Source organism: Phyllobates terribilis, unplaced genomic scaffold (assembly GCF_046119375.1).
Source record: "Phyllobates terribilis strain yellow unplaced genomic scaffold, ASM4611937v1 Scaffold_10__3_contigs__length_209671492, whole genome shotgun sequence".
NCBI lineage: Eukaryota > Metazoa > Chordata > Amphibia > Anura > Dendrobatidae > Phyllobates > Phyllobates terribilis.
In genome coordinates, this window is record NW_027362770.1 from 31452386 (window position 1) to 31524474 (window position 72089).

Sequence of the window (72089 nt, forward strand, 5' to 3'; positions counted from 1 at the left end):
TGCAAACTGAATATAATTTTTTTCTGCATCTAGCTCTGAAAAAATATTTGGCCTTCTAGCAGTGTGTGGGACTTTCTCTATTAGTCCATCTATACTGACCTCCATCAGGTTGCAAAGTGAATATAATTTATTTCTGCATCTAGCTCTGAAAAAATATTTGGCCTTCTAGCAGTGTGTGCGACTTTCTCTATTAGTCCATCTATACTGACCTGCATCAGGTTGCAAACTGAATATAATTTTTTTCTGCATTTAGCTCTGAAAAAATATTTGGCCTTCTAGCAGTGTGTGGGACTTTCTCTATTAGTCCATCTATACTGACCTCCATCAGGTTGCAAATTAAAAATAATTTTTATCTGCATCTAGCTCTGAAAAAATAATTGGGCTTCTAGCTGTGTGTGGGACTTGTTCTATTACTCCATATATACTGACCTCCATCAGGTTGCAAATTGAATATAATTTTTTTCTGCATCTAGCTCTGAAATAATATTGGGCTTCTAGCTGTGTGTGGGACTTGTTGGATTAGTCCATCTATACTGACCTCCATCAGGTTGCAAACTGAATATATTTTTTTCTGCATCTACCTCTGAAAAAATATTGGACTTCTAGCTGTGTGTGGGACTTGTTCTATTAATCCATCTATACAGACCTCCATCAGGTTGCAAACTGAATATATTTTTTTCTGCATCTAGCTCTGAAAAAATATTTGGCCTTCTAGCAGTGTGTGGGACTTGTTCTATTAGTCCACCTATACTGACCTCCATCAGGTTGCAAATTCAAAATAATTTTTTGTCTGCATCTAGCTCTGAAAAAAATATTTGGCCTTCTAGCAGTGTGTGGGACTTTCTCTATTAGTCCATCTATACTGACCTCCATCAGGTTGCAAATTGAATATAATTTTTTTTCTGCATCTAACCCAGCCAATAGTTTTGGCCTAATACCACAGTTTGGCCACTCAGCTCTGCTCGGTTCCCATCCATTGTTTTTTTGTGCAAACAACTCCAGAGTTGTGAATTAGTTAACCACCAAAATGAGTGGAAAAAGGCCTGCTGCTGGTGGAAAGGGGAATAGGCGTGTTAGGAAGGGGAAAAAAGGTTGTGTCCGTGGGGTAGGTGTTAAAGCAACAGTAACATCTGCAGAAGAAAGACCATCTTCCAGCCAAACTAAAATGTCTACTTCTTTTAGCGGACAATGTGATAAGATCCCTTTCTTATGGCCACGCCAATCGCTACAAATTCAAGATGAGGCACAAAAACAGCAGGTGCTTCAACGGATATCAAGTGCTCATTTAATTGGGCTCTCCTCCACATCAACTTCAACATCACAAATACTCCAGTCCTCAAAGGTGTCACCCCAATCGCACTTGCTTCCTCACAGCTCCCAAATCTCCAGCTGCCCGTCTGAGTATGAGGTAGAACAGATGGTTGAGTCTGCAGAGCTGTTTACTCATACTATAGCCTGGGAATCAGAGGTCGACTCCAGCGCTTCTGTGAATCCAGACGAGGAAATGATCTGCACTGATGCCCAGAATCTTTATGAGTCGGATCCAGGACCAGACGCAGAAGGTTCTGACCATAATGTAGACCCTCATTCCCAAACTGTAACTCCTGTTAATGGAGACAATGAGGAAGACGATGATGAGACTCAAATACCTGATTGGAACGACAACTTTAGTTTTTTGTCAGGGCAGGAACAGGTTGGCTCTGAGGATGACGGGTGTAATAACGCACAGGGTGATGATGATGAGGTTGGAAATCCCACTTACTGTCAACCCACAGTCAGCCAAGAGATGAGGTCAGCAGAGGAGGTGGAGGAAGATGCTAGTGACGACGAGGTCAGGTTGCGCCTTCCTGGACAGAGACGTAGTACTGGAAGCACGTCAACAACTGCATCCTCAAACACAACTCTGCCTCTCACCACAAGTCGTGGTGGCTCTTCAGGTCGCATGGGTGCTAAGCCTTGCATAGCCTGGGCATTTTTTCAGATCGATAAAGATGACCCAACTCGTGTTATCTGTAACATTTGTCAGCAAAAGCTAAGTAGAGGCCAAAAAATACATAGTTTGAGTACTTCATGCATGAACCGGCACATGGACATGAAGCATAAGTTGCAGTGGGAAGCTCAGTGTGCTACAATGCGGCCTAGCCGGCCGGGCCAACCACCGTCTGCCATATCTTGTGCATCCGCGGCCTCTTCATCCTCTGTGACTGGGGGGACAGCAGTCACACCTGTTTTGGGGCGCAGACCTGCCACCTCTTTACCCGCAACAGCCAGTGTGATTGGCAGGTCATCATTTTCTTTGGAGGTGGTAACACCAGCTGGTTTTGAGCGCTGTCCGACATCGATAGCACCACCTTTGGATCAAGGCAACCTAACATGTCCGCCTGCATCTTCCTCACAGACCGGCAGTTTGCCGGGGACACCCTTATCAACCCCGTCTAAGCACAACAGCCAGCCCTCGGTCCCTCAGATGTGGACAAGTAAAAGACCATTTCCTCCTAGCCATGAGAAAGCTAAGAGGTTGAATTTCACCATCTGCAAGCTCTTGGCTACAGAAATGCTGCCTTTCCGCCTGGTGGACACAGAGGATTTTCGAGACCTTATGTCCGTCGCAGTGCCCCAGTACCAGATGTCCAGTCGGCACTACTTCTCAAAGAAAGGTGTGCCTGCGCTCCACCAGCATGTCGCACACAACATCACCGCTTCTTTGAGAAACTCTGTGTGTGACAGGGTGCATTTCACCACAGACACTTGGACGAGTAGGCATGGACAGGGGCGTTACATGTCGCTGACTGGGCACTGGGTAACTATGGTGACAGCAGGACAAGGGGCTGCTGTCCAAGTCTTGCCGTCCCCACGAGTTGTGCGTCAATCCTCTTTATGTCAAAGTTCCTCCACTGCTTCTGCCTCCACAACCTCCTCTCGGTGTTCCACCTGCACCCAAAGCCTGTCTGGTCATGCCACAATCTTTCTAACTGCGCAGAAGGGATCCTGCACACCTCCTTACTATGCTGGCAGTAGGGCTCAACGTCATCAGGCGGTTTTTACTTTGAAATGTCTGGGAAATGTGAGTCACACAGCTGAGGAGTTGTGGTCAGCTCTGGAGAACCAATTTCATGAATGGTTGTCTCCACTGGACCTGAAACCAGGGAAGGCCATGTGCGACAATGCTGCAAACCTGGGTGCGGCCCTTCGCCGGGGCAATGTCACACACGTGCCTTGTATGGCTCACGTGTTGAACCTGGTTGTCCAGCAATTTTTAGCCCACTATCCCAGACTAGATGGCCTTCTGCAGAGGGCACGGTCGCTGTGTGCTCACTTCCGCCGTTCGCATCCCGCAGCTCAGCGACTTACATCTCTACAGAAGTCGTTGGGCCTGCCACTTCACCGGCTAAAATGCGATGTGCCTACCCGGTGGAATTCAACTCTGCACATGTTGCAGCGACTGTGGCAGCACCGACAAGCCCTGGTGCAATACGTTCTGATGTATAGCCTGGGCCAACGAGATCCAGACGTGGGGAAAATCACGCTGGAGGAGTGGTCTCAGATCAGGGACCTATGCACCCTTCTGCACAGTTTTGAAATGGCGACGAAGATGTTTAGTGCTGACGATGCCATTATCAGCATGAATATTCCGGTGATTTACATGCTGGAGCACATGTTAAACAGAATTCGGAGTCAGGTGGTGGCACAAGAGGAGGTGGAGGAAGTAGAGGAGGAGGAGTTGTATGCGGAAGGGCTAACATCTGCAAGGTCCAGACGGTCGGCAGCACCAAGGCGGCAGGCATGTGAGGGTGGGGGACATGGTTTTACCAGGGCGCATGGTAGCAGCCAAACTAGTGAGGAAGGTGCAGGAGCCCAGGAAGAAGTGGAGGACGAACTGATGGAAGACTCATCAGATGAGGGAGACCTTGATCACATTTCTGTTGTGCGAGGTTGGAGGGAGAGGACAGAGGAAGGAAGCATGATTGTTAACTCGCCACCAACACAACAGGGACTTGGTGCTCCTGGATGCGCAACACACATGAGTGCCTTCTTGCTGCACTACCTGCAACATGACCCTCGAATTGGGAGAATTAGAAATAATCCTGACTACTGGGTTGCCACACTGTTAGATCCCCGGTACAAAAGTAAATTTGCAGAAATTATTCCTGCCATAGAAAGGGATGCACGCATGCAGGAGTATCAGCAGAGACTGTTGCAGAATCTTACATGTGCTTTTCCACAAAACACCAGTGGTGCACGTAGTGAATCTCACAGTTCCAACTTGCCAACCGTGGGACAGTCAAGTGTTCAGCACTCAAACCATAACAGAACCACAGTATCTGCTGGTAACATCAATTTTGCGCAATCATTTCACCACTTTTTTAGCCCATCCTTTGCAAGGCCACAGGAGACAAGAAGTCTGACACATAGTCAACGCCTAGAGACGATGGTACAGGAGTATCTCCAAGTAAACATTGAAGCCATGACTGTGTCACTGGACCCTTGCTCTTTTTGGGCTTCCAATCTGGATAAATGGCCGGAGCTAGCCACTTACGCCTTGGAGATCTTGTCATGCCCCGCAGCCAGCGTTCTGTCTGAACGTGTGTTCAGCGCTGCTGGTGGGGTGCTGACAGATAAGCGCACGCAGCTCTCCACTGATAATGTAGACAGACTCATGTTCATAAAGATGAACAAATCATGGATCCGAAACGACTTTTCTACCCCTGTGTCATCCTGGGGAGAGTAAAAGATGGATGATTGGTTAAAATCACCCTACCAACCGTTTTAAGCTTTCAAATTACTAATCATGTTTATCTGTATCTTGGCTGGAAAATAATTTGGGCTTTGTAGCAGTGTGCAGCACTGATTCTATTAGGCCATCTATAATAAGCACCAACAGATTTAAAATTACTAATCATGTTTATCTGTATCTTGGCTGGAAAATAATTTGGGCTTTGTAGCAGTGTGCAGCACTGATCCTATTAGGCCATCTATATTAAGCTCCACCAGATTTAAAATTAATAATAATTTTTAGCTGCATCTAGCCCGGAAAATAATTTTGGGGCTCCGAGATGCGCAAGACACATAAGTGCCTTCTTGCTGCACTACCTGCAACATGACCCTCATATTGTCAGAATTCGAAGTAATCATGACTACTGGGTTGCCACACTCTTAGATCCGCCAAACTTTTCGATCAACCTTTTCATTTTAATAAAGACCAAAAAAATGGTCATTTTTGAAATTATAAGCATTAGCAGGTTATTAGAAACTGAAATCAAACAGTTTTCAACTCAAAACTTTATTCTAGGTGATGTTACATTTTCACATAGGACCCCTTGTTCGAAAGGAGCTTCTGAACTCTCTCGTCCATTGAATTTGTCAGGTTTTGGATGGTTTCTGCTTCAATTGTTTTGCATGAGGACAGAATACCCTCCCAGAGCTGTTGCTTAGATGTGAACTGCCTCCCGCCATCATAGACACTCCTTTTGATGATGCTCCAGATGTTCTGAATGGGGTAGAGGTCAGGGGAGCATGGGGGTCACACCATAAGTTTGTCCCCTTTTATGCCCATATCAGCCAGAGATGGAGATGTTTTATGTGCAGCATGAGATGGTGCATTATCATGCAAAAAAATGATCTTGCTGTGAAATACACGGTTCTTCTTCTTGAACCATGGCAGGAAGTGCTGTTTGAGAAAATCCACATACATTATGGAGTTCATCTTTAGCACCTTCAGGGATCCTAAAGGGGCCGACAATCTCTCTCCCCATGATTCCAGCCCAAAACATTACTCCACCTCCTCCTTGTTGGAGCTGTAGCCGTGTTTGCGTGGGGTGTCCATCAACCAGCCATCCTCCACTCCATCCATCTGGACCATCGAGCGCTGCACGGCACTCATCCGTGAACAAAATAGTTTTGAAATCAGTCTTCATGTAATGTTTGGCCCACTGGAGCCGTTTCTGCTTGTGTGAAGTGGATAGAGGAGGTCGACAGGATGGCGTATGCACAGCTGCAAACCTCTGAAGGACCCTGCATCTTGTTGTTCGGGGGACGTTGGAGGCACCAGCAGCTTCAAAAACTTGTCTGCTGCTATGACAAGGCTTTTTTGCCGCTGCTCTTTTAACCTGACGTAATTGCTTGTAGGAAAGAGTCCTCAATTTGCCCTTATCAGCACGCACACGTGTGTACTGTGAATCAGCTACATACTTCTTGATTGCCAAGACACTTCATCCTGATCATCGCACAATGTTGATTGTAGTCATGCCTTGACCTAAACACTCCACAATTTGTTGCTTCTCAGCAGCCGACACATCCTTTTTCTTTCCCATTTTGGCAGAAAATGTAGGCTGCTTAATAATGTGAGACAGCCTTCTTAAGTAGTCTTGCCTTTCATTGGACACACCTGCCAAACTAATTATCACAGGTGTCTGCAATTGCTTACAGTGATATAAAGAGCCCTGACACACATCACCATCAATGAGTTTAACTGACAAACAAACAAATTCTTCCCTTATCACTCCTAAACACTTTTTGCATAATAATTTGGAACACAGTGTACATGTGCTTTTCCACAAAACACCAGTGGTTCACGTAGTGAATCTTACAGTTCTAACTTGCCAACCGTGGTCTGTATGGAGTTGTTCAATAAAGGGCCCAAAATTAAGATAACATAGATGGGAGAGGTCTCTATGAATAGGAATTCCTAAGTATTTGATACCCTGTGAGGGCCAGGCAAAGGGAAAGTTGGACTGGATGGAATCCTATATAGATTTGGGGAGGGAGACTTCGAGGGCCTCAGACTTCGCTGCATTGATTTTAAAATTTGACCATGTAACAAAGTGATCTATTTCAGCCATAACAGCATGGATGGATATATGTGATTGAGTGATATATACTAGGACATCATCAGCAAATAGAGAGCACTTGTACTCGGTGCCTCCCACCTCAATCCACCTAATATTGGGGTTATGGCGAATTGATGAGAGCAGGTGCTCCGTCACTAGGATGTATAAGAGAGGGGACAGAGAACATCCCTGCCTTGTCCCATTGGTGATTGTGAAAGGTGATGAAAATGTTCTGACGCGGCCCCTGGGCCTTGGGACACCCGGAGCCGGACCCTTTTTGGTGGATGCTGGTGGTTGTAGTCTCCGTAGCGGCGACCCGGTTCCGTGGCTCAGGGCGGTCAAACCAGTGGCGGAACTATTTATGTGGTTTTGATGTTTAAATGTCCGACTACGCCACCCGTGGATTGCGGTCAGAGTGAACCGCCGCTCCAGGGCAGACCGCTGAGGCTGGTGTTGTGGGTGCAGCAGAGCGTAGCATAACTCCCCACGGGAGGAGTATAGCCTCAGGGCAGTGTATGCGGAGGATGGGGGTGATGGTGCAGGGCAGCAGCAGTAACGACACGGAGTCAGTGATGCAGTCCAGGGCCTTTACTCACAGTTCTTATTATCCAGACCACGTCTGCAGGTAACGGCTGCCCACGTCGTACTGTGCTCACCAGGTGAGGGGCTCAGACAACTCCCAGATAACTTTGGAGCGCTTCACAGGACCCCCTTTGTGTGTCCTTTGTCTGGCCTTTCTTACCAACCCTTCTGTCCGGCTGCCTCGGGCCTCCTCTTGGTAAACTTGGCGCCAGTTTCCCTGACCCTATGTGGTGCCTTCCTAGCGGGTGTAGCGAGGGGCTGCGCCACATAAAATGTCACAGCCTCCGGTTTCTAGCTGAGGGTCGTTTCCTGCCTCCACTAGTTTCGGGGACCGGTCTCCTCCTTTGGCCTGACCCCTCCACGCAGGTGGATTCGGGCGTGCGGTGGCGACTCGCCCGTCCGCACCCCTGGGATCCCTTCATTCCTCGTTCCTGGAGCCTTCTCCGCTCCTCTTCCTTCCTTCTCCCTCTTCCAGGCCTGGGCCTCTGTTACTAGGCCCGCCTCCGGAGCAGAGCTCATGCAGAGCCCCTGCTCCCTGCCACTTCTGCTCAGACTTCTCTGCACTGAACTAAGATGGTGCCTACCTTTTATACTCCCTTTTCAATGCACCCAGGAACTGCTTCCTCCCTGCTCCTGCACTACAGGGTTCCCCTTCCTCAGTGTTCCCTCCCCCCACTCCAGCCAGGGACAGGGACTGTCGTGCCCATCTCAGGGGCATATTGGTCGCCCTGCCCCATGGCAATGTGGTGTAATGCATGCAGGTGTCGGGTCCTGATCCACACTCCATCCTTACCTGAGAGTGAGATATCACACCCCTGGGTGAGGTGCAATACCTCTGTAGCAACCGAGCCCTCAGGGTAATACAGTTCCATTTATCTTCAGCCTAGGTGACGTATTGCGATACAGGGCCGTGATTTTGGCTATAAAAGGGTCCCCTAGACCCCTACGCCAAGCTTTTTAAGAGAATCATATATGGCGTGCCAGAAGACTATATGGAATGCTTTCTCAGCATCCAACGAGAGTATCTAATTACAAATTTTTAACTGCATCTAGCCCAGGAAATACTTTGTGCCTAGTAGCAGTGTCTGGTAGTCAGCGGATTATCCCAGCTGTTAAGCAAGCTACACCACCTGTAGTTTTGACACTTAATTTTTTCAAAGGAAATGCTTCGGGACCACGGGATACTCAGTGAAGAGCATCAGGAGGCACCCCAAGGCATAGGGGCTGGGACTGCCAGTAGGATGCCTTGCGGTGGACAGCCGAGCTCGATCCTTATAAAAGCTTTTTAACTGCAGCAGCTTTAGTGGACGCTACTGGAGCTGGAATTACGCGGCTGCTGGCATGAGACTTGCCCTCCAATAGATCCTTGTAAATGGATTTAAAGTGTATTCATTCAAATTAGAGAGACAATTTAAATTAAAAAGCTTAGAGCTGCCTCCACCACAGGGGGGCTCGCTCGACCCACCAGCGGACAGGCACCAGTATTGGGAGAGGGGGGCTGGCCGTCAGGGTTCACTGCGGCTCTGGCACAAACCCGGCGACACGGAGGTGGCACGGGCAGGAGCGGACTGAACGTGTCGGCTTCCCACTTTTTGGATTTTAGAAGGGCATGACATGCCTATATCTGTGTCTCCCCCTCATTTTACTCCTCCACCTCTTTTCTTTTCGCATGACTATATGTACTTGTCACTTTTCCATGTGTTAGTTGTGTCTTCAGAGCAGTTTGTCAGCTTTTGGACACCTTTGAAGGTGTTTTCTATGTGTTTCTATGTGTTTTTGTTTGCCTGCCATTGGTTTTAACGGTGTTCGACGAACAGTTCGACGAACAGTTCGGCGAACACACGGGTGTTCGACGAACCGAACCGAACTCGAACACTACGGGGGTGGCTCAACACTACTCAACAACCTTTTACTGATAGGACAATCAAAAGTAATCCTCGGAAGACAAATACAAGAAGTTCTACATCTTCTTACATCCTTGGTTAGCTAATAAATTATCAGAAATCCAATCTGATTCCTTCCCCAAAAAGAATCTTCTTAGGAATACTGATGGATTCACAAGAACAGATGTCTTGGCTACCAGAGGAAAAACAAAATCTGATAAGACCCAAGATAACAACCCTGTGGGATCAGAGGAAAATATCCTTAAGATCGGCCATGTCAGTATTGGGTTCAATGACTTCCTGCATCATGACGGTAGCTTGGGCTCAGGCCCACACAAGAAGTCTACAATCTCACATTCTAAAGTGCTGGGACGGATCCCTAGGCAGATCTGTCTACTTACCGGGACAAGTAAAAGCCTCTCTCTCCTGGTGGCTCAACCCAAAAAACCTAAGCAGAGGCATAGCCTGGGATCAGACTCGCCTATCATCTGTTACAACAGATGCCTGCAAAATAGGATGGGGAGCCGTAATCTCCCATACCATGTTCCAGGGTACATGAACCCAAAACATCAGCAGTCTCTCTTCCAACTTCAGGGAGTTAAAAGCAGTAGAAGAAGTGCTGAAAGTTGTGGTGTACCTAATAAAGGGTACCCATATAAGAATATACTGGGACAATATAACCACAGTGGCTCATCAACAACACCAAGGGAGCATGAAATACGAAAGTCTGAAAGCAAACTCGAGCAGGATCTTTGCTTGGGCGGCACGACATGTGCTTTCCCTATCTGCATTCCATCTAAAAGGGTCCTGCAATGTCCAAGCAGACTTCCTCAGCAGGAAGACAATACATCCAGGGGAAAGGAGCATAGACAACGAAACATTCCACCTTCTAACAAAAAGATGGGGTCTCCCAGAAGTAGACCTATTTTCCACTCATCAAAACACAAAAGTGGACAAATATTTTTCTCTGAACCCAAACGACACTGGCCTGGCGCTAGATTCATTTTCTTGCCAATGGGACCTCAAATTGGCATATGCCTTCCCTCTGATTCCTCTCTTGCCCAAAACACTGCAGAAAATCAGGAGGGACAAAGCAAAAACAATCCTAATAGCACCTCACTGGCCAAAAAGAAGCTGATTCGGCGCCCTGAACAATCTAAAAATAGATGGTCCCCTAATTCTTCCACCGACCAACAACCTTCTACATCAAGGACCAATATTTCACCCAGATCTTCAAGCTTTACAACTGGCGGCCTGGCTTCTGAGTCCATCATCTAAAAATCAAAATATCTTTCGGATAAAGTGATAAAAACACTTCAACTAAGAAGAAAGCCAGTGACTAACTCCATATGTAACAAGATTTGGAAGATCGTCATAACATGCTGTGGCTCTAACCCATCAAATCCTTTGTGTCCAAATATAGCACAGATCCTCGATTTCTTGCAGAGCGGACTAGAGAAAGGCCTGAAACCTAGTACTTTGAAAGTCCAGGTACCGGCTCTCAGGTCATACATCGATGAAAGTCTGGCAGACTATCGCTGGGTGAAAAGGTTTATGGTTTCAGGCTCTCGCCTTCAACTCCGAATTCTTAACTTAGTCCCAGACTGGGACCTGAATGTGGTTCTCAAGGGCCTCACATTGCCTCCTTTTGAGCCTATAGAAAGTATAGACATTGACAGGTTATCCTGGTAGACGGCCTTTCTGGTGGCCATTACAACGGCTAGGAGTGTGAGTGAGCTGCAGCCCTCTTGATCAGAGAATGCTAGCTGAGAACCTTAGCTGACAGAATTATATTTCGCCTTGATCCAGCCTTTTTACCTTAGGTAACCTCCGAATTTAACATGTCACACGATATAATATTGCCTTCTTTCTGCCAGAATCCATCCAACAATAAAAAGTAAGAGTTCCATACTCTGGATGTACAGAGGTCGGTACTTCATTATCTCCGAAGATTAGGTCCTTGGAGGAAGGACCAAAATATGTTTATGCAATATTATGGTCAAAACAAGGGAAAAAAGGCTGCAAAAAACACAATTGCGAATTAGATAAAGAAGCCAATTGTCAGAACCAATGAAAACCAAAAAATGGTTCCTCCAGAAAAATTTAAGGCACATTCCACCAGAGCAGAATCGGACTCATGGGCTGAGAGGGCAAACGCGTCAATAGAGCAGATCTGCAGAGCTGCCACATGGTCTTCTGTTCATACCATACGAGTGACCATGTCTAAGGAAGATGAGTTTCCTAATGTGGAGGAGAGACGCCTCAGAGAAGTAGATAAGACTCGAGCTAACAGAAGGCGGTTCGCTGAAAAAAGAAAATGGACACCACCTCCAAAAAACATACGATGATCTAACGCCTCTCGGCAAAAATATGTATAACTGAACATGAGGTTCTTAGTTTAACATTCTGATCAGAATGTATGAAGCCCACTTCCATGTCACGGAGAAACTCTTAGTGGGTCTTAACGTTTATTGCCTTAACGGAGCAGCGTCGTGCGCTAACCATCTCCGCAGCGACAATGCACCAGCAGGGCGGGTGGCCTGGTGCCTCACAGCACCCATGCTGCAAGACTGAGTCCCCATGACTCCAGAATGCACTGCCCCACTGAGTATAGCAAAACGTAATACTATGTGAGTCGAACTTCAATATCAATACTATAGAAATTATGTGAGAATTTAAAATCAATTTTTATCATTCAACTTTTTAAAATATGAAAAAGCCTAGACAGGCAAAAAGTGGGGTAATAGTTACTAGTGGATTTAACTCACCCCTATTGATAGGTTAACAATATATCAATGGATGGATATATGGATTGATTTTATATAAACTGTCACATTAACCATTGTTGATGTATAAAGAGGGACATGTGTGGACCACTGTTCATACATACTTATGCACATATCCATATGGCCATCTGGTAAAATGAACTAGTAACCTACAGCAGGACTTCTTTGAACCTTCACATCTACAAGGAAGGTGTTCATTTCGGAGTTTAAAGCTCCATTTTACGGCTCTAATTGTAGGGAATAGGTTGACAGTGAAATATACTGTTAACCTGTCAATAGGGGTGAGTTAAATCCACAAGTAACTATTACCCAACTTTTTGTCCGTCTAGATTTTTTCATATTTTAAAAAGTTGAATAATAAAAATTGATTTTAAATTCTCACATAATTGCTTTGGTAATGACTGCGCCGCCACACTAGCACAAAGCCACAGCAACAATGGTCGCCACACAGCACCAACACCACATGAAAGGAGTATAGTGACTCACCTTCCTCAAGCTCTCAAATGAGAACAAAAATAGGCTAGACCCTCTTTGCAGTCTTCTGCTAATTAAAATCACCTGTGCCAAATGGGAGGAGTGCACATCCAAAATAAAAGTACAGATCATGCAATACGCTGAAAAAAGAGAATGGAGAGCACCTCCAAAAAACATACAATGATCTAATGCCTCTCTGCAAAAATATATATAACTGAACATGAGGTTCTTAGTTTAACATTCTGATCCGACTGTATGAAGCCCACTGCCACGTCACGGCAAACCTCTCAGTAGGTCCTAACTTTTTTTGCATAACAGAAGAGGGTTGAATAGAGTGCACGATTAATCCACCTCTCTCCTCGACACTCCTCTGCTTCTTCTCTTTGCAATCTTCAAGATTAGCTTTTTTTTGTTTCTTTTATTGCTCCATAGTACATGTCTCACTTTCACATACTGACCTAGCACTGGGCAGCTCTGTTTCTGCAAAGAAGAAATGTAGAATTTTGGTGCAATGTCTCTTTTACGACTCACCTTTCAGACTGACTTTGGGTCTCTTTAAATATATGTGTAAAATACGTGCCCCAGAAGGTTTAACTCCCATTGGTTAAACATTCTTTCATATAATAGTAGGATTCCTGAGCTATTACAAGAATTAGTTGTCAATAATAAAGGGTCAGCCTCATTGCTTATAGTTCGGGTGGCAATGAAGGCCTTTTTAATAGGATTATTAACTATCAACGTAAATATTGTTAAAACACCCTCAACATGTTTGATAGGAAAAGTTCAAGCTGCCGAGACTCAGTATATACAAGAGCCCTCTGAATGTTTACGGTAGAGACTACAGGATACCGAGATCAGTTAAATTAGTATCTACTTTCAGTGGCAGATAATGAACACTTGTTTCTTAGGAAACAATATTACGAGGAGGGAGAAATAGCAGGTCACATGTTGACTATGGTCACAAAAGCCCATCAGTAGTCTACTTTTACACCTAGTATCAAAAATTATCAGGGTATGCTGTTATAGTCTTCACCTGATATATTTCAAGATTTAAAGGGTTAAAATGGCTTCTTTATATATGTCTTTATATTCTTTATATATGTCAAGGGCACAACCGATGGTGAAGAACTGCCCTCCTCCTCAGTTTGGATGATAAGACATGGCCTTGTAGAAGCCTGGAAGAATTTGGAACTTTACCTTCCCAGGAACATTCTCAAAACTAAAGCAATTGTGGGAATGATGGGCTTTTCTGAGTTTTGCTCTATTTGGAACAATTTAAGTTATCCTAAGTTCGGCAAACTAGAAAGATTTGACCTGTGGCAAAACAGGGGACTCAGTCAGATTTGACAACTCTTCAGTAATAAACAGTTTAAAACTTTTCAGGAATTTCAAGGAGATCTGAACCCCACACAATAACTTCTACCACTTTACAATTGAGGCATGGTTATACTATACAAGACAAAAAAAAATTGTCATATCAATAAGGCCTCTTTCTTAGACCTTATAATTAATGCGGGCACTAAAAGTGGATCATTTCACACCATTATAAAAGGAATGTTGGAATGTATTTTTATGCAGAAAGGCCGCACTTTAAGTGGGAGAAAGACATTGGCCCAATCAGTGAAGATAGGTGGTTAGATATCATGCAATCAGTTCCTAAAGGCTCAATGAATGAGGCGCAAAGACTCTCTCAATATTATTTGCTTCACAGAGTATACACAGCACCTCTCTGATTATAGAAGAAGAGACATAAGACAAATTCACTACTTTATAGCTGTAAAGCATCGGATGCCTACATTTGCCATGTTATGTGGGAATGCCCAATGTTGTGCGCGTTCTGGTTGGAAATAGTACATTTGATTGCCTCTATGTAAAATTGCAATGTTTCTGCAAATCCTATTGTATGCTTGTTGGGTTATATGGGGATATTGCTGGTGGAAGAGAGCTATCAGCTGTCAATACTTCAACTTACAGAAAACTTACAGTTTTACATTGGAAAGATACAGCAACCCCCTCAGTATCTGAGTTTATTCATAAATTTAATAATATACTTCAACTTGAAAAATACATTTTCCAAAAAAAGAAGTAATTCACTAAACTTGAAGCCTTATGGGTCCATTGACTTAATACTCCTGGTCTTTCTCCACTATCTGGATTTGGCTCACAGTTGGGTGACACCAATACCCTGAGGAACTGTGGTAGAGGACTTGCTGTTGAGTCTCCCACCAGAACTTGGGAACATTTGTATATAATATACTTAATTCTTTGTATTGCTTAATTCGGCATAAAAACAAAGGTCTTAAAAGTTATGTCTGTCTGACTCTATAAGAGGTGTAAGGCAGCGCTAGTCATCATACTGGGGGTTACTCGCTTCGCTGCGTCAATCAATGCACACGTGCAATGTCTTTACGCTTTTCTCACAATGTTGCAGTTTATTACATCATAAGCCACAGTTCACCGGGTCCAACTCCGTGGCACGCCGACACACATATCTACAATATTCATGAGACAAGTGGCACACAGGCCCACTTGCTCCAGGTTACAGCCTACAGCAAGGTAATAAATTATCAATGTCCATAACACAGTCCATGTAACAAAGTATATTACCTTTGCCTGGTTTTAGCTGCTACAGTCCGTTTATTCCGCCACCACTGTAGCTTTGCGGCTTTCCCAGGTGGGGGTCTCTAGCCGTCGTCCCCTCGTAGGCTACTGGTATGTCTTCCACACTTGACATCCAGCCTGCGCCTTTCAGGGTTCTTCACCAAGCCGGCTCTCCCTCAAAGGCCACTGACATCCACTCACAGGATCCAGGCTCTGCCTTTCAGGCACCAGGCTTCACTCTCGGCCTCACTAGGCCTCACACGAATGGTGTCCCACACACACAGGAACAGGCCTTACGCCTCTCTCTCTCAACACCTGTCTCAAATTACCAGGGTTTATATATCCTGTAGCACACATACATACACAGACAGGACCTTGCTGATGTCACAGTCATGTGATCAGTCACCTGTGTGTATAGGTCCTGTGTGCTGTCCCAGTCATGTGTACAGACCTTTACTGTGCATACAGGACCTGTGTGATGTCACAGTCATGTGACCAGTCACCTGAGGGGGAAGGTTTATGGTCAGGTAAAACACATCCTAGACCATTACCGTAATGCCAGCAAGTCGCTGCATTACATATCCCCCCCTCTGTTCAAACTTGTGGGGTTGAACACATAATATACACAATCACCTCATATCCCTCAGCTCATACCGAGCCCATGTACTTGTCAATTGCGCTGTTCAGCCCCTGGAATATTAGTCAATGACATTAGCCCATTCCTTAGGGACCTACCATTTGTCACTGTCACTGACTTCGTCAGGTCTCCTTTCCGGGTCGTAACCTTGTCAGGTCTCCCCCGCTCCCAGCGGTCAGTCATACAGCGGTGTGAATCACATGCCCTAATATCTAGGGTCCGGTTTGACTCCGTACTGTCCCGTCCTCTATGGGGTCGTTTGTATGGGCTGCTCAAACCTGAGTTACTGGAGGTCTCACTACCTCTAAACCCACGCCCACTACTCTCAGGACATCTTGAAAGGTCCCTAACTCCAGCTGTAGCTGTTCTGTTATTTAGGGGGCCCTTTCTCTGTCGGGTCTCACTATTTCTAGACGGCTTCCATCTTCTGCTGCTCAGATGATGCTGTCTATCTACTCGCAGTCTAGTGAGATTCAATTGTTCTACCTCTTGCAGATAGGCCACTCGGTACTCAATCAGCATGCATATATATTCTAGGCTTTCTTCTGTTCCTACAGTGGAGAAGGACACCATGCCGTCTTCGTCTGGTATCCAGTCCTGATGATCACGTGGACTGCTTACTTTCACCACACCAGACTTCTTGACCATCATCTGCATGGCTCGACCGCATCTCCCAATGAGCTTTCTCACCAGAAATGAGGCACCCGGATGACCTCTTCACGCATACTGTGAGCTTTCCTCATCAGCTCCAGTTGTCTAACGGCTTGTTCCGTCTTCAACCGGAGAAACCGCTTCGTGCGAATACATCGCCAATGCATATCACTTAGGATCGCCACCCTCTTCACTGTGACTTCAGTCATGGACAGAACCAACAGCTGTTTAGCTTCGGAGGTCAAGTACACCTTACAGGCTCCCACAGCCTTCTTAAACTCTTCATGCATGGACTCACGAGTGCATTCTTCCCTCAAATCCTCGGGTACATCTACGAGGCATTTGTACCAAGACGTTCCGGTCTCACCAGTAGTTTCCAGGCGATCAACCAGCTCAGGTTTCAGGGACAACTGACTTTCAGCTTCTTCCCCCTGAATGCTTACCCTGAGCTGACTCACAGCTACAAATTCACAAATTTTCGTCTTGACCACTTCCACTTCATATTTATCTTCTGTTACCATGCTCTTAGCTCTCCTCAGGTCCACCTTCTCATGGTATAAGGGAGTGAGTGCAACGTGTTTGCCCTTTTCCTTCTCCAAGGAGGCCTCGTTCACCGAGTGATACTTTGTCAGGCAACCTTTGAGCCCGGAAACCTCTTCCTCTAGTTCCGTCACTCGCCTCTCAGCGGCCCGTCTCTGAAGCTCTTCCTGCTTCAACTGCTCTTTTAACAGTAGAGTTCTCTCAGACCTCTCTTGCTTCAAATGGGCCTGAAGCAATTCCTTGAGCTCCTTGATCTCGGCTCTTACTTCCACCGAATCATCCAAGCTCGCATCACTCAAAGAGGTATCTGCTTCATACCTCCCATCACCAGCGGCCAACTCCTGGCCCTGGTCTGTGGCTTCTCCGATGGACTCCTCCATCTTTTTCCGCTCAGCTTCCATCTTGCTGACTGTTTCTTTAAGGCACGTCTCCGCCCTCTGGAGAGTTTCACAGGACATCTGTATCTCCTTCACCTGAGCTTCCAGACCTAGGGTCTTTCCACGGAGATCATCATTCTCCTCACGGGTCTCTTGCAGAGTGGTCTCAACCACTTGGTGCACTTGCTCTGCACCCGCCTTATCCTCCTCTAGTTTTTCTTTTACCTTGAGGAGATCCTCATAATCTCTCTTAAGTTGTTGCAGTTCCATACCGAACTTTTCATCACACTCCTTCTTGGAGGCACACAGCTTCTGGTTGAACTGTTCGCGCAATCGTTCTAGGTTTTGTTCACGCCCAGCAACTTCATGCTGCAGCACCTCTTTGAGGGCAGACAGCTCTAACTGTACCAGGGAGAAGCGATCTTTCACCGTGCCTAACTCATCTTCACACACCGCTTTGTCAATCTGTAATTGAAAAACCTCCTCCTTGATTTTGCGGCGGTCCTCCTTAATTCCGTAGAACATTTCCTTCCAATGGTTAATTTCCGCGTTGCTTCCCTCCATGTCTCGCTGCCAGTTCCTCATAACCTGGTATATTTTCTGCTGCTCAGACTCCAGGTTCAGCTGGTCTGAGGACACGTTCCCCGGGTTTTCCCATAACTGCTGCACGTCAATCTGACACTGCGGCCTGATAGGCTCCAGCTCTTGGTCATGACTGGCCGCCTCCCCTTTCAGGGCTGTCGGATCCTGACCCGTCAATCTCAGTACCGTACCGGAGGTTGCTACTGGCAACGTCATCTCCTCTTCTACCTCTAAAGGAGGATCCACACTTGAAGCATAGGCACACAGTACTATATTCTCTTTATTTTCATTTTCAGGGAGTACTACCGGAGCAAGCTTTTTGTAGCCCTTGCGCCGTCGACGACGAGAGGGGGACTCTGTCCCCTCATCTAGCCCCTCCTGACCGAACTCACTTTTTACTTTCATAGTGTCACAGTCAGCTATGGAGTCTGTGTCACTCCCCATGGTGTTGTGGACTAACAGGTCACCTCCCACTTTGACGTCACCCCCTTCTACTGGAGTTACCCCGTTATCAACGGTCACATTGTCATTTTTAGGAGGCACCAACCCACAACCAGTAACAATTTCCAGTTTTCTGCAGTCCACACTCTTGTGAAAATCTGCCCCTTTGTTAGACTCCGCCCCCTTTTTAACAACCACACCGGCAGGGTAATTTTTACACAAAAAATCAGCAGTAGTCTTAGGACTCAGTTCACAACATCTCTTACCACCTTCCCGGGCACTCTGGTACAACACTGGCGAACCCGGAGAGTTCATAGAATGGTCCACTGCCGCCATTCCATATGGTGCCCACAGCTCCTGCGGTTCCTGCACCATGTCCAGTAAAAGTTTCCCAAATACCTGCTCCGGTCCCAACCGGCCCTTCAATCGCTCAATAGCTCCAGACAGATCTGCAGCTTTGCTTACAGCCATCGCAGTACGCTGTTCACACTAGAACTTCACCGCTCTCCCGGAAAAATATTCGTGGCCCTGCCGAGCCAGCGCAAACCAGGTTTGAGTGCGACGATAATTTTCGCAACGCTGCCGAGTTGCAGCCAGATGCTTTAAACTTCGTGAGCCCTGCCGAGCCACAGCAAACCAGGTTTGAGTGCGACGCCAATCTTCGCAACCCCGCTGAGTTGCAGCAAACAACCGGATTTGAGTGCGACGACAATCTTCGCAACCACGCCAAGTTGCAGCAAGATGCTTTATCCACACTCGTCGTCCTGTACCGTTGCCCCTAGCAACCGGACTGCAGTTGCCCGCATTCTCGAACCATATGTAAGGCAGCGCTAGTCATCCTACTGGGGGTTACTCGCTTCGCTGCGTCAATCAATGCACACGTGCAATGTCTTTACGCTTTTCTCACAATGTTGCAGTTTATTACATCATAAGCCACAGTTCACCGGGTCCAACTCCGTGGCACGCCGACACACATATCTACAATATTCATGAGACAAGTGGCACACAGGCCCACTTGCTCCAGGTTACAGCCTACGGCAAGGTAATAAATTATCAATGTCCATAACACAGTCCATGTAACAAAGTATATTACCTTTGCCGGGTTTTAGCTGCTACAGTCCATTTATTCCGCCACCACTGTGACTTTGCGGCTTTCCCAGGTGGGGTCTCTAGCCGTCGTCCCCTCGTAGGCTACTGGTATGTCTTCCACACTTGACATCCAGCCTGCGCCTTTCAGGGTTCTTCACCAAGCCAGCTCTCCCTCAAAGGCCACTGACATCCACTCACAGGATCCAGGCTCTACCTTTCAGGCACCAGGCTTCACTCTCGGCCTCACTAGGCCTCACACGAACGGTGTCCCACACACACAGGAACAGGCCTTACGCCTCTCTCTCTCAACACCTGTCTCAAATTACCAGGGTTTATATATCCTTTAGCACACATACATACACAGACAGGACCTTGCTGATGTCACAGTCATGTGATCAGTCAGCTGTGTGTATAGGTCCTGTGTGCTGTCCCAGTCATGTGTACAGACCTTTACTGTGCATACAGGACCTGTGTGATGTCACAGTCATGTGACCAGTCACCTGAGGGGGAAGGTTTATGGTCAGGTAAAACACATCCTAGACCATTACCGTAATGCCAGCAAGTCGCTGCATTACAGAGGATACATATTTATTTATGGTCATATTTAAGTTAATATCAGTTACATACAGATGAATGATGTTCAGGATCAGTTATCTAGGTATGATTCATCAAGGATACAGTATAAACGCTTATGAACTTATAATATATTGGACTTTAATTGTTGAAAGTGTACTTTGTCCTAATTTCCATGTATGATTTGGTCCTTTCCTGCAGGATCTAAATGGGGGGTAGGGGAATCGGAGACAAAAAAAACCTATTGTTTGGTATTTGAATTTATTTTCTGATTAATCCATATATTTGCTAGGTCAAATGTTTATTACTAAATGTTAAAATCTGTGTAATAAAAATTATCTGATTTAAAAAAAATAGATGTCTGGCAGTGTAGGAACAGCAACGACAGCCCTGGTAGCAGCAGAAATACAGTAAAGAGGACATGATGGGCAGGGAGAATTTGGCCAGCTGAGCATGAGATATCTCCAGTAATGACAAAAGAAGGATGTAGTAGAAGTCAGACAATGAACAGTCAGGCAGACAGATGGTATGGAAGATTTAATAATTGATGCCAGCCCATAGGTGAATGAAAGTTGGCAATAATCCATGCCTGACTGATTTTGACAAAAGTAAGGTTTTTCCACACTTGCAGCTGAAAACCTGGTCCACTTTCATATGGGTTCATCAGCACTGGCGACAGCAGAACAGTGTAGTAGACAGAGTACAAATTGTCAGGCAGGCAGATTGCAAGGCATCATAGTTATTGGCCTCAGACGTAGATAAATGAAAGTCAGCAATGATTCATGCCTGATTCATTTTGACAAATTTTCGGTTTTTAAAGGGAACCTGTCACCTGAAAAAATGCTATTAACCTGCAGATATAGAGTTAATCTTCAGGTAAATAGTGTTATTAACCTGCCCGGTGTCTGCACGGAGCACAACACTGTGGGGAGAAAATTAACTTTATTCTCCCCAACAGCAGTCTGGTTTTAGTCACGGGGCTTCACCAGCACTGGTTCAGTCCCTGATCTGAGTATTCAGCAGTTGCTCTAACCGTGCCCCCAGCCCTGACTGACACTGGCTCTGCATTGGGGCAGCTGTCAGTCAGGGCTGGGGGTGCGGTTACAGCCGCCGCTCTGTATACTTAGAACAGTGACTGAACCATCGCTGGCGCCGCCCCTGTGACTGAAACCTTAACAATGACGGTGGGAATAAAGTTAATTTTCTCCCCACAGTGTTTGGCTATTTGTAGGCGCCAGGAAGGTTAACAACAATATTTACCTGAAGATTAACCCCATATCTGCAGGTTAATAGCGTTTTACCTGGTGACAGGTTCCCTTTAACACGTGGAGTATAAGTTGGTCTGCTTAAGTGTGATAAAGTCACTGGTCGCATTGAACACCCTCTTCGACATTATGCTGGACATGACAGTCTGCCAACAGCAAACAGGGCCAGACTTATCCACTAGTCCAACTTGCTAACCCAAAAGTCCATGTTATGGGAACTCAGGGTATCTGCCTGAGAAAGGACACAGTCTAGGTTTGACCGAACTTGACTGTTCAACTGTTGCATCTCTGTTTTCTGAAGTGCATTAGGTTATCATAATAGCAGATAAAACATCTGGTTCATCATGTTAAAGTTACTATAGTTGTTTCTGCTGGCTGCTGCCTTGGCTACTTGTTGTAGCCATAATGCTGGAACAGCTGGGGGAGCAATGGGTCTGTAGGGATCACAGAGGGTTCTTCTAGTTAGTTGTGCGGTCGGCACACTTCTGCTCGGTGAGAGATTTGCAGAGCAGATTACAAAGCTTATCCTGCTAATAAGCTAATTTGGACTCCCTTTTGGAAGCTGTTAAAAATCGCCCTATTTTGTTCTTATAACGATGGTCTAAAGCATGGCTATCCAATAGTCATTCCTTTGTTTGATGGTATCACTATGACTGTCATCCCAAAATCATTCTAGCATACAGCTTTCTATACCGACTAGTACGACTGAGGGCCCCCTTGGTTCATTTTCATCTTCAATGGTTGGTTATCATGGCCTGTGTTGTCATTGTCGTTTTCACTCTGTCAGCCATGTCACTTGCTTGTGCCAATTGTATGCCCACTTCACATCAACTTGCTGCTTCTCATTCACCTCCTCTTCCATTTCCTCATCCTCTTCCTTCAAGTCCTGCTGCACTTCACATAAACGTTAAAGTTCTCCACAGATACAGGGCTGCAATGAACATATGCGATTTGCTGTTCTTCCTGTATCTCCTCTTGCCTTTTGGTCAGTGTTTTTCCCAGGATAAATATGAGGGGATTGACATAACTGATTCCATACTTGTACTTACTGACAAATTTGGTTGGCTCTTCAGCTACCAAAGGTGGAAATCAAAGTTATCCATGCACCAGTTTGGCTGCTGCATGATATGATCTGTCACATCTTTGCACTCCTCAATCAGATGCTCCATCATATTCAGCCTGAAATTCCAGCAAAATCAGGAGGCATGCATGCAAGGAACATGAGTTACTTTGCCAATAAGGTAAGGTAGTCAGTCATGACCATTATTAGCTGCAGTGGACAGGAAGCTAGTCAGTGTGCAAGTTGCCACCTAATGCAAAACAGCAACTCGTCTGCTGTATGGCTTTTCTCCCAATGCTATCAATCTGTATAACTACTTGGCAGTACTTTACCTTTTATGGATGAAAGAATGAGGTTTGCATGTGGAATTGACGGGCCCCCTGGGCCGTGGGGTACTCGGTAGCAGGGCCGGTCGGTTCTGGGGGATGTCACGGAGGTAGTGACCCGGTCCGTGACCCAGGGCGGTCAATTAAAGGGAAAGAAAAAGGGGAATAAAGTTTTTAGAGATAATGTTCGTGATGCCACCTGTGGTATGCGGCTATATGAGGCCGCTGCTGCAGTGCAGATCCCCTGGAGCTGATGGTGACACAGCAGAGTTGGTTCAGCTCTCCACAGGCAGAGCTAAGCTCTGGGGCAGTGTAGATGATTTGAAGAGTCATGCAGGGCTGAGGGCGCAAGTAATGAACAGACAACACATTAATGGCGGTTTCCTCTTAGCTTTACTTGCTATTTGGCAGAGCAGACCAGGGCACTGGTACTAGCTGGTAGTGGAGTCTCCGCCTCTTGGTGTCTCAATTGATCAGGGCATTTCTTCAGGTGGTCTCTTGAGACTGCCGCCAAAGTCTCTCCTTCATCTTTACTGATGAGGCATACTTTGGTGTTGTCGAAATTTGAAGGCAAGACGGTGTATGGCTCAACCTCCCACTGATCATCTAATTTGTGAACTCGTCTTTTCCTTTTGAGTACTTGCTCTCCACGTGACAAGGTAACTGCAGGTGCGTGCTGATTATAAGTTCTCTCCTGCCTCTGTCTCGCCTTGGACAAACTTCCCTCTACACATTCATGCACCTTGCGGTATTGTTGCTGCCACTCCGTATCCCAATCTTCATCTGGTGATGTCGTCTTAGGTGTTAAAACTCCCATGTCTAAGTCAATGGGTAGCTTACCAGGTCTTGCCCTCATCAGGTAGGCGGGTGTACAGTAGGTGGAGTTCATCGGGATATAGTTATATAGGTCTACCAAATCCAGTAACTTCTCTAGCCACAGGCTGCGTTCTTCAAGAGGCAATGTCTTCAACAGGTCTATTACCATCTGGTTCATTTTCTCGCACAACCCGTTGGTCTGGGGATGATATGGCGTCGTCCTTATTTTCTTGCAGCCGTACAAGTTACAGAATTCTTGGAACACTTCTGCTTCAAATGCTAGACCTTGGTCGGTAAGCACTCATTCAGGGTAACCATGCGGGAGATAAAAGTGCTGTTTAAATGCATTGGCTGCCGTATTAGCCGTCTGATCTTTCACTGGCATCACTACCAGGAACCGGGAGTAGTGGTCTACTAGGGTGAGAGCGTAGACATAGCCTGACCGACTTGGGGCTAGCTTCACGTGGTCCAAGACTACCAATTCAAGTCGTTGTTTGGTGATTTTGGGCTCCAGGGGAGCCCTCTGGCTATCACGGTCTTTCCATCTCAGGTTGCATGGACCTCATTCTCGACACCATCTCTCGATTGCTTTCCTCATGCCAACCCAGCAGAATCGCTCACGTAGCAGGACTTCCAACTTCTTCCACCTGAAGTGTCCTGCTCCATCGTGGTACGCCTCTAAGACCATTGGCACATCCCACTTCGGGACTACCACCTTCCAGACCAGTTTGTGTGTCCGGGAGTTGATGCTTCTTCGACACAGCTTTCCCTCGTAGATGAACAGCTTGCCCTTCTCCTTCCACAACTGTTGGGTCTCCAGTGGAGCATCTGGACCAGGGTGCGAGTCAGCCTGTGTCAGCAACTCCTTTACGAGGTGGACAGCTGGGTCGCTATCCTGCGTCTCTGCCCATCCATGGTGGGGCTATGGGTTAAATGTGGCCTCTCTGTTGTCGGCGCGCTTGTTCCTCACACAGTGGGAGCACTGGATCACCCCATGACAATGGAAAGCCGGTAGCTCTATCTCCTCCAGCTCTTCCGGGTCTTCTCCCCCAACTGGCAAGTTGAGCATCCTGGACAGCTCATCAGCACCAGCGTTTTAATGCCCTGCCCGATACTTGATGGTAAACTCGTAGTTGGACAGCAGGGCCATCCATCACTGCTGTTGTGTTCTGCAACTTAGAACTAAGGAATAGGAGGGAAAAGCTTTCCCTGCACTGAGACTCAGCTTAACCCTACGCTGGGGTGGGTGCCCTATTCCTTATGAATGGCCACACCGAAACTCTTGAACTCAAACAAAGACCTGTAGGACGGGGAAATGAGTCCCTAAAAGATCTAAGGACTGGGAGCAAAAGCAGGAGACCTCCTAACAGAAAAGTTAGTTGCAGAAGCGAAAATTAATGGAAACAAAACTGGTGGAACAAGAAGTCCCAGGATAACAATAGTCCAAAGCAAGAAGAACTAAACAAGGCTACTTAGCCAGAGCACAAGCGTTACAACACTGAAATTCAGCGGGAAATGGAAGCCAGGTGCTGAGTAATAAAGAGTGCAGAGATCATGTGACCAAGAAACCCAGCACCAGAGGAAAAGACTAGAAGCCAGCAAACCACAACAAAATGGCCGATAGTAAAACAAAACAGATTCTAACAGCTGCTCCAGCGCACCTAGCTTCGCCGTTTCAAGGTGGGTCAGCGGATTATTATCCGTGAAAATTGTAATCTTCGCTGAAGCCAGGTAGTGTTTGAAGTGCTCTGTTACAGCCCAGACTATGGCTAAAAACTCCAACTTGAAGGAACTATAGTTGTCGGGGTTCCTTTCCGTGGCAAGGAGCTGCCTGCTGGCATAGGCAATCACTCTCTCCCTGCCCTGCTGTACCTGGGACAGCACCGCTCCCAATCCCACGTTGCTGGCATCCGTATAGAGTATAAAGGGTTGGCCATAGTCGGGGTAGGCTAGGACTTCATCACCAGTAAGAGCCATTTTCAGTCGAGTGAAGGATTCGTCTTCTGTTTTACCCCATTTGAATGGAGGATTCGGGTTCTTGGCCCTCTTGGACTGGCCCACTAAGAGGTCCTGCATGGGTGCCACTATCTTGGTGAAACCCTTGATAAATCTCCTGTAGTAGCCTACCAGACCGAGGAACTGCCGCCGTTCCTTGATAATGGAGGGTCTTGGCCAGTCCTTGATCACAGTGATTTTTTTTAAGGGTCTGGTGCTACACCTTCGGCACTTACCACATGGCCTAGGTACTGCACCTTGGGCTTCAACAGGTGGCACTTTGACGGCTTTACTTTCAGGTCAGAACCAGATAGGGCTTCGAACACCTTGGCCAGGTTCTCCAGGTGGTCTTCGTACATCTTTGAGTAGACAATTAAGTCATCTAGGTACAGCAGGATGGTTTTGAAGTTTTTGTGTCTTAGGCAACACTCCATTAACCGCTGGAAAGTTCCCGTGGCGTTGCAGAGCCCGAATGGCATGCAGTTGAACTCGCTGAGGCCCATTGATGTCTTAAACGCGGTCTTCTCTCTGTCCGCCTCTGCCACGGGAATCTGCCAATACCCACTGGTGAGATATAAAGTGGAGAAATAGTTAGCGGAACTCAGTGCAGCTAATGATTCCTCAATTCTCGGTAATGGGTAGGCGTCCTTATGTGTAATGCGGTTTATCTGCCTATGATCAACACGCATCCTCATTGTACCATCCTTCTTTCTGACAAGAACTAATGGAGCTGCCCAGGGGCTACAACTATCTCTGATCACCCCAGCCTCCTACATCTCCCATAACATTCCCTTGGCACATTGGCAGTGAGCTGGGGGTATAGGCCGGTACCTCTCTTTAATGGGCGGGTGATCTCCTGTGGGGATATGATGTTGGACCCCTTTTACCTGCCCAAAATCTAGTGGGTGTTTGCTAAAGACTCGCTCATGTTCTTGGACCACCTGGTACACTCCATGCTTTTGGTGCAAAGGGGTGGAGTCAGTGCCTACTTATAGCTTCTGACACCAATCCTCCATCTGCCCCTTAGGGCCATTGTCTTCCGCCTGTTCGGACGGAGGCAAGGGTTCCACTGCCTTTATTGCATTGTTACTTACAGTGAACAGCTTAGCTAGCGTGGCATACCGGGGTAAATGGACCTCTTTTTCCCCACAAATCAGGATGTGTATCAGTACTCTCCCCTTGCGAACATCGACTACCCCCTAGCTGTCAAAATGGTGGGCCTACTATCAGAGTACACAGGTTCTACCAGGGCCTGATAATCTTGACCCCTGAGGCCTATTGCTGCCCGACACCATATTAACATTTCACTCCTAGGGGGTATTGCAATAGGGAATGGATCACTCACTCTGACATTGCCGACTTCTCCACCAGACAGCTCTACCTGTTGTCTCTGTATCAGGGCTTTGATCTCCTTCTGCAGAACTCGCTGCTGACTAGAACTGGCAGTTTCTGCGACCTGTTGCAACAAAACGATAATTTCTCCAAGACAATTCTCTATCACATTGGTGCCTAAGGTTATCATAGGATGGCTTTTTTGGCGATCAATATCAACAATAATCATCCCTTGTGATAGCAATTCTACTCGGCCAACCTTTATAGTCACCTCTTTATACCCCACCTGAGGCAAGGGCTGATCATTGCTGGCAAAGATGTTAATATGTTCATCTGGACTATGGGTAATGTCTGAATCAGTCCAGTATCGTTTATAAAGGATATATGGCATCGTTGTCATCTGGGAGCCAGTATCCAGCAATGCGTTCATCGGGATGCCATCAAGCATGACAAGTAGGACCGGTCGTTCTCCCACGTACTTGTTTCGCCAGCTTTGTGGACCTGATCGTCTTACTCCTGGGGGTTGGCCCTCTGCCCCAGGGGTTGCTCATTTAAATCGCAGAATCTTGCAAGGTGCCCCGCCTTTTGACAGCGGCAGCAGATGGGTTGTCCGTTCTGGTTGTAGCGATCGCTCCCTCTGGTCGATGGAATACTTCTCTGCCGTCGCCACGGAACGTCATCTGGACTGGAAGCCAGCTGGATCCTTTCCTTTGGAGACACTTGCATGGCCTGCACGGTTTTGGTTAATGTAGCCACACTTTTGGTCAGCTCCTGGACCTGAAGGCGTAGGTCTGCAGACGGGTCATTATCTAGGGTCTGCACGTCAGCCTCCACAGGTGCTGGTATGTGGTAGCTGGGCGCCGGAGGGGTGCAGTGCCAATTGGGGTTGATTCTCGCAGCACCCGGATGGCCCGGCCTTTAAATTGCGCAAAGTCCAAATCAGGGTTTTGCAGAGCCATAATGCGCTGCTGTGTCCGGTGATCGTTAGACAGGAGCCCCTCAAAAACTGTTCGGTTAGCAATCTGTGCTCGTCTCTCACACTGTCGGGGTCTACCTGTTTAATGGCCCGCAGCGACTCCTGCAGGTTTAGAGCATAGTCCCGTACACTGTCCTGCACCCTTTGTTTGCACCCATAGAACATCATTTTAATCTCTGCTGCTGTGCTGGTGTCAAAGGTATCCTTCAACCGGGCCAGTATTTGCTTAACAGTGCTTTTGTCCCTGCCCGGCCAGGACTTCACCTCCCTCTCGGCTGCACCAATTAGCTGGCCTATAAGGATGCTGACTTTCTGCTCCTCAGACAGGGGGTACACTTGGAACAAACTTCGCAGTCTCTCCTCAAAGTCGTCAGGGTTTGTGCGACTCCCCTGAGTACTGGGGCAACCACGCCGCCCCTTGTATTTACAGCATGGATAACGGCATTACAGTGGCGGTGGCCGCACCCGCTGCTGAATCCTCTCCCAGATTGGGCATCTTCCTCCCCCCTAGTGAACCTCATCCAGATCCTGGCTTTCTGCTGGCGTACCAGTATGCTGCTCTGCAGGCTAGAGGGATCGCTTACCCGGCGGTTCCGGATCGGGGCCTCCTGCTTCCCCTCGGCTGACGGCAAATGACGCGATAATACAGTTCAGCAAAGTCTATGACACACAGTACCCTGTTATACCGGGCTTTGATTATCCTGTTCGTGACACCAAGTTGACGAGCCCCCTGGGCCGTGGGGTACTCTGTAGCCGGGGCGGTCGGTGCTGGGGGATATCACGGTGGTAGTGACCCAGTCCGTGACCCAGGGCAGTCAATTAAAGGGAAAGAAAAAGGGGAATAAAGTTTTTATAGATAATGTTTGTGACGCCATCTGTGGTATGCGGCTATATGGGGCCGCCGCTGCAGTGCAGATCCCCTGGAGCTGATGGTGACACAGCAGAGTTGGTTCAGCTCTCCACAAGCAGAGCTAAGCTCTGGGCTGTGTAGATGATTTGAAGAGTCGTGCAGTGCTGAGGGCGCAGGTAATGAACAGACAACACATTAATGTCAGTTTTCTCTTAGCCTTACTTGCTGTTTGGCAGAGCAGACTGGGGCACCGGTACTAGCTGGTAGTGGAGGTCCAGACGGCCTGGAAGCAAGTTGGGGATCCACCTCGACAGGTGGAGTTGTAGGCCTTCCCTCTGCGCTATTCTCTTTGGCCCTGCTGCTTGAAGCTATGCTGCGGCCCTCATCCCTGAGTAAAACGTCTTTTTCCTCACTCGTATGGCAGGCAGTTCAGGCCTTCCTCAAGTGTCGCTCCCACGTGGGGGTGCTGGGCCCTATGGTGCTGCTGTGCTGCCAGGCGTCTGGTAGGGCTAGGAGACCTGCAGTCTCCTGCCCTCCGGATTCTGCTGCTGGGCCCTCAGTGCCTCACAACCACGGACTCCGGTGTCCGGTTCACTTCCGCTTTTTACCTGTGTGGCAAACTTGAACACAGCTCCCTTCCCCAGGTCCTTCCTCGTCCCTGCCTCGCCTCCAGCTCCTCTCAACTCACTCTTACTAATTCCGCCTTCAGATTCCAGTTGCTAAGAGGAGGAGCTCCCCTTTCTGGTCTGGGGCCCGGAAAGTGTTGTATGCTGGTATACCTGATTAGGGGACCCCTCTTTGCTTCCAGGCATGGCATCACTTCTTGTGAGGGAAGCAATGTCACTGTGGCAACTGATCTCCTGGGGTGCCACAGAATTAATGCTACACCATGTTTCTCTAGCGGATGTGATTATGTCTATTGAGTAGGATCCTGAGGAGGTGTATGTGACTCGCCCCCTGGGCCGTGGGGCACTCAGATCCAGGCAATAGGGGAACGATGGGGGGTAGTAGTGACGACCCGGTCCGTGACTCAGGGTGGTCAGACAAGTGGTAGTCCCTTTATAAGTTTTAAGTGATGTCCGACTACGCCACCCGTGGATTGCGGCTATTAGGAACCGCCGCTGCAAGGCAGACCGCTGGAGTTGATGATGTATGCAGCTGGGATGGTGTGACTCCCCACGGGAAGAGTGCGGCCCCAGGGCAGTGTAGTGGATGGTGGGAGTGATGGTGGTGAGAGTCCCAGTACCTGTAGTGCCGGAGGAGCGAAAAAGCACACAGACAACGTACTGCAGTCCAGGGTCTTTACTCACGGTTAATATCCAAGTCACTTCAGCTGGCAATGACTGGCCGAGCCATGCTGCGTCCACCAGGTGAGGGGCTCGGTCAACTAGCAGGCAGCTCGGAAGTATGGCTCAGGACCCCCTTCAATCCTTCCTCTGGCCTGCCTCACCAGTGACCCACTTTTGTCCAGCTGCCGCGAACTTGTGCGGGTAAACGTGGATCCTGTTACCCGCTGTTCTATATGGTGCCTTCCTAGCAGGTTTAATGAGGTGTCGCACCAATAAATGATCACGACGTCCGGTCTTTGGCTGAGGGTAGTTTCTCCTCCACCAACTTGGGATCCGGCACCCTTAATCTGCCTGACCCTTCACCCTGTATTCTCGTGGCTTCTTAGGGTCCCTTCTTCCTTCTTGTTCCTGAGCCCTTCTGTTTCTTTCTCTTCTTTTCGCTTCTCTGTTCCTCCATCTTCTCCTTTCTCGTGGAGCTGGGCTGAGAAGTAATCCCTGCTCCCCTTCACCTCCTCTCTCTCTCCACTCTCCTCCTCGGCCTCTCTCTAGGCCCACTCTGGAGTAGAGCTCCTACAGAGCCTCTACTCCCTGTCTTCTCCTCTCTCTGCTCAGACTGTCCTGAACTGACTGACCGTCCTAAGATGGTGCCCACCTTTTATACCTCCCACTAGCCATGAGCCCAGGTGACCAGCAACCACTGGGCTCCTACCTACGCTCAGGAACCATCCCCTATCTGCTCCTACATCACTGGGTATTCCTCCCCCCTCGCCACTCCAGCCAGGGACATGGTCTGTCGTACCTGCATTTCTGTCTAATGGGAGTACCGTTGAGCTGTCCCTCGGAAATGGGGTGAGTGTGCTGTATGCAGCTAACTGAGCCCTGGTCCATACTTCATCCTCACCCGGGAGTGGAATATCACACCTCTGGCAGAGGTGCAATACCCCTGTAGCGGCCGAGCCCTCGGGGCGCTACATTCCCCCCTGGTAAACCACAGCACGTCCTCGGGCTGGAAAAAAGCAAAAACAGTTAATTACAGGACATGCAAAACTTTTTAAAACTTTTCACATCAGGAAACAGGCAATACGGTTCAATTCCCTTTATGGGAAACACTTTTCTTTTCTTGTCACACTATTATAAAACACATACTAATACTTCTGGAACTCTTTTGACATATAAACACTATAGAAAACATTCACAACACTATTTAGCAGCATAAAAAGACTTTTCATATAAAACATTTGCAAGAAAACATTTTCAAAACACATTCTTGGATCCTGGCGGCGGTGCAACTTGCGACCAGGTGTGCATTCTCCTTTTAAGTGCAGGAACCTTGGCAAACTTGTAAATATGAGGAACTCGTTGTCCCGAGGTAGACGTGGTAGTCTTTTTATAAAACAAGTAGGGGGCGCTTTAGGAAGCGCAACTATTTACAGGGGGTTGGCCGTTCCCAGTCCCCGACCGGTTGGAAAGGGGGAGGGGAATGGCTGGTCACAGTCCTCAGCCTGGTAGGGGATGAGGGGCACACAGGTAACAGTCTCTTACCAGTCCCAACGGGGACCACACACTCTCTGGAAACAGTTCTTTTACCCCGACGGGTAACTATTTACACACATGCTTTTGCTACTTACTAGTAGCGGTGTCCTCCATATGCTCCTTCTTCCTCCTCATACGGTTCTTCAGACCCGTCCGGGTCCTCTTGGCTCTCCTCACAGCCGTAGTGCTGCAGCTCCTCCTCGGTGAGCCAATGGACATGTAGGGCATATGGTCCTTTTGTGCCCTCGTGTCGGGTAAAGGTGACCTCTACGGGCTATGGAGCCGGTATCAGAGGCTCGCGCGGGTCCTGGGTTTTCCTTGGCTGACTGCTGGTCACTTCAGCCGGCCACTCCAGAGGCAGTCCATCCGGACCGGTATGATGTGCAAATAGGTCCATGCCCAGCGATGGTATAGTGGAGGGACCTGGTCTGGGAGCAGCGCCCGGGGGCACTCGGCCTTGCAACCAGGCCGGGGGTCTTCTGGTCACGTCTGGTGGTGGCCCAGCCCGGGAAGGGGGTGTCGTTGGGGTAGCTGCACCCGGGTTGACCAGGCCTTGCGACCGAGCCGATGATGCTTCCTTCTTTACGGCGCCCGGGGTCAAGGGGCGTGGCGTCGGGCAGGGCGCGGCCGCGGCGCTCGCCGCTTGAGGCCTAGCTGGGAGCAGTGGCGGCGTGGCAACAGGCGCGGTGAGTGGGGCTTCGGGTTCTGCGATGGGAGGCTGGGGCAGGCTTGCGGTTGCTGGCCCTGGGGTGGTGACGTCCCCTTTACTTGCCTCAGTCCTCGTGGCTCCCTCCGCAGCGTCGCCTCCGGTCCTCTCTCCTCCTGCGCCGTCCTCAGAGGCAGGCAGACTCCGGGGTGCGGTTAAGGCCTGTCGCTGGTGGGTTTCTGCCTGCCGGGCCAGTTCCTCTCTCCATTCGGTGAGTGCACCCCGCTGCGCCCGGACCATCCTCCACTCCAGGTCCTCCAGTGCAGCTTGCGCACGCTCCTGGTCTCTGGGGAGTTGCACTAGGATCTCTGCCAGGCTACAGGGTGGTTCAGCCTGCAGCAGGCTCCGGGCCAAGAGGTTAGTGTTCTGGAAAGCGTCCATTCCCGGGAGCGGTCTGTCTAGACTGATCCAGACCGCGCCCTGCCCCACAGTATTCTTCTCTTCCCACCCCCATTAGGGGTGGTCCCGGGGCAACTTGGTGACAATCACTTTCAGGGGCAGCACCCCCACCTTGATGGACACCTCCACAGCCGCACTCATGGCTGTCGGGGGTGGGCTCCTTCTTTGGCACCATTCTGGGACCTGGCCCACGATGGGAGGTGGCTTCCTGTGGTCTTTTGGCGTGCACATTATTGCGCTCTTTCTTCTGGGGCGGGCGCCACTTTCCAACACAGTCAATCTCAATAAAACAGTCTCTTTTTCTTCAGGCGCGCAGTACCCGTTGTTAGCGGGCACGAAATCCTGCCGACTATGCCAAAGCTGACTCGCCCCCTGGGCCGTGGGGCACTCAGATCCGGGCAATTGGGGAATGATGGGGGGTAGTAGTGGCGACCCGGTCCGTGGCTCAGGGTGGTCAGACCAGTGGTAGTCCCTTTATAAGTTTTAAGTGATGTCCGACTACGCCACCCGTGGATTGCGGCTATTAGGAACCGCCGCTGCAAGGCAGACCACTGGGGCTGATGATGTATGCAGCTGGGATGGTGTGACTCCCCACGGGAAGAGTGCGGCCCCAGGGCAGTGTAGTGGATGGTGGGAGTGATGGTGGTGAGAGTCCCAGTACCGGTAGTGCCGGAGGAGCGAAAAAGCACACAGACAACGTACTGCAGTCCAGGGTCTTTACTCACGGCTAATATCCAAGTCACTTCAGCTGGCAATGACTGCCCGAGCCGTGCGGAGTCCACCAGGTGAGGGGCTCGGTCAACTCCCAGGCAGCTCGGAAGTATGGCTCAGGACCCCCTTCAATCCTTCCTCTGGCCTGCCTCACCAGTGACCCACTTTTGTCCAGCTGCCGCGAACTTGTGCGAGTAAACGTGGATCCCGTTACCCGCTGTTCTATATGGTGCCTTCCTGGCAGGTTTAATGAGGTGTCGCACCAATAAATGATCACGACGTCCGGTCTTTGGCTGAGGGTAGTTTCTCCTCCACCAACTTGGGATCCGGCACCCTTAATGTGCCTGACCCTTCACCCTGTATTCTCGTGGGTTCTTTGGGTCCCTTCTTCCTTCTTGTTCCTGAGTCCTTCTGTTTCTTTCTCTTCTTTTCCCTTCTCTGTTCCTCCTTCTTCTCCTTTCTCGTGGAGCTGGGCTGAGAAGTAATCCCAGCTCCCCTTCACCTCCTCTCTCTCTCCACTCTCCTCCTCGGCCTCTCTCTAGGCCCACTCTGGAGTAGAGCGCCTACAGAGCCTCTACTCCCTGTCTTCTCCTCTCTCTGCACAGACTGTCCTGAACTGACTGTCCGTTCTAAGATGGTGCCCACCTTTTATACCTCCCTCTAGCCGTGAGCCCAGGTGACCAGCAACCAATGGGCTCCTACCTACGCTCAGGAACCATCCCCTATCTGCTCCTACATCACTGGGTATTCCTCCCCCCTCGCCACTCCAGCCAGGGACATAGTCTGTCGTACCTGCATTTCTGTCTAATGGGAGTACCGTTGAGCTGTCCCTCGGAAATGGGGTGAGTGTGCTGTATGCAGCTAACTGAGCCCTGGTCCATACTCCATCCTCACCCGGGAGTGGAATATCACACCTCGGGCAGAGGTGCAATACCCCTGTAGCGGTCAAGCCCTCGGGGCGCTACATTCCCCCCTGGTAAACCACAGCACGTCCTCGGGCTGGAAAAAAGCAAAAACAGTTAATTACAGGACATGCAAAACTTTTTAAAACTTTTCACATCAGGAAACAGGCAATACGGTTCAATTCCCTTTATGGGAAACACTTTTCTTTTCTTGTCACACTATTATAAAACACATACTAATACTTCTGGAACTCTTTTGACATATAAACACTATAGAAAACATTCACAACACTATTTAGCAGCATATAAAGACTTTTCATAAAAAACATTTGCAAGAAAACATTTTCAAAACACATTCTTGGATCCTGGCGGCGGTGCAACTTGCGACCAGGTGTGCGTTCTCCTTTTAAGTGCAGGAACCTTGGCAAACTTGTAAACATGAGGGACTCGTTGTCCCGAGGTAGACGTGGTAGTCTTTTTATAAAACCAGTAGGGGGCGCTTTAGGAAGCGCAACTATTTACAGGGGGTTGGCCGTTCCCAGTCCTCGGCCGGTTGGAAAGGGGGAGGGGAATGGCTGCTCACAGTCCTCAGCCTGGTAGGGGATGAGGGGCACACAGGTAACAGTCTCTTACCAGTCCCAACGGGGACCACACACTCTCTGGAAACAGTTCTTTTACCCCGACGGGTAACTATTTACACACATGCTTTTGCTACTTACTAGTAGCGGTGTCCTCCATATGCTCCTTCTTCCTCCTCATACGGTTCTTCAGACCCGTCCGGGTCCTCTTGGCTCTCCTCACAGCCGTAGTGCTGCAGCTCCTCCTCAGTGAGCCGATGGACATGTAGGGCATATGGTCCTTTTGTGCCCTCGTGTCGGGTAAAGGTGACCTCAACGGGCTCTGGAGCCGGTATCAAAGGCTCGCGCGGTGGTTGGGTTTTCCATGGCGGACTGCTGGTCACTTCAGCCGGTCACTCCAGCGGCAGTCCATCCGGACCGGTATGATGTGCAAATAGGTCCACGCCCAGCGATGGTATAGTGGAGGGACCTGGTGTGGGAGCAGCGCCCGGGGGCACTCGGCATTGCGACCATGCCGAGGGTCTTCTGGTCACGTCTGGTGGCGGCCCAGCCCGGGAAGGCGGTGCCGGTGGGGTAGCGGCGCCCGGGTTGACCAGGCCTTGCGACAGGGCCGATGACGCTTCCTTCTTTACGGCGCCCGGGGTCAAGGGGCGTGGCGTCGGGCAGGGCACGGCCGCGGCGCTCGCCGCTTGAGGCCTAGCTGGGAGCAGTGGCGGCGTGGCAACAGGCGCAGTGAGTGGGGCTTTGGGTTCTGCGATGGGAGGCTGGGGCAGGCTTGCGGTTGCTTGGCCTGGGGTGGTGACGTCCCCTTTACTTGCCTCAGTCCTCTTGGCTTCCTCCGCAGCGTCGCCTCCGGTCCTCTCTCCTCCTGCGCCGTCCTCAGAGGCAGGCAGACTCCGGGGTGCTGTTGAGGCCTGTCGCTGGTGGGTTTCGGCCTGCCGGGCCAGTTCCTCTCTACATTCGGTGAGTGCACCCCGCTGCGCCCGAACCATCCTCCGCTCCAGGTCCTCCAGTGCAGCTTGCGCACGCTCCGGGTCTCTGGGGAGTTGCGCTAGGATCTCTGCCAGGCTACAGGGCGGTTCAGCCTGCAGCAGGCTCGGGCCAAGAGGTTAGTGTTCTGGAAACTGTCCATTCCCGGGAGCGGTCTGTCTAGACTGATCCAGACCGCGGCCTGCCCCACTGTTTTGTTCTTTTCCCACCCCCATTGGGGGTGGTCCCGGGGGAACTTTGTGACAATCACTTTCAGGGGTAGCCCCCCCACCTTGATGGACATCTCCACAGCCGCACTCATGGCTGTTGGGGGTGGGCTCCTTCTTTGGCGCCATTCTGGGACCTGGCCCACGATGGGAGGTGGCTTTCTGTGGTCTTTTGGCGCGCACATTATGGCACTCTTTCTACTGGGGCGGGTGCCATTTTCCAACACAGTCAATCTCAATAAAACAGTCTCTTTTTCTTCAGGCGCTCAGTACCCGTTGTTAGCGGGCACGAAATCCTTCCGACTATGCCAAAGCTGACTCGCCCCCTGGGCCGTGGGGCACTCGGATCCAGGCAATAGGGGAATGATGGGGGGTAGGATTGGCGACCCGGTCCGTGGCTCAGGGTGGTCAGACCAGTGGTAGTCCCTTTATAAGTTTTAAGTGATGTCTGACAACGCCACCCGTGGATTTCGGCTATTAGGAACCGCCGCTGCAAGGCATACCACTGGGGCTGATGATTAGTGTTGAGCCACCCCCGTAGTGTTCGAGTTCGGTTCGGTTCGTCGAACACCCGTGTGTTCGCCGAACTGTTCGTCGAACTGTTCGTCGAACACCTTCGAACACCGCTAAAACCAATGGCAGGCAAACAAAAACACATAGAAACACATAGAAAACACCTTCAAAGGTGTCCAAAAGCTGACAAACTGCTCAGAAGACACAACTAACACATGGAAAAGTGACAAGTACATATAGTCATGAGAAAAGAAAAGAGGTGGAGGAGTAAAAGGAGGGGGAGACACAGATATAGGCATGTCATGCCCTTCTAAAATCCAAAAAGTGAGAAGCCGACACGTTCAGTCCGCTCCTGCCCGTGCCACCTCCGTGTCACCGGGTTTGTGCCAGAGCCGCAGTGAACCCTGACGGCCAGCCCCCCTCTCCCAATACTGGTGCCTGTCCGCTGGTGGGTCGAGCGAGCCCCCCTGTGGTGGAGGCAGCTCTAAGCTTTTTAATTTAAATTGTCTCTCTAATTTGAATGAATACACTTTAAATCCATTTACAAGGATCTATTGGAGGGCAAGTCTCATGCCAGCAGCCGCGTAATTCCAGCTCCAGTAGCGTCCACTAAAGCTGCTGCAGTTAAAAAGCTTTTATAAGGATCGAGCTCGGCTGTCCACCGCAAGGCATCCTACTGCCAGTCCCAGCCCCTATGCCTTGGGGTGCCTCCTGATGCTCTTCACTGAGTATCCCGTGGTCCCGAAGCATTTCCTTTGAAAAAATTAAGTGTCCAAACTACAGGTGGTGTAGCTTGCTTAACAGCCGGCATAATCCGCTGACTAGCAGACACTGCTACTAGGCACAAAGTATTTCCTGGGCTAGATGCAGTTAAAAATTTGTAATTAGATACTCTCGTTGGATGCTGAGAAAGCATTCCATAGAGTCTCCTGGCACGCCATATATGATTCTCTTAAAAAGCTTGGGGTAGGGGTCTAGGGGACCATTTTATAGCCAAAATCACGGCCCTGTATCGCAATACGTCACCTAGGCTGAAGATAAATGGAACTGTAGCACCCTGAGGGCTCGGTTGCTACAGAGGTATTGCACCTCACCCAGAGGTGTGATATCTCACTCTCAGGTAAGGATGGAGTGTGGATCAGGACCCGACACCTGCATGCATTACACCACATTGCCGTGGGGCAGGGCGACCAATATGCCCCTGAGATGGGCACGACAGTCCCTGTCCCTGGCTGGAGTGGGGGGAGGGAACACTGAGGAAGGGGAACCCTGTAGTGCAGGAGCAGGGAGGAAGCAGTTCCTGGGTGCATTGAGAAGGGAGTATAAAAGGTGGGCACCATCTTAGTTCAGTGCAGAGAAGTCTGAGCAGAAGTGGCAGGGAGCAGGGGCTCTGCATGAGCTCTGCTCCGGAGGCGGGCCTAGTAACAGAGGCCCAGGCCTGGAAAAGGGAGAAGGAAGGAAGAGGAGCGGAGAAGGCTCCAGGAACGAGGAACGAAGGGATCCCAGGGGTGCGGACGGGCGAGTCGCCACCGCACGCCCGAATCCACCTGCATGGAGGGGTCAGGCCAAAGGGGGAGACCGGTCCCCGAAACTAGTGGAGGCAGGAAAGGACCCTCAGCTAGAAACCGGAGACTGTGACATTTTATGTGGCGCAGCCCCTCGCTACACCCGCTAGGAGGGCAGCACATAGGGTCAGGGAAACTGGCGCCAAGTTTACCAAGAGGAGGCCCGAGGCAGCCGGACAGAAGGGTTGGTAAGAAAGGCCAGACAAAGGACACACAAATGGGGTCCTGTGAAGCGCTCCAAAGTTATCTGGGAGTTGTCTGAGCCCCTCACCTGGTGAGCACAGTACGACGTGGGCAGCCGTTACCTGCAGACGTGGTCTGGATAATAAGAACTGTGAGTAAAGGCCCTGGACTGCATCACTGACAACGTGTCGTTACTGCTGCTGCCCTGCACCATCACCCCCATCCTCTGCATACACTGCCCTGAGGCTATACTCCTCCCGTGGGGAGTTATGCTACGCTCTGCTGCACCCACAACACCAGCCTCAGCGGTCTGCCCTGCAGCGGCGGTTCACTCTGGCCGCAATCCACGGGTGGCGTAGTCGGACATTTAAACATCAAAACCACATAAATAGTTCCGCCACTGGTTTGACCACCCTGAGCCACGGAACCGGGTCGCCGCCACGAAGACTACAACCACCAGCATCCACCAAAAAGGGTCCGGCTCCGGGTGTCCCAAGGCCCAGGGGGTGCATCAGAACATTTTCATCACCTTTCACAATCACCAATGGGACAAGGCAGGGATGTCCTCTGTCCCCTCTCTTATACATCCTAGTGACGGAGCACCTGCTCTCATCAATTCGCCATAACCCCAATATTAGGTGGATTGAGGTGGGAGGCACCGAGTACAAGTGCTCTCTATTTGCTGATGATGTCCTAGTATATATCACTCAATCACATATATCCATCCATGCTGTTATGGCTGAAATAGATCACTTTGTTACATGGTCAAATTTTAAAATCAATGCAGCGAAGTCTGAGGCCCTCGATGTCTCCCTCCCCAAATCCATATAGGATTCCATCCAGTCCAACTTTCCCTTTGCCTGGCCCTCACAGGGTATCAAATACTTAGGAATTCCTATTCATAGAGACCTCTCCCATCTATGTTATCTTAATTTTGGGCCCTTTATTGAACAACTCCATACAGACCACGGTTGGCAAGTTAGAACTGTAAGATTCACTACGTGAACCACTGGTGTTTTGTGGAAAAGCACATGTACACTGTGTTCCAAATTATTATGCAAAATGTCTTTAGGAGTGATAAGGGAAGAATTTGTTTGTTTGTCAGTTAAACTCATTGATGGTGATGTGTGTCAGGGCTCTTTATATCACTGTAAGCAATTGCAGACACCTGTGCTAATTAGTTTGGCAGGTGTGTCCAATGAAAGGCAAGACTACTTAAGAAGGCTGTCTCACATTATTAAGCAGCCTACATTTTCTGCCAAAATGGGAAAGAAAAAGGATGTGTCGGCTGCTGAGAAGCAACAAATTGTGGAGTGTTTAGGTCAAGGCATGACTACAATCAACTTTGTCCGATGATCAGGATGAAGTGTCTTGGCAATCAAGAAGTATGTAGCTGATTCACAGTACATACGTGTGCGTGCTGATAAGGGCAAATTGAGGACTCTTTCCTACAGGCAATTACGTCAGGTTAAAAGAGCAGCGGCAAAAAAGCCTTGTCATAGCAGCAGACAAGTTTTTGAAGCTGCTGGTGCCTCCAACGTCCCCCGAACAACAAGATGCAGGGTCCTTCAGAGGTTTGCAGCTGTGCATATGCCATCCTGTCGACCTCCTCTATCCACTTCACACAAGCAGAAACGGCTCCAGTGGGCCAAACATTACATGAAGACTGATTTCAAAACTGTTTTGTTCACGGATGAGTGCCATGCAGCGCTCGATGGTCCAGATGGATGGAGTGGAGGATGGCTGGTTGATGGACACCCCACGCAAACACGGCTACAGCGCCAACAAGGAGGAGGTGGAGTAATGTTTTGGGCTGGAATCATGGGGAGAGAGATTGTCGGCCCCTTTAGGATCCCTGAAGGCTCTAAAGATGAACTCCATAATGTATGTGGATTTTCTCAAACAGCACTTCCTGCCATGGTTCAAGAAGAAGAACCATGTATTTCACAGCAAGATCATTTTTTTGCAGGATAATGCACCATCTCATGCTGCACATAAAACATCTGCATCTCTGGCTGAAATGGGCATAAAAGGGGACAAACTTATGGTGTGACCCCCATGCTCCCCTGACCTCTACCCCATTCAGAACCTCTGGAGCATCATCAAAAGGAGTGTCTATGATGGCGGGAGGCAGTTCACATCTAAGCAACAGCTCTGGGAGGGTATTCTGTCCTCATGCAAAACAATTGAAGCAGAAACCATCCAAAACCTGACAAATTCAATGGACGAGAGAGTTCAGAAGCTCCTTTTGAACAAGGGGTCCTATGTGAAAATGTAACATCACCTAGAATAAAGTTTTGAGTTGAAAACTGTTTGATTTCAGTTTCTAATAACCTGCTAATGCTTATAATTTCAAAAATGACCATTTTTTTGGTCTTTATTAAAATGAAAAGGTTGATCGAAAAGTTTGGGGGATCTAAGAGTGTGGCAACCCAGTAGTCATGATTACTTCGAATTCTAACAATATGAGGGTCATGTTGCAGGTAGTGCAGCAAGAAGGCACTTATGTCTTGCGCATCTCGGAGCCCCAAAATTATTTTCCGGGCTAGATGCAGCTACAAATTATTATTAATTTTAAATCTGGTGGAGCTTAGTATAGATGGGCTAATAGGATCAGTGCTGCACACTGCTACAAAGCCCAAATTATTTTCCAGTCAAGATACAGATAAATGTGATTAGTAATTTGAAAGCTTAAAACGGTTGGTAGGGTGATTTTAACCAATCATCAAGCTTTTACTCTCCCCAGGATGACACAGGGGTAGAAAAGTCGTTTCGAATCCATGATTTGTTCATCTTTATGAACGTGAGTCTGTCTAAATTATCAGTGGAGAGCCGCGTGCGCTTATCTGTCAGCACACTACCAGCAGCGCTGAACACACGTTCAGACAGAATGCTGGTTGCGGGGCATGACAAGATCTCCAAGGCGTAAGTGGCTAGCTCCGGTCATTTATCCAGATTGGAAGCCCAAAAAGAGCAAGGGTCCACTGACACAGTCATGGCTTCAATGTTTACTTGGAGATACTCCTGTACCATCGTCTCTAGGCGTTGACTATGTGTCAGACTTCTTGTCTCCTGTGGCCTTGCAAAGGATGGGCTAAAAAGTGGTGAAATGATTCCGCAAAATTGATGTTACCAGCAGATACTGTGGTTCTGTTACAGTTTGAGTGCTGAACACTTGACGGTCCCACGGTTGGCAAGTTGGAACTGTGAGATTCACTACGTGCACCACTGGTGTTTTGTGGAAAAGCACATGTAAGATTCTGCAACAGTCTCTGCTGATACTCCTGCATGCGTGCATCCCTTTCTATGGCAGGAATAATTTCTGCAAATTTACTTTTGTACCGGGGATCTAACAGTGTGGCAACCCAGTAGTCAGGATTATTTCTAATTCTCACAATTCGAGGGTCATGTTGCAGGTAGTGCAGTAAGAATGCACTCATGTGTGTTGCGCATCCAGGAGCACCAAGTCCCTGTTGTGTTGGTGGCGAGGTAACAATCATGCTTCCTTCCTCTGTCCTCTCCCCCCAACCTCGCACAACAGAAATGTGATCAAGGTCTCCCTCATCTGATGAGTCTTCCATCAGTTCGTCCTCCACTTCTTCCTGGGCTCCTGCACCTTCCTCACTAGTTTGGCTGCTACCATGCGCCCTGGTAAAACCATCTCCCCCACCCTCACATGCCTGCCGCCTTGGTGCTGCCGACCGTCTGGACCTTGCAGATGTTAGCCCTTCCGCATACAACTCCTCCTCCTCTACTTCCTCCACCTCCTCTTGTGCCACCACCTGACTCCGAATTCTGTTTAACATGAGCTCCAGCATGTAAATCACCGGAATAGTCATGCTGATAATGGCATCGTCAGCACTAAACATCTTCGTCGCCATTTCAAAACTGTGCAGAAGGGTGCATAGGTCCCTGATCTGAGACCACTCCTCCAGCGTGATTTGCCCCTCCTCTGGATCTTGTTGGCCCAGGCTATACGTCAGAACGTATTGCACCAGGGCTTGTCGGTGCTGCCACAGTCGCTGCAACATGTGCAGAGTTGAATTCCACCGGGTAGGCACATCGCATTTTAGCCGGTGAAGTGGCAGGCCCAACGACTTCTGTAGAGATGTAAGTCGCTGAGCTGCGGGATGCGAACGGCGGAAGTGAGCACACAGCGACCGTGCCCTCTGCAGAAGGCCATCTAGTCTGGGATAGTGGGCTAAAAATTGCTGGACAACCAGGTTCAACACGTGAGCCATACAAGGCACGTGTGTGACATTGCCCCGGCGAAGGGCCGCACCCATGTATGCAGCATTGTCGCACATGGCCTTCCCTGGTTTCAGGTCCAGTGGAGACAACCATTCATGAAATTGGTTCTCCAGAGCTGACCACAACTCCTCAGCTGTGTGACTCACATTTCCCAGACATTTCAAAGTAAAAACCGCCTGATGACGTTGAGCCCTACTGCCAGCATAGTAAGGAGGTGTGCAGGATCCCTTCTGCGCAGTTAGAAAGCTTGTGGCATGACCAGACAGGCTTTGGGTGCAGGTGGAAGACCGAGAGGAGGTTGAGGAGGCAGAAGCAGTGGAGGAACTTTGACATAAAGAGGATTGACGCACAACTCGTGGGGACGGCAAGACTTGGACAGCAGCCCCTTGTCCTGCTGTCACCATAGTTACCCAGTGCCCAGTCAGCGACATGTAACGCCCCTGTCCATGCCTACTCGTCCAAGTGTCTGTGGTGAAATGCACCCTGTCACACACAGAGTTTCTCAAAGAAGCGGTGATGTTGTGTGCGACATGCTGGTGGAGCGCAGGCACACCTTTCTTTGAGAAGTAGTGCCGACTGGGCATCTGGTACTGGGGCACTGCGACGGACATAAGGTCTCGAAAATCCTCTGTGTCCACCAGGCGGAAAGGCAGCATTTCTGTAGCCAAGAGCTTGCAGATGGTGAAATTCAACCTCTTTGCTTTCTCATGGCTAGGAGGAAATGGTCTTTTACTTGTCCACATCTGAGGGACCGAGGGCTGGCTATTGTGCTTAGACGGGGTTGATAAGGGTGTCCCCGGCAAACTGCCGGTCTGTGAGGAAGATGCAGGCGGACATGTTAGGTTGCCTTGATCCAAAGGTGGTGCTATCGATGTCGGACAGCGCTCAACACCAGATGGTGTTACCACCTCCAAAGAAAATGATGACCTGCCAATCACGCTGGCTGTTGCGGGTAAAGAGGTGGCAGGTCTGCGCCCCAAAACAGGTGTGACTGCTGTCCCCCCCAGTCACAGAGGATGAAGAGGCCGCGGATGCACAAGATATGGCAGACGGTGGTTGGCCCGGCCGGCTAGGCCGCATTGTAGCACGCGGAGCTTCCCACTGCAACTTATGCTTCATGTCCATGTGCCGGTTCATGCATGAAGTACTCAAACTATGTATTTTTTGGCCTCTACTTAGCTTTTGCTGACAAATGTTACAGATAACACGAGTTGGGTCATCTTTATCGATCTGAAAAAATGCCCAGGCTATGCAAGGCTTAGCACCCATGCGACCTGAAGAGCCACCACGACTTGTGGTGAGAGGCAGAGTTGTATTTGAGGATGCAGTTGTTGACGTGCTTCCAGTACTACGTCTCTGTCCAGGAAGGCGCAACCTGACCTTGTCGTCACTAGCATCTTCCTCCACCTCCTCTGCTGACCTCATCTCTTGGCTGACTGTGGGTTGACAGTAAGTGGGATCTCCAACCTCATCATCATCACCCTGTGCGTTATCACACCCGTCGTCCTCAGAGCCAACCTGTTCCTGCCCTGACAAAAAACTAAAGTTGTCGCTCCAGTCAGGTATTTGAGTCTCATCATCATCTTCCTCATTGTCTCCACCAACAGGAGTTACAGTTTGGGAATGAGGGTCTACATTATGGTCAGAACCTTCTGCGTCTGGTCCTGGATCCGATTCATAAAGATTCTGGGCATCAGTGCAGATCATTTCCTCGTCTGGATTCACAGAAGCACTGGAGTCGACCTCTGATTCCCAGGCTATAGTATGAGTAAACAGCTCTGCAGACTCAACCATCTGTTCTACCTCATACTCAGAAGGGCAGCTGGAGATTTGGGAGCTGTGAGGAAGCAAGTGCGATTTGGGTGACACCTTTGAGGACTGGAGTATTTGTGATGTTGAAGTTGATGTGGAGGAGAGCCCACTTAAAGGAGCACTTGATATCCGTTGAAGCACCTGCTGTTTTTGGGCCTCATCTGGAATTTGTAGCGTTTGGCGTGGCCGTAAGAAAGGGATCTTATCACATTGTCCGCTAAAAGAAGTAGACATTTTAGTTTGGCTGGAAGATGGTCTTTCTTCTGCAGATGTTACTGTTGCTTTAACACCTACCCCACGGACACAACCTTTTTTCCCCTTCCCAACACGCCTATTCCCCTTTCCACCAGCAGCAGGCCTTTTTCCACTCATTTTGGTGGTTAACTAATTCACAACTCTGGAGTTGTTTGCACAAAAAAACAATGGATGGGAACCGAGCAGAGCTGAGTGGCCAAACTGTGGTATTAGGCCAAAACTATTGGCTGGGTTAGATGCAGAAAAAAAATATATTCAATTTGCAACCTGATGGAGGTCAGTATAGATGGACTAATAGAGAAAGTCCCACACACAGCTAGAAGCCCAAATATTTTTTCAGAGGTAGATGCAGAAAAAAAATATATTCAGTTTGCAACCTGATGGAGGTCAGTATAGATGGACTAATTGACAAAGTCCCACACACTGCTAGAAGGCCAAATATTTTTTCAGAGGTAGATGCAGAAAAAAATTATATTCAGTTTGCAACCTGATGGAGGTCAGTATAGATGGACTAATAGAACAAGTCCCACACACAGCTAGAAGCCCAAATATTTTTTCAGAGGTAGATGCAGATAAAAATTATTTCTAATTTGCAACCTGATGGAGGTCAGTATAGATGGACTAATAGAGAAAGTCCCACACACTGCTAGAAGGCCAAATATTTTTTCAGAGCTAGATGCAGACAAAAAATTATTTTCAGTTTGCAACCTGATGGAGGTCAGTATAGATGAACTAATAGAACAAGTCCCACACACAGCTAGAAGCCCAAATATTTTTTCAGAGGTAGATGCAGAAAAAAATTATATTCAGTTTGCAACCTGATGGAGGTCTGTATAGATGGATTAATAGAACAAGTCCCACACACAGCTAGAAGCCCAATATTTTTTCAGAGGTAGATGCTGAAAAAAAATATATTCAGTTTGCAACCTGATGGAGGTCAGTATAGATGGACTAATAGAGAAAGTCCCACACACTGCTAGAAGGCCAAATATTTTTTCAGAGCTAGATGCAGACAAAAAATTATTTTTAATTTGCAACCTGATGGAGGTCAGTATAGATGGACTAATAGAGAAAGTCCCACACACTGCTAGAAGGCCAAATATTTTTTCAGAGCTGGATGCAGATAAAAATTATTTTTAATTTGCAACCTGATGGAGGTCAGTATAGATGGACTAATAGAGAAAGTCCCACACACTGCTAGAAGGCCAAATATTTTTTCAGAGCTAGATGCAGAAAAAAATTATATTCAGTTTGCAACCTGATGGAGGTCAGTATAGATGGACTAATAGAACACGTCCCACACACAGCTAGAAGCCCAAATATTTTTTCAGAGGTAGATGCAGATAAAAATTATCTTTAATTTGCAACCTGATGGAGGTCAGTATAGATGGACTAATAGAGAAAGTCCCACACACTGCTAGAAGGCCAAATATTTTTTCAGAGCTAGATGCAGACAAAAAATTATTTTCAGTTTGCAACCTGATGGAGGTCAGTATAGATGGACTAATAGAGAAAGTCCCACACACTGCTAGAAGGCCAAATATTGTTTCAGAGGTAGATGCAGAAAAAAATTATATTCAGTTTGCAACCTGATGGAGGTCAGTATAGATGGACTAATAGAACAAGTCCCACACACAGCTAGAAGCCCAAATATTTTTTCAGAGGTAGATGCAGAAAAAAATTATATTCAGTTTGCAACCTGATGGAGGTCTGTGTAGATGGATTAATAGAACAAGTCCCACACACAGCTAGAAGCCCAATATTTTTTCAGAGGTAGATGCAGAAAAAAATATATTCAGTTTGCAACCTGATGGAGGTCAGTATAGATGGACTAATAGAGAAAGTCCCACACACTGCTAGAAGGCCAATTTTTTTTTAGAGCTAGATGCAGACAAAAAATTATTTTTAATTTGCAACCTGATGGAGGTCAGTATAGATGGACTAATAGAGAAAGTCCCACACACAGCTAGAAGCCCAAATATTTTTTCAGAGCTAGATGCAGAAAAAAATTATATTCAGTTTGCAACCTAATGGAGGTCAGTATAGATGGACTAATAGAGAAAGTCCCACAAACTGTTAGAAGGCCAAATATTTTTTCAGAGCTAGATGCAGACAAAAAATTATTTTTAATTTGCAACCTGATGGAGGTCAGTATAGATGGACTAATAGAGAAAGTCCCACACACTGCTAGAAGGCCAAATATTTTTTCAGAGCTGGATGCAGATAAAAATTATTTTTAATTTGCAACCTGATGGAGGTCAGTATAGATGGACTAATAGAGAAAGTCCCACACACTGTTAGAAGGCCAAATATTTTTTCAGAGCTAGATGCAGAAAAAAATTATATTCAGTTTGCAACCTGATGGAGGTCAGTATAGATGGACTAATAGAACAAGTCCCACACACAGCTAGAAGCCTAAATATTTTTTCAGAGGTAGATGCAGATAAAAATTATTTTTAATTTGCAACCTGATGGAGGTCAGTATAGATGGACTAATAGAACAAGTCCCACACACAGCTAGAAGCCCAAATATTTTTTCAGAAGTAGATGCAAACGAAAAACGAAAAACGAAAACGAGAACCTGTAAAAAACAAATAAAAATAGCGAAGGAGGAAACAGAGATACGTATTGCTAGGGAAAGTAGATCAAATCCCAAACTGTTCTTTACGTATATAAATAGTAAAAGGATTAAATCGGATAATATTGGACCGATAAAAAGTGAGGAAGGCAAAATCATAGAGAAAGATGAGGATAAAGCTAATCTATTAAATAATTTTTTTTCGACAACTTTCACAAAGGAAATCGAAATAACAGGAGAAATGAGAAGTGACAAACTTAATCCTCCACTAAGTATGACAAATCTAACCCAAGCTGGGGTACAGAAACGGCTCAGTAACATTAAAATAAACAAATCACCAGGACCTGATGGCATACACCCACGGGTACTAAGGGAACTAAGTAATGTGATAGACAGACCGTTATATCTTATATTTAAGGACTCTGTTGAGACTGGGTCTGTGCCACTTGATTGGCGACAGGCGAATGTAGTGCCAATATTCAAAAAGGGAGCGAAAAGTGACGCCGGAAACTATCGGCCGGTGAGTTTGACGTCCGTTGTGGGCAAAATTTTTGAAAGCTTCATTAAAGAGGCAATTACGGAGCATCTTGATGCTAATAATCTTTTAATCCCGAACCAACATGGATTCATGAGGAATCGCTCCTGCCAAACAAACCTGATTGACTTCTACGAGGAGGTTAGCTCTCGAGTAGATCAGGGGGAACCAGTGGATGTCGTGTATCTCGACTTCTCAAAAGCGTTCGATAGCGTGCCACATAATAGGTTGGTATACAAAATGAGAATGATGGGGCTGGGGGAAAATGTCTGGAAGTGGGTAGCTAACTGGCTAAAGGATAGAAGGCAGAGGGTGGTTATAAATGGAATATACTCAGATTGGGTAAGCGTCACTAGTGGGGTACCACAGGGGTCTGTACTAGGCCCAATGTTATTTAATATCTTTATTAACGACATAGTCAACGGGATAAATAGTAAAATATCAATATTTGCAGATGTCACAAAGTTATGTAAAACAATTAATACAAAAGAGGACAGTGCAGACCTACAGAGGGATTTGGATAAGCTGGGTAGGTGGAGCATTAAATGGCAAATGAGGTTTAACGAGGAGAAATGTAAGGTCATACATATGGGAAGGAAAAATGGAAGTCACCAGTACTCACTGAATGGGAAATCATTGGGGAATTCAGAGATGGAGAAGGACTTGGGCATCTTGATTGATAGCAAACTAAATTGGAGTGCCCAAAGTCAGGCCGCTGCTGTAAGGGCAAACAGGGTAATGGGATGTATCAGAAGAGGTATAGCTGCAAAGGATGAGAACATTGTTCTTCCACTGTACAAAGCACTGGTCAGACCACACTTGGAATACTGTGCTCTGTTATGGGCCCCAATATATAGAAAGGATATAAATGAGCTTGAAAAGGTACAAAGGAGGGCAACAAAATTAATAAAGGGAATGGAGGGACTGCAATACCCAGAGAGGTTGGCAAAACTAGGACTATTCAGCCTGGAAAAGAGAAGGTTGAGGGGGGACATAATAAATGTGTACAAATATGTTAGGGGACAGTATAGAGATCTTGCCCGGGATTTGTTCAAAAGGAGGGATATTATGGTAACAAGAGGGCACTCACTAAGACTGGAAGAGAAAAGGTTTCAGCACCAGCATAGGAAGGGGTTCTTTACGGTAAGAGCAGTGAGAATATGGAATTCACTGAGTGAGGAGACGGTAATGTCGGATTCACTACACCAGTTCAAGCGGGGACTGGATGCATTTCTAGATACAAGGCAGATTTCAGCATATACTTAAAAATAAAATAAAATAGTAGGTTAATACAGGGATTTATTCTGACTGCTGGTTTCAGAGTCGGGAGGGAATTTTTCCTCAGGTGAAGATTGGCCAAATCATTTGGGGTTTTTGCCCTCCTCTGGATCAACTTTAGCAATTACAGAACTAACAGGTCGAACTTGATGGACGCAAGTCTTTATTCGGCTTTACAAACTATGTTACTATGTTACTATGCAGATAAAAATTATATTCAGTTTGCAACCTGATGGAGGTCTGTATAGATGGATTAATAGAAAAAGTCCCACACACAGCTAGAAGCCCAATATTTTTTCAGAGGTAGATGCAGAAAAAAAATATATTCAGTTTGCAACCTGATGGAGGTCAGTATAGATGGACTAATAGAGAAAGTCCCACACACTGCTAAAAGGCCAAATATTTTTTCAGAGCTAGATGCAGACAAAAATTATATTCAGTTTGCAACCTGATAGAGGTCAGTATAGATGGACTAATAGAACAAGTCCCACACACTGCTAGAAGCCCAAATATTTTTTCAGAGCTAGATGCAGAAAAAAATTATATTCAATTTGCAACCTGATGGAGGTCAGTATAGATGGACTAATAGAATGATGCTATGCCCAAAAGATTTTACTTCACTAGGTGCAGTAAAAAAATTGGTATTCTATACACAGGTGTTATATCTTGCAACACAGATAGGCTACTCCACTGACTAACACACTCTGCAATAGGCCAAAAAGGATTAGCTTTGCTAGATTCAGCCAAATGCTGTGAAAAAAACTTGCACAGCACTGGCACAGACCTGCCTGGCAAAAACTGATAGGAACTGATGTAACCTAGTCCTGAAAAGGACTCCAATTACAATTAGTCTTTACTCCCACAATCTATCTATTTAAGAGCACAGACCTGCCTGATAAAAGTCGTAGGAAATGCTGTAACCTAGTCCTTAAAAGGACTGCAATCACAACTATTCCCTACTCCCAAGCTATCTGTAGATTTGTGCGAAAATTGGCTTGAAATTAACAAGGTATAGCGCACACAGCAACAGCGGTGCCGTCTAACACGCAGCTGCAGCAGTGAGAAAATGGTGGCGACGGGGAAAATGGCTTGGTCTTATAGGGCAAGGACATGTGACATACACTGCCAATGACACATGCCCTTGCTTGTGTGAAAAAAGCACTTCGCTCCGTGTGTGCGCTGCTGATAGGCTGACAGATTGCACCTCCCCACTGTAAATGCGGGAAAGAGAAAAAAAAATGGAGATCTTCATTATTCCTGCAGAGATCCATCCCATGCCCCTCTCCCCACCCCGCTGTACACTCAAACTGCGTATTAACATTAATTTTCATCATTACTGAGAAAAAATCCAGTTATGATTTTGGTGCACGAACAGTTATCGAACATAACCTCGAACAGCCGAATTTTTCTCAAATCGTTCGTGTTCGCCGAACGGCTCGAACACCGCCCAAAACAGCTCGAATTTGAGATTGGCGAACAGTTCGAGTAGAACAACGCTCATCTCTACTGATGATGTATGCAGCTGGGATGGTGTGACTCCCCACGGGAAGAGTGCGGCCCCAGGGCAGTGTAGTGGATGGTGGGAGTGATGGTGGTGAGAGTCCCAGTACCGGTAGTGCCGGAGGAGCGACAAAGCACACAGACAACTTACTGCAGTCCAGGGTCTTTACTCACGGTTAATATCCAAGTCACTTCAGCTGGCAAGGACTGCCCGAGCTGTGCTGAGTCCACCAGGTGAGGGGCTCGGTCAACTCCCAGGCAGCTCGGAAGTATGGCTCAGGACCCCCTTCAATCCTTCCTCTGGCATGCCTCACCAGTGACCCACTTTTGTCCAGCTGCCGCGAACTTGTGCGGGTAAACGTGGATCCCGTTACCCGCTGTTCTATATGGTGCCTTCCTAGCAGGTTTAATGAGGTGTCGCACCAATAAATGATCACGACGTCCGGTCTTTGGCTGAGGGTAGTTTCTCCTCCACCAACTTGGGATCCGGCACCCTTAATGTGCCTGACCCTGCACCCTGTATTCTCGTGGGTTCTTATGGTCCCTTCTTCCTTCTTGTTCTTGAGTAGTGTTGAGCCACCCCCGTAGTGTTCGAGTTCGGTTCGGTTCGTCGAACACCCGTGTGTTCGCCGAACTGTTCGTCGAACACCTTCGAACACCGTTAAAACCAATGGCAGGCAAACAAAAACACATAGAAACACATAGAAAACACCTTCAAAGGTGTCCAAAAGCTGACAAACTGCTCAGAAGACATAACTAACACATGGAAAAGTGACAAGTACATATAGTCATGCGAAAATAAAAGAGGAGGAGGAGTAAAAGGAGGGGGAGACACAGATATAGGCATGTCATGCCCTTCTAAAATCCAAAAAGTGAGAAGCCGACACGGCCAGTCCGCTCCTGCCCGTGCCACCTCCGTGTCGCCGGGTTTGTGCCAGAGCCGCGGTGAACCCTGACGGCCAGCCCCCCTCTCCCAATACTGGTGCCTGTCCGCTGGTGGGTCAAGCGAGCCCCCTTGTGGTGGAGGCAGCTCTAAGCTTTTTAATTTAAATTGTCTCTCTAATTTGAATGAATACACTTTAAATCCATTTACAAGGATCTATTGGAGGGCAAGTCTCATGCCAGCAGCCGCGGTAATTCCAGCTCCAGTAGCGTCCACTAAAGCTGCTGCAGTTAAAAAGCTTTTATATGGATCGAGCTCGGCTGTCCACCGCAAGGCATCCTACTGCCAGTCCCAGCCCCTATGCCTTGGGGTGCCTCCTGATGCTCTTCACTAAGTATCCCATGGTCCCGAAGCATTTCCTTTGAAAAAATTAAGTGTCTAAACTACAGGTGGTGCAGCTTGCTTAACAGCCGGGATAATCCGCTTACTAGCAGACACTGCTACTAGGCACAAAGTATTTCCTGGGCTAGATGCAGTTAAAAATTTGTAATTAGATACTCTCGTTGGATGCTGAGAAAGCATTCCATAGAGTCTCCTGGCACGCCATATATGATTCTCTTAAAAAGCTTGGGGTAGGGGTCTAGGGGACCCTTTTATAGCCAAAATCACGGCCCTGTATCGCAATACGTCACCTAGGCTGAAGATAAATGGAACTGTAGCACCCTGAGGGCTCGGTTGCTAAAGACGTATTGCACCTCACCCAGAGGTGTGATATCTCACTCTCAGGTAAGGATGGAGTGTGGATCAGGACCCGACACCTGCATGCATTACACCACATTGCCGTGGGGCAGGGCGACCAATATGCCCCTGAGATGGGCACGACAGTCCCTGTCCCTGGCTGGAGTGGGGGGAGGGAACACTGAGGAAGGGGAACCCTGTAGTGCAGGAGCAGGGAGGAAGCAGTTCCTGGGTGCATTGAGAAGGGAGTATAAAAGGTGGGCACCATCTTAGTTCAGTGCAGAGAAGTCTGAGCAGAAGTGGCAGGGAGTAGGGGCTCTGCATGAGCTCTGCTCCGGAGGCGGGCCTAGTAACAGAGGCCCAGGCCTGGAAGAGGGAGAAGGAAGGAAGAGGAGCGGAGAAGGCTCCAGGAACGAGGAATGAAGGGATCCCAGGGGCGCGGACGGGCGAGTCGCCACCGCACGCCCGAATCCACCTGCGTGGAGGCGTCAGGCCAAAGGGGGAGACCGGTCCCCGAACTAGTGGAGGCAGGAAACGACCCTCAGCTAGAAACCGGAGGCTCTGACATTTTATGTGGCGCAGCCCCTCGCTACACCCGCTAGGAAGGCACCACATAGGGTCAGGGAAACTGGCGCCAAGTTTACCAAGAGGAGGCCCGAGGCAGCCGGACAGAAGTGTTGGTAAGAAAGGCCAGACAAAGGACACACAAAGGGGGTCCTGTGAAGTGCTCCAAAGTTATCTGGGAGTTGTCTGAGCCCCTCACCTGGTGAGCACAGTACGACGTGGGCAGCCGTTACCTGCAGACGTGGTCTGGATAATAAGAACTGTGAGTAAAGGCCCTGAACTGCATCACTGACTCCGTGTCGCTACTGCTGCTGCCCTGCACCATCACCCCCATCCTCCGCATACACTGCCCTGAGGCTATACTCCTCCCGTGGGGAGTTATGCTACGCTCTGCTGCACCCACAACACCAGCCTCAGTGGTCTGCCCTGTAGCGGCGGTTCACTCTGACCGCAATCCACGGGTGGCGTAGTCGGACATTTAAACATCAAAACCACATAAATAGTTCCGCCACTGGTTTGACCGCCCTGAGCCACGGAACTGGGTCGCCGCCACGAAGACTACAACCACCAGCATCCACCAAAAAGGGTCCGGCTCCGGGTGTCCCAAGGCCCAGGGGGTGCGTCAGAACATTTTCATCACCTTTCACAATCACCAATGGGACAAGGCAGTGATGTCCTCTGTCCCCTCTCTTATACATCCTAGTGACGGAGCACCTGCTCTCATCAATTCGCCATAACCCCAATATTAGGTGGATTGAGGTGGGAGGCACCGAGTACAAGTGCTCTCTATTTGCTGATGATGTCCTAGTATATATCACTCAATCACATATATCCATCCATGCTGTTATGGCTGAAATAGATCACTTTGTTACATGGTAAAATTTTAAAATCAATGCAGCGAAGTCTGAGGCCCTCGATGTCTCCCTCCCCAAATCCATATAGGATTCCATCCAGTCCAACTTTCCCTTTGCCTGGCCCTCACAGGGTATCAAATACTTAGGAATTCCTATTCATAGAGACCTCTCCCATCTATGTTATCTTAATTTTGGGCCCTTTATTGAACAACTCCATACAGACCACGGTTGGCAAGTTAGAACTGTAAGATTCACTACGTGAACCACTGGTGTTTTGTGGAAAAGCACATGTACACTGCGTTCCAAATTATTATACAAAAAGTGTTTAGGAGTGATAAGGGAAGAATTTGTTTGTTTGTCAGTTAAACTCATTGATGGTGATGTGTGTCAGGGCTCTTTATATCACTGTAAGCAATTGCAGACACCTGTGCTAATTAGTTTGGCAGGTGTGTCCAATGAAAGGCAAGACTACTTAAGAAGGCTCTCTCACATTATTAAGCAGCCTACATTTTCTGCCAAAATGGGAAAGAAAAAGGATGTGTCGGCTGCTGAGAAGCAACAAATTGTGGAGTGTTTAGGTCAAGGCATGACTACAATCAACATTGTGCGATGATCAGGATGAAGTGTCTTGGCAATCAAGAAGTATGTAGCTGATTCACAGTACACACGTGTGCGTGCTGATAAGGGCAAATTGAGGACTCTTTCCTACAGGCAATTACGTCAGGTTGAAAGAGCAGCGGCAAAAAAGCCTTGTCATAGCAGCAGACAAGTTTTTGAAGCTGCTTGTGCCTCCAACGTCCCCCGAACAACAAGATGCAGGGTCCTTCAGAGGTTTGCAGCTGTGCATGCGCCATCCTGTCGACCTCCTCTATCCACTTCACACAAGCAGAAACGGCTCCAGTGGGCCAAACATTACATGAAGACTGATTTCAAAACTGTTTTGTTCACGGATGAGTGCCGTGCAGCGCTCGATGGTCCAGATGGATGGAGTGGAGGATGGCTGGTTGATGGACACCCCACGCAAACACGGCTACAGCGCCAACAAGGAGGAGGTGGAGTAATGTTTTGGGCTGGAATCATGGGGAGAGAGATTGTCGGCCCCTTTAGGATCCCTGAAGGCGCTAAAGATGAACTCCATAATGTATGTGGATTTTCTCAAACAGCACTTCCTGCCATGGTTCAAGAAGAAGAACCGTGTATTTCACAGCAAGATCATTTTTCTGCATGATAATGCACCATCTCATGCTGCACATAAAACATCTGCATCTCTGGCTGATATGGGCATAAAAGGGGACAAACTTATGGTGTGACCCCCATGCTCCCCTGACCTCTACCCCATTCAGAACCTTTGGAGCATCATTAAAAGGAGTGTCTATGATGGCGGGAGGCAGTTCACATCTAAGCAACAGCTCTGGGAGGGTATTCTGTCCTCATGCAAAACAATTGAAGCAGAAACCATCCAAAACCTGACAAATTCAATGGACGAGAGAGTTCAGAAGCTCCTTTCGAACAAGGGGTCCTATGTGAAAATGTAACATCACCTAGAATAAAGTTTTGAGTTGAAAACTGTTTGATTTCAGTTTCTAACAACCTGCTAATGCTTATAATTTCAAAAATGACCATTTTTTTGGTCTTTATTAAAATGAAAAGGTTGATCGAAAAGTTTGGGGGATCTAAGAGTGTGGCAACCCAGTAGTCATGATTACTTCGAATTCTGACAATATGAGGGTCATGCTGCAGGTAGTGCAGCAAGAAGGCACTTATGTGCCTTGCGCATCTCGGAGCCCCAAAATTATTTTCCGGGCTAGATGCAGCTAAAAATTATTTTTAATTTTAAATCTGGTGAAGCTTTAGTATAGATGGCCTAATAGGATCAGTGCTGCACACTGCTACAAAGCCCAAATTATTTTCCAGTCAAGATACAGATAAACATGATTAGTAATTTGAAAGCTTAAAACGGTTGGTAGGGTGATTTTAACCAATCATCAAGCTTTTACTCTCCCCAGGATGACACAGGGGTAGAAAAGTCGTTTCGGATCCATGATTTGTTCATCTTTATGAACGTGAGTCTGTCTACATTATCAGTGGAGAGCCGCGTGCGCTTATCTGTCAGCACACCACCAGCAGCGCTGAACACACGTTCAGACAGAACGCTGGCTGCGGGGCATGACAAGATCTCCAAGGCGTAAGTGGCTAGCTCCGGCCATTTATCCAGATTGGAAGCCCAAAAAGAGCAAGGGTCCAGTGACACAGTCTTGGCTTCAATGTTTACTTGGAGATACTCCTGTACCATCGTCTCTAGGCGTTGACTATGTGTCAGACTTCTTGTCTCCTGTGGCCTTGCAAAGGATGGGCTAAAAAAGTGGTGAAATGATTCCGCAAAATTGATGTTACCAGCAGATACTGTGGTTCTGTCACGGTTTGAGTGCTGAACACTTGACGGTCCCACGGTTGGCAAGTTGGAACTGTGAGATTCACTACGTGCACCACTGGTATTTTGTGGAAAAGCACATGTAAGATTCTGCAACAGTCTCTGCTGATACTCCTGCATGCGTGCATCCCTTTCTATGGCAGGAATAATTTCTGCAAATTTACTTTTGTACCGGGGATCTAACAGTGTGGCAACCCAGTAGTCATGATTATTTCTAATTCTCACAATTCGAGGGTCATGTTGCAGGTAGTGCAGCAAGAAGGCACTCATGTGTGCACCAAGTCCCTGTTGTGTTGGTGGCGAGGTAACAATCATGCTTCCTTCCTCTGTCCTCTCCCCCCAACCTCGCACAACAGAAATGTGATCAAGGTCTCCCTTATCTGATGAGTCTTCCATCAGTTCGTCCTCCACTTCTTCCTGGGCTCCTGCACCTTCCTCACTAGTTTGGCTGCTACCATGCGCCCTGGTAAAACCATCTCCCCCACCCTCACATGCCTGCCGCCTTGGTGCTGCCGACCGTCTGGACCTTGCAGATGTTAGCCCTTCCGCATACAACTCCTCCTCCTCTACTTCCTCCACCTCCTCTTGTGCCACCACCTGACTCCGAATTCTGTTTAACATGTGCTCCAGCATGTAAATCACCGGAATAGTCATGCTGATAATGGCATCGTCAGCACTAAACATCTTCGTCGCCATTTCAAAACTGTGCAGAAGGGTGCATAGGTCCCTGATCTGAGACCACTCCTCCAGCGTGATTTGCCCCACCTCTGAATCTCGTTGGCCCAGGCTATACGTCAGAACGTATTGCACCAGGGCTTGTCGGTGCTGCCACAGTCGCTGCAACATGTGCAGAGTTGAATTCCACCGGGTAGGCACATCGCATTTTAGCCGGTGAAGTGGCAGGCCCAACGACTTCTGTAGAGATGTAAGTCGCTGAGCTGCGGGATGCGAACGGCGGAAGTGAGCACACAGCGACCGTGCCCTCTGCAGAAGGCCATCTAGTCTGGGATAGTGGGCTAAAAATTGCTGGACAACCAGGTTCAACACGTGAGCCATACAAGGCACGTGTGTGACATTGCCCCGGCGAAGGGCCGCACCCAGGTTTGCAGCATTGTCGCACACGGCCTTCCCTGGTTTCAGGTCCAGTGGAGACAACCATTCATGAAATTGGTTCTCCAGAGCTGACCACAACTCCTCAGCTGTGTGACTCACATTTCCCAGACATTTCAATGTAAAAACCGCCTGATGACGTTGAGCCCTACTGCCAGCATAGTAAGGAGGTGTGCAGGATCCCTTCTGCGCAGTTAGAAAGCTTGTGGCATGACCAGACAGGCTTTGGGTGCAGGTGGAAGACCGAGAGGAGGTTGAGGAGGCAGAAGCAGTGGTGGAAAAATGACATAAAGAGGATTGACGCACAACTCGTGGGGACGGCAAGACTTGGACAGCAGCCCCTTGTCCTGCTGTCACCATAGTTACCCAGTGCCCAGTCAGCGACATGTAACGCCCCTGTCCATGCCTACTCGTCCAAGTGTCTGTGGTGAAATGCACCCTGTCACACACAGAGTTTCTCAAAGAAGCGGTGATGTTGTGTGCGACATGCTGGTGGAGCGCAGGCACACCTTTCTTTGAGAAGTAGTGCCGACTGGGCTGCTGGTACTGGGGCACTGCGACGGACATAAGGTCTCGAAAATCCTCTGTGTCCACCAGGCGGAAAGGCAGCATTTCTGTAGCCAAGAGCTTGCAGATGGTGAAATTCAACCTCTTAGCTTTCTCATGGCTAGGAGGAAATGGTCTTTTACTTGTCCGCATCTGAGGGACCGAGGGCTGGCTATTGTGCTTAGACGGGGTTGATAAGGGTGTCCCCGGCAAACTGCCGGTCTGTGAGGAAGATGCAGGCGGACATGTTAGGTTGCCTTGATCCAAAGGTGGTGCTATCGATGTCGGACAGCGCTCAAGACCAGCTGGTGTTACCACCTCCAAAGAAAATGATGACCTGCCAATCACGCTGGCTGTTGCGGGTAAAGAGGTGGCAGGTCTGCGCCCCAAAACAGGTGTGACTGCTGTCCCCCCAGTCACAGAGGATGAAGAGGCCGCGGATGCACAAGATATGGCAGACGGTGGTTGGCCCGGCCGGCTAGACCGCATTGTAGCACACTGAGCTTCCCACTGCAACTTATGCTTCATGTCCATGTGCCGGTTCATGCATGAAGTACTCAAACTATGTATTTTTTGGCCTCTACTTAGCTTTTGCTGACAAATGTTACAGATAACACGAGTTGGGTCATCTTTATCGATCTGAAAAAATGCCCAGGCTATGCAAGGCTTAGCACCCATGCGACCTGAAGAGCCACCACGACTTGTGGTGAGAGGCAGAGTTGTGTTTGAGGATGCAGTTGTTGACGTGCTTCCAGTACTACGTCTCTGTCCAGGAAGGCACAACCTGACCTCGTCGTCACTAGCATCTTCCTCCACCTCCTCTGCTGACCTCATCTCTTGGCTGACTGTGGGTTGACAGTAAGTGGGATCTCCGACCTCATCATCATCACCCTGTGCGTTATCACACCCGTCGTCCTCAGAGCCAACCTGTTCCTGCCCTGACAAAAAACTAAAGTTGTCGCTCCAATCAGGTATTTGAGTCTTATCATCGTCTTCCTCATTGTCTCCACCAACAGGAGTTACAGTTTGGGAATGAGGGTCTACATTATGGTCAGAACCTTCTGCGTCTGGTCCTGGATCCGACTCATAAAGATTCTGGGCATCAGTGGAGATCATTTCCTCGTCTGGATTCACAGAAGCGCTGGAGTCGACCTCTGATTCCCAGGCTATAGTATGAGTAAACAGCTCTGCAGACTCAACCATCTGTTCTACCTCATACTCAGACGGGCAGCTGGAGATTTGGGAGCTGTGAGGAAGCAAGTGCGATTTGGGTGACACCTTTGAGGACTGGAGTATTTGTGATGTTGAAGTTGATGTGGAGGAGAGCCCACTTAAAGGAGCACTTGATATCCGTTGAAGCACCTGCTGTTTTTGTGCCTCATCTGGAATTTGTAGCGATTGGCGTGGCCGTAAGAAAGGGATCTTATCACATTGTCCGCTAAAAGAAGTAGACATTTTAGTTTGGCTGGAAGATGGTCTTTCTTCTGCACCTACCCCACGGACACAACCTTTTTTCCCCTTCCCAACACGCCTATTCCCCTTTCCACCAGCAGCAGGCCTTTTTCCACTCATTTTGGTGGTTAACTAATTCACAACTCTGGAGTTGTTTGAACAAAAAAACAATGGATGGTAACCGAGCAGAGCTGAGTGGCCAAACTGTGGTATTAGGCCAAAACTATTGGCTGGGTTAGATGCAGAAAAAAATTATTTTTAATTTGCAACCTGATGGAGGTCAGTATAGATGGACTAATAGACCAAGTCCCACACACCGCTAGAAGCCCAAATATTTTTTCAGAGCTAGATGCAGAAAAAAATTATATTCAATTTGCAACCTGCTGGAGGTCAGTATAGAAGGACTAATAGAACAAGTCCCACACACTGCTAGAAGCCCAAATATTTTTTCAGAGCTAAATGAAGAAAAAAATTATTTTTAATTTGCAACCTGATGGAGGTCAGTATAGATGGACTAATAGACCAAGTCCCACACACCGCTAGAAACCCAAATATTTTTCAGAGCTAGATGCAGAAAATTTTTTTATTCAATTTGCAACCTGATGGAGGTCAGTATAGATGGACTAATAGACCAAGTCCCACACACTGCTAGAAGCCCAAATATTTTTTCAGAGCTAGATGCAGAAAAAAATTATTTTTAATTTGCAACCTGATGGAGGTCAGTATAGATGGACTAATAGACCAAGTCCCACACACTGCTAGAAGCCCAAATATTTTTTCAGAGCTAGATGCAGAAAAAAATTATTTTTAATTTGCAACCTGATGGAGGTCAGTATAGATGGACTAATAGACCAAGTCCCACACACTGCTAGAAGCCCAAATATTTTTTCAGAGCTAGATGCAGAAAAAAATTATTTTTAATTTGCAACCTGATGGAGGTCAGTATAGATGGACTAATAGAACAAGTCCCACACGCTGCTAGAAGCCCAAATATTTTTTCAGAGATAAATGAAGAAAAAAATTATTTTTAATTTGCAACCTGATGGAGGTCAGTATAGATGGACTAATAGACCAAGTCCCACACACCGCTAGAAGCCCAAATATTTTTTCAGAGCTAGATGCAGAAAAAAATTATTTTTAATTTGCAACCTGATGGAGGTCAGTATAGATGGACTAATAGACCAAGTCCCACACACTGCTAGAAGCCCAAATATTTTTTCAGAGCTAGATGCAGAAAAAAATTATTTTTAATTTGCAACCTGATGGAGGTCAGTATAGATGAACTAATAGACCAAGTCCCACACACCGCTAGAAGCTCAAATATTTTTTCAGAGCTAGATGCAGAAAAAAATTATTTTTAATTTGCAACCTGATGTAGGTCAGTATAGATGGACTAATAGACCAAGTCCCACACACTGCTAGAAGCCCAAATATTTTTTCAGAGCTAGATGCAGAAAAAAATTATTTTTAATTTGCAACCTGATGGAGGTCAGTATAGATGGACTAATAGACCAAGTCCCACACACCGCTAGAAGCCCAAATATTTTTTCAGAGCTAGATGCAGAAAAAAATTATTTTTAATTTGCAACCTGATGGAGGTCAGTATAGATGGACTAATAGACCAAGTCCCACACACCGCTAGAAGCCCAAATATTTTTTCAGAGCTAGATGCAGAAAAAAATTATATTCAGTTTGCAACCTGATGGAGGTCAGTATAGATGGACTAATAGAATGATGCTATGCCCAAAAGATTTTACTTCACTAGGTGCAGTAAAAAAATTGGTATTCTATACACAGGTGTTATATCTTGCAACACAGACAGGCTACTCCACTGACTAACACACTCTGCAATAGGCCAAAAAGGATTAGCTTTGCTAGATTCAGCCAAATGCTGTGAAAAAAACTTGCACAGCACTGGCACAGACCTGCCTGGCAAAAACTGATAGGAACTCATGTAACCTAGTCCTGAAAAGGACTCCAATTACAATTAGTCTTTACTCCCACAACCTATCTATTTAAGAGCACAGACCTCCCTGATAAAAGTCGTAGGAAATGCTGTAACCTAGTCCTTAAAAGGACTGCAATCACAACTATTCCCTACTCCCAAGCTATCTGTAGATTTCAGAGAAAATTGGCTTGAAATTAACAAGGTATAGCACACACAGCAACAGCGGTGCCGTCTAACACGCAGCTGCAGCAGTGAGAAAATGGTGGCGACGGGGAAAATGGCTTGGTCTTATAGGGCAAGGACATGTGACATACACTGCCAATCACACATGCCCTTGCTTGTGTGAAAAAAAGCACTTCGCTCCGTGTGTGCGCTGCTGATAGGCTGACAGATTGCACCTCCCCACTGCAAATGCGGGAAAGAGAAAAAAAAATGGAGATCTTCATTGTTCCTGCAGAGATCCATCCCCTGCCCCTCCCCCCGCCCCGCTGTACACTCAAACTGCGTATTAACATTAATTTTCATCATTACTGAGAAAAAATCCAGTTATGATTTTGGTGCACGAACAGTTATCGAACATAACCTCGAGCAGCCGAATTTTTCTCAAATTGTTCGTGTTCGCCGACCGGCTCGAACACCGCCCAAAACAGCTCGAATTTGAGATTGGCGAACAGTTCGAGTAGAACAACGCTCATCTCTATTCTTGAGCCCTTCTGTTTCTTTCTCTTCTTTTCCCTTCTCTGTTCCTCCTTCTTCTCCTTTCTCGTGGAGCTGGGCTGAGAAGTAATCCCAGCTCCCCTTCACCTCTGCTCTCTCTCCACTCTCCTCCTCGGCCTCTCTCTAGGCCCACTCTGGAGTAGAGCTCCTACAGAGCCTCTACTCCCTGTCTTCTCCTCTCTCTGCACAGACTGTCCTGAACTGACTGACCGTCCTAACATGGTGCCCACCTTTTATACCTCCCTCTAGCCATGAGCCCAGATGACCAGCAACCAATGGGCTCCTACCTACGCTCAGGAACCGTCCCCTATCTGCTCCTACATCACTGGGTATTCCTACCCCCTCCCCACTCCAGCCAGGGACAGATGCTGTCGTACCTGCATTTCTGTCTAATGGGAGTACCGTTGAGCTGTCCCTCGGAAATGGGGTGTGTGTGCTGTATGCAGCTACCTGAGCCCTGGTCCTTACTCCATCCTCACCCGGGAGTGGAATATCACACCTCTGGCAGAGGTGCAATACCCCTGTAGCGGCAGAGCCCTCGGGGCGCTACATATGAGAAGACAACATGAGGCTTTCTCTGATTGTTGGTCGCCTTTCTATTCCCAAATGAGCAGGTCATTTTTATTCAAGGAGTCCTAGTTCCTATTCTGTATGATCTAAGATGTCCATGCCTTATTTTCCTCTTCCTGAATGGAAAAAGAATTAGATAATGGCAATGTGTAAAATAAGTCCCACATACAAGATGGCCATACAGTGGTGGCCAAAAGTATTGGCACCCCTGCAATTCTGTCAGATAATACTTAGTTTCTTCCTGAAAATGATTGCAATCACAAATTCTTTGGTCTTATTATCTTCATTTAATTTGCTTGCAAGGAAAAAACACAAAAGAGAATGAAGCAAAAATCAAATCATTGATCATTTCGCACAAAACTCCAAAAATGGGCCAGACAAAAGTATTGGCACCCTCAGCCTAATACTTGGTTGCACAACCTTTAGCCAAAATAACTGCGAACAACCGCTTCCGGTAACCATCAATGAGTTTCTTACAATGCTCTGCTGGAATTGTAGACCATTCTTCTTTGGCAATCTGCTCCAGGTCCCTGATATTTGAAGGGTGCCTTCTCCAAACTGCCATTTTGAGATCTCTCCACAGGTGTTCTATGGGATTCAGGCAGGCCGGCGTCAGCACCCGGCGCACCCGGGCAAGTGCCGGGGCCCTGAGCAGGCAGAGGGGCCCACTGGCGGTCGCGCACCCCGCTGGGCTGTGGGCGGAGGAGAGCGGTGTCAGCGCCCGCCCTTCCCCCCGCTTGCTCAGGGCCCCGGCAGCCGGATACTTACCTCTCCCCGTGACTCCGTAGATGTGCTGTCTTCCTGATCTGCGCTCCCTGTGACGTCTCAGGTCAGAGGGTGCGGTGACGTCTTTACACCGCACCCTCCCCTGAGCCGTCACAGGGAGCGCTGAGCGGGAAGACGCCGACAACCCTGGAGTCTGGACCCGAGCAGCGGGCAGCAGGTAGCAGGTGAGGAGGAGGGAGGTGAGTATTTGATTTTTTTTTTTAATGTATGGAGGCATGGGGCATTATAAAGTGGGGGGGGGTGACATCCTGCATGGGGCATTATAAAGAGGGGGGGTGGCATCCTGCATGGGGCAGTATAAAGAGAAGGGGGGGTGGCATCCTGCATGGGGCATTATAAAGAGAGGGGGGGAGGCATCCTGCATGGGGCATTATAAAGAGAGGGGGGTTGGCATCCTGCATGGGGCAGTAAAAAGAGAAGGGGGGTGGCATACTGCATGGGGCATTATAAAGAGAGGGGGGGTGACATCCTGCATGGGGCATTATAAAGAGGGGGGTGGCATCCTGCATGGGGCATTATAAAGAGGGGGGGTGGCATCCTGCATGGGGCATTATAAAGAGGGGGGTTGACATCCTGCATGGGGCATTATAAAGATAGGGGGTGACATCCTGCATGGGGCATTATAGAGAAAGGGGGTGACAGCCTGCATGGGGCATTATAAGGGGGCGGGGACAGCCTGCATAGTGCATTTTGTGGGGGGAACAGCCTGCATGGAGCATTATAAGGGGGGGCAGCCTGTATGGGGCATTATGTGGGGGGTAACAGCCTGCATGGAGCATTAAAAGGGGGGGACAGCCTGTATGGGGCATTATGTGGGGGGTAACAGCCTGCATGGAGCATTATAAGGGGGGGGCAGCCTGTATGGGGCATTATGTGGGGGGTAACAGCCTGCATGTAGCATTATATGGGGGCCAGTATCCTGTATGGAGCGTTATAAGGGGACCGGTATCCAGTATGGAGCGTAAAATGGGGGCCAGTATCCTGTATGGAGTTTTATAAGGGGACCAGTATCCTGTATGGAGCGTTATATGGGGGCCAGTATCCTGTATGGAGCTTTATAAGGGGACTAGTATCCTGTATGGAGCGTTATATGGGGGCCAGTATTCTGTATGGAGCCTTATATGGGGGCCAGTATTCCGTATGGAGCCTTATATGGAGGCCAGTATTCCGTATGGAGCCTTATATGGAGGCCAGTATTCCATATGGAGCCTTATATGGAGGCCAGTATTCCGTATGGAGCCTTATATGGGGGCCAGTATTCCGTATGGAGCCTTATATGGGGGCCAGTATTCCGTATGCAGCCTTATATGGGGGCCAGTATTTCGTATGGAGCCTTATATGGGGGCCAGTATTCCGTATGGGGCCTTATATGGGGGCCAGTATTCCGTATGGGGCCTTATATGGGGGGCCAGTATTCCGTATGGAGCCTTATATGGGGGCCAGTATTCCGTATGGAGCCTTATATGGGGGCCAGTATTCCGTATGGAGCCTTATATAGGGGCCAGTATTCTGTATGGAGCCTTATATGGGTGCCAGTATTCCGTATGGAGCCTTATATGGGGGCCAGTATTCCATATGGGGCCTTATATGGGGGCCAGTATTCCTTATGGGGCCTTATATGGGGGCCAGTATTCCGTATGGGGCCTTATATGGGGGCCAGTATTCCGTATGAAGCGTTATATGGGGGCCAGTATTCCGTATGGAGCCTTATATGGGGGCCAGTATTCTGTGTGGAGCGATTCACCGGCTTCTGAGCTATTGTGGAATTTACAATAGATATCACTCATGTAATGTAAGAAGTTAAATCTTTGCATTGTACTATATATATATATATTTCTCCGCCGTATCTGTGCATCATGAATCGTGGTATGTGTTAAAGGGGCCCACTGAGACTCTTTCGCCCGGGGCCCAGAAAAACTTGAAGCCAGCCCTGGATTCAGGTCTGGACTCATTGCTGGCCACCTTAGAAGTCTCCAGTGCTTTCTCTCAAACCATTTTATAGTGCTTTTGGAAGTGTGTTTTGGGTCATTGTCCTGCTGGAAGACCCATGACCTCTGAGGGAGACCCAGCTTTCTCACACTGGGCCCTACATTATGCTGCAAAATTTGCTTTTAGTCTTCAGACTTCATAATGCCATGCACACGGTCAAGCAGTCCAGTGTCAGAGGCAGCAAAGCAACCCCAAAACATCAGGGAACCTCCTCCATGTTTGACTGTAGGGACCGTGTTCTTTTCTTTGAATGCCTCTTTTTTTTTCCTGTACACTCTATGTTGATGCTTTTTGCCAAAAAGCTCTACTTTTGTCTCATCTGACCAGAGATCATTCTTCCAAAACGTTTTAGGCTTTCTCAGGTAAGTTTTGGCAAACTCCAGCCTGGCTTTTTTATGTCTCGGGGAAAGGAGTGGGGTCTTCCTGGGTATCCTACCATACAGTCCCTTTTCATTCAGACGTCGACGGATTGTACGGGTTGACACTGTGGTACCCTCGGACTGCAGGGCAGCTTGAACTTGTTTGGATGTTAGTTGAGGTTCTTTATCCACCATCCGCACAATCTTGCGTTGAAATCTCTCGTCAATTTTTCTTTTCCGTCCACATCTAGGGAGTTTAGCCACAGTGCCATGGGCTTTAAACTTCTTGATGACACTGCGCACAGAAGACACAGGAACATTCAGGTCTTTGGAGATGGACTTGTAGCCTTGAGATTGCTCATCCTTCCTCACAATTTGGTTTCTCAAGTTCTCAGACAGTTCGTTGGTCTTCTTTCTTTTCTCCATGCTCAATGTGGTACACACAAGGACACAGGACAGAGGTTGAGTCAACTTTAATCCATGTTAACTGGCTGCAAGTGTGATTTAGTTATTGCCAACACCTGTTAGGTGCCACAGGTAAGTTACAGGTGCTGTTAATTACACGAATTAGAGAAGCATCACATGATTTTTCAAACAGTGCCAATACTTTTGTCAACCCCCTTTTTTAGGTTTGGTGTGGAATTGTATCCAATTTGACTTTAGGACAATTCTTTTTGTGATTTTTCATTGAAGACAAATTAAATGAAGATAATACCAAAGAATTTGTGATTGCAATCATTTTCAGGAAGAGACTGAGTATTATCTGACAGAATTGCAGGGGTGCCAATACTTTTGGCCACCACCAACAGACCTTTCAGACGCTGTTGAGCCTATTCTACCAACATCTCAATAGAGATTGTAGAATGAGCTATATTATTAAAGGGTCTAGTCATTATTCTTCACAGGGCCTAGTCATGGTAATAGGCATTGAGCTGATTGAGCTGATTCAGAACTGAGATAGAAGGGTAAAAATGCACATTGTTAAGTCTATATAATGAACATAACTTGATTTAAATATCCAATTGGCTAAGGGTTAAAAAAAAAGCCTCACTGTTCACCTTCGGACCAATTTTCTTCCACATGGTCCTTGCTGCCTCTTCTTACCGCCAATGCTTGCTGAAACCCAGGGGCTCCTTATGCTAGGCTAGGACTTCTGGCTACAACCAGACCAGGGATGTCTCTGAGCATGTGCGTTGTAAGGTTGCAGTGTTGTTGTGAAGTCAGGACATGCACTGACACCTTACAGCGAGCAGTCTAGGCTGGGACATCACCGCTCAATTAGGCCTGTAGATTCAGCTTGCGATAATGATATTATGAAGTGCCACGGACCATAGGGGGACAGTAAGCCGCGGAGGTGAGTAGTTGAGTTGGTGTTTTTTTTTTCTTTTTTTATCATTTATTATGCTCGGAGGTCTCTTCAGACCTCAAAGCATAATAAGGGACATTCAGTTTGTGGAAAATAAAATCACTGCAAAACTAATTTCCTGGTTCTTGCTAAACTAATTTCCAACAGACTTTGGAAAATTTGAATCTCGGCAGATCCACTCATCTCTAGTCAAAACCTGTTTCCTGTAAAACACCTATCAAAAGACAAGAGGCCATTCCCTTCGTCTGGAGGAAAAAAAAACTATGTAACTACATATAATGTATGTATAAGTGATGAATGACACTTTTTATGGCCATTCAGTGGTTTGTATCCTTCATTTTCAGCAGTGTTCCCAGTTGCAGACTGCATCCCTAATATCAAGTTTTCTCTCAACTAGCTGCTACCATGTCTTCTATACATAACAAAGACAGAGATGGATTTCTGCTGTTCTTTTTCTGTAGCTCACAGACTGAAGTTGCAGTAGCAACATGCATCATATTATGAGGTAGTAAAGAGCTGTGTGGCTGTGAATCCAGCACTGACAGGAACTATATTGCTAGATACTGCAGCTCTAGCTGTGGGGTCTGTCAGGTCTTTCACTGTAATGAGCAGGCATGGGCACAGAGAGAAAAGGGCTCATGTGAAAGAACAGAATATGGCACTTCAAGGTCAAATAATGTGTCTGTGATAGAATCTGTTTGATGCAATGTAGGGTTGGATGGAACCCTCAGCTCCTGGGCTCCTGTGCAACTGTGCATGATGCACCAATGGTATGTGCATCCCTGGTACTGTGTGCTTAATAGGAGATAAATTATGTTATTATTGAAAGCTAGCAGTCTACTTTGCTCTGACTTAGATGAACATTGGTCTTTTTTGATCAGAATAAGCAAATAATAATAAGAAGACTAAGTTCCATGAATTTTTTTAAAAATATAAATAAGGTATGCTGTATTTGGCAATATATCAAACATTTGTTAAAAAACATTTTAATGACATGCATTCAGAGATGTCTTAGCTAAAACCAAATCTAGGAAGTTTTAATAACTGTTTTTCTTTTAAGTAGGCCTGAGAATGTTATAAGACGGTAAGTATAAAAAAATCTGCATAAAAGTACAAAGGTGAGGCAGTTTAAGGTTTTGCCTTTGGCTTGTCTAAAACAGCATTTTAGGTAGTTTTTCAAAATAAGCTATTGTGTCTGTACATGACCAATAACACTATTTATGGACATCATATGATTTGTATCCTACATTTTGCACCTGTTTTTCTCCCTGCAGGCTCCACCTCTAATTTTAGGTTCTCTCTAAGCTAGTGGGATATGACTAGTTGATATGATGTCACAGATAACAGACACAGAGGGATTCCTGCTGTTTTTTTCTTTTTATGACATGTTTAGTAGTAGCAGCAGTACCAGTAAAATAAAAGATAGTACAGCAATATTAAGCCCTGCAACTGTGAATCCAGCTTTGAGATAAGCCAAATAACCCAATAACTTCTGAAAATCTGTCTGTTTTGATTATGATTATGCTTGATCATGAATATGATTTTATCTAAACCATTCCATTATAGCTCTGACAGTATGTTAAGGGTTATTGTCCCCCAGTTTCATGTATTTTGCAGTCTCTAACAGGTTTTCCTCCAGGATTGCCCAGTATTTCGCTCTATCCTTCTTCCCATCAACTCTGGCCAACTTCCTGGTCCCTGCTGAATAAAATCATTAATACAACATTATGCTGTCACCAGCATGTTTGACAATGAGGATGGTATTTTCAGGGTGACGTGCAGTGTTTCTTTTCCGCCACACATAGCGTTTTGCATTTAGCCCAAAAAATTCTACTTTGGTCTCATCTGACCAGAGCACCTTATTCCAGATGTTAGCTGTGTCCTGAACATGGCTATTTGCAAACAGCAAATGGGACTTCTTATGGCTTGCTTTCAAAAATGGCTTTCTTCTTGCCACTCTTCCATAAAGGTCAGATTTGTGGAGCAGACAACTAAGGGCAGAGACAAACTGCCGTATGACTCGTGTAATGATCGCATCGCACTGAATGGACTGGCCCGACACCTCTCCTAACCTGAGCATGACAACATGATGGATTTCTATGCAGCTGTCAAGCTCAGGTCAGGAGAGGTGCCAGCCAGTACGTGGTTTATGATGCGATCCTCGCAAGAGAAATACGGCAGTGTGTCTCTGCCCTAATAGTTCTTCTATAGACAGATTCTCCCACCTGAGCTGTTTATTTCTGCAGCTCCTGCAGAGTGACCATGGGCCTCTCCTTGCTTGGAATGTCAGATAGGGTGGATAGCCATGTCTGGTTAGGTTTGCAATTGTCCCATACTCCTTCCATTTTTGGATGATTGATCTCCGTGAGATGTTCAGAGCTTTGACTATTATTTTTTTAATAGCCTAATCCTGCTTTACTCTCATCCACAACTTTATCCCTCACCCGTCTGTTGTGCTTCTTTATTTTCATAATGCTGTTTGGTCCCTAATGTTCTCAAACAAACCTCTAAGGCCTTCTCAAAACATCTGTAGCTATAATGAGAGTAAATTACAGACAGGTGGACACAATTTACTAATCATTGGACTTCTGGAGGCAATTCGTCACTCAGGATTTTATTTAGGGTTTACGGGCTACAGGTGGCTGAATACAAATACATGTCACAATTTCCAGATTTAAATTTTTAAAATATTTAGAAAGCCATGTATCATTTCATTTATACTTCACAAATAATTGTTAGTTTGTGTTGGTATATCACATAAAATCCTAATAAAATACATTTAAGTTTGTTGTAAGGTGTAGCATGAAAAAATATGGAAAAGCTCATGGGGTATGAATACTTTTTCAAAGCACTACATCTCCTGACTTCTATACAACGTATATTGGGAAGAAAGGGAGGGGGAGGTCATAGTATGTCGGCAAGTGGGAATTTTGTACCAAGGCTTCTTTTTTGTCTCTATCTCGTCCTGATCATAGTCCAAGCTTGAATGACCTATTAATGTAAAATAAATAGTAAAATTGATTATTAGCTTAATTTTTTGCTATGGTACCATAAGATATTGTCAGAATTATTTAATTATTCCCTCTACTTAATTAGAAAAAGAATTCTACTTCAATTAAAGTCTGAGCTGTTTTTCTGTACTGTATGCAATATGATAGCAGAGAAGAAAAATCTACTTTCAGATTTCATAGATATTAAGTATAAGATAATTGCATGAGACCAGTTCAGCCTGGGCAAGTGTAGTGCACAGCATTTTCAATTATCATGTGTACTATAGTGTAGCCCTTTCACCTGCGGGAATGAAGGGAAATGTTTATAAAGGTTTTCCCTTTTAATAATGTCATCGAGCATTGCTTGCATGTTACAACAAATTTCTTCAGCTTCCTCCTTAGTGACTACAGGCAAATTAGAACTTAACAGGTAAAAAGATGAACTTCAAATTAGGTCTCATAAAATATTCAGAATTAATTTGCTTTCTATACTTTTTTATTAGCAGCAAGTTGATAAGCCAAAATGGAATGTAAATTACAAAACTTTTAATTTTGTTTCTGATGAGGCAAATAGGTCTGCTCCTGTGTTCCTTAAGATATTACTGAACAGTTAGATATATGCTATGTAGTACTAAAATTCTAAACAGATTGGATAGGGAATTGCGCAATTCCCTACAATACCATGTTTGCTCTTGAAATAGCATTTTCTAGATGCCTTGAAAACCTGACTTGAAACATCTATTGTTTCCCAATATTCCAATAAACCTGGAATATCACAGACAATTCTAAACTAACAATTTAGTCCCTTTAAAGCTGGCTTGGTTTATATCTTAGGACCTTCTGTCTCTTTGGTTTTTTTGGACTTAAATAACATTTTCACTGCACATATGTCTTTTTTTAGTCATGAAATTGATATTAGCATTTGCTTTAGTAAAAAATTAAATAATGGGGAAAAAAAGGATCAAACTCTTTAATATTGTGCAGCAACTAATGAGAGGCAGATTAAGGGCATGTTTAGAGTGTGTGGGCCTCCCCAGCAGCCAGTAAAAGAAATGTCGAGCACGCCAAAATACTCGGTGAGCACCCGAGCGTGCTCGCCGAAAGGCTTAATGAAACATACTCGTTCATCACTAGTCACATGGTGATCATACAGGTGCTCTGGTACACATCAGTAGATGGACAGTATAAAAACAGAGGGAGCAGCACAATTTTTTTTCCCTTTTGTACAACACTATATATAGGATGCTAAATAATAAGTGAGCAATATATAACAAGAGGGAACGCCGTGAAATAATGGAGATCTCTATACATAACAGGGAATGCTATGAAATAAGGGACAGAGCTATACATAACTAGAGAGGATGTTATGTGTAGCATCGGCGTCTCTGCCCCTTGCTAGGCAGAGACGCCGTCCCTCTCACCTCCCCGCTCCTGGCGCGGCGTCCTCCAGCGCTTCTCTCCCCGCTGCTGCCGGCGCGCAATCCATCCCCGGCAGCGTGCTTAGGGCACGCGTGCGCGCTCCCCCTCTCTTAAAGAGACCGCGCTCGCGGTCCTAAGGAGTCCCCGACCAATTGCCGGTGGACCTCCCATATATAAGGCACCTTCTCCAAAAGTTGTAGCACAGTTTCTGATCTCTGCTTCAGCCCTCAGGTCCCGATGCTAGCCTGACTCCTCGTCCTGCCTGCCAGCCTGTTATCTGCCCGTTTCCTGCCGAGCCTGCCAGCCTACTCACCTGGAACGCTCACCTGTTACCTGCCTGCTACCTGCCTTGTCTGTTTGCCCGCTCACCTGGGAGCACCCGCTTGTTACCTGCTGTGTCCGTCTGCCCGCTCACCTGGTAGTGCACACCTGTTACCTGCCTGTTACCTGCTGTGTCTCTCAGCCCGCTCACCTGGGAGCACTCGCCTGTTACCTGCTGTGTCCGTCAGCCCGCTCACCTGGGAGCGCCCACCTGTTACCTGGCTGTTACCTGCCTTGTCTGTCTGCCTGCTCACCTGGGAGCACCCGCCTGTTTCCTGCCAGCCTGCCTGGAGACTCTGCCGTCACTTGCTGTGACCTCCTATCTGGTAAACCTAGAGACTGCTACTTGCCCTGCTGTCACGCACCGTGACCACCTATCAGCTACCAGAGACTTCCGCCTGCTTGCCGTGTCCATCCGTCATACCGGTCAGTCCCAGCCATCTGACCCGTGGGAGCCACCTGCTCTCTTACAAGGTCGTCCCCAGAGTAGCACCTGGTCCCTCTGCCTGGATCCTCCCTGGTCACGGAGTCGTTAGCCGCCGTCTGACCAGGGTCGGTTCGGGTTGATACTTAGTCACGCCCCTCTGGGTCCCTCCTTG